Source organism: Acartia tonsa, chromosome 11, assembly GCF_053477335.1.
Source record: "Acartia tonsa isolate MP-2025a chromosome 11, ASM5347733v1, whole genome shotgun sequence".
Taxonomy (NCBI): Eukaryota; Metazoa; Arthropoda; class Copepoda; order Calanoida; family Acartiidae; genus Acartia; species Acartia tonsa.
In genome coordinates, this window is record NC_137270.1 from 21,074,424 (window position 1) to 21,135,803 (window position 61,380).

Below are 61,380 nucleotides of genomic sequence, written 5' to 3' on the forward strand. Positions count from 1 at the left end.
GAGCATTAGTGAGCTGTAGAGCCATTATTCTAAACCGATTTTCAGGATCAGCAAAGGAATTTATATCTAAATAGGAGAAAAGTTAGGATGTTATTTTTAATTTTGTTGGAGGATTATTTCCACCATAATCTATAATACAAAGTTGCTGAATGTCTGTCTGTACGTCCATCTATCCCTTAAGTTCTCGGTAACCACTGAACCGATTGGATTCTACTTTTCTGGGAATATACTTACTGATCCTGTGGTGGTTTTAGGCTATTTTCTTGGGGAGTGGGACACCCCCAACCCCACCAAAAAAACAAAAAAATCCCACTCAATTTTTTCCCCGAAAAGTTAGAAATTAGTGAGGGCACCTCCAATTTTTATTTATTTATTTTTTATATTTTTTAAATTACCTATTGGGCCAAAACTTATAAGTTTTCATAAAAAGTAACAGGTCTATCTGTGTTTAACGATTCAGAGAAAGATCTCTATAACCACTGGACCGATATAATTCACATTTACAATGCAGCTGCTTATAGGTCCAGGAAAGAATTATAACTATTTATAGTAGGGTACTTCCACCTACCTAATAAAACACCCCTGAGAAACTCACCACCTCCCCACAAAAATTCCTTTTTCTTAAATTAAAATTTCCTCCCCCCCACTCTCTTCCCCCAAGATTCTCATAATTAATTTATAGTTCAATAAATAAAAATAGTTCATACAACAAATCTATGGTATAGATATATATACAGACATATACCTCCCTTTCTTTTTCAAAGACCTCTTTCGTCTGCTTCTAAATTATTTTCTGCTACTTGGCTGTGTTAATACAGGGTGTTTTTTTTTAATTGAACAAAAGTATTGCTTAATATAACCCACTTGCCTTTGACAGAAACTAATAATCTATATCTTAATTTCTTAATTGGGTTGGGGAGTTTTGTATACGAAAAAAAAATTATCGATTTTCAACAAATTATGCCTTAAAAAGCTGTTTTTCCAAAGTACCTATTTTTGGAAGATTTTTGGATCATGACCAATTTAATGAGTGTGAAAAAATGCGTTTATTTTTAAAATTCAAATTTTGCGGCTTGTGTTAATAGTAGAAAAATGTTACGCATACCATTAGAATTGTCATAAACTCTAGTTTTTGGAAATGTATGTATCATATTCATGCTATTTGTAGTATAGAAGCTACGTTGGAAAATGTGAGAAAAGTTGAAAAGTTTTAAGTAAGTTGGGACATTTTACCACGTAGCTCCTTAACTATATGTAGCACAGGAATAGTTCTTAAACACCCAAAAACTTGAGTTTATGAAGATTCTAACGATATGCATAATATTTTTCTACTATTAAAACAAGCCGCGCAATTTAAATTTTAAAAATGTATGCATTTTTGCACACTCTTTAAATTGATCATGATCCAAAAATCTTCCAAAAAAAGGTACTTTGGAAAAACCGGTTTTTATGGCATAATTTGTTGAAAATCGACAATTATTTTTTTTCGTATACAAAACTCCCCAACCCAATGAAGAAATTAAGATTTAGATTATTAATTTCTGTCAATGGCAAGTGTGTTATATTGAGCAGTACTTTTGTTCCATTAAAAAAACACCCTGTATTAGCAACACCATTGGTTGATTTTCAATGACCCAATTGAAGGGTTGGACAACGTGGTTGCGATGGGGAGATACAGTTATTTAACCCTTTTTCCCTCTTGTTTTTTACTCTAATGTTCATACGTAGTTACTTTATGCTGAACAGACAAAAAGACTTATATAAATAGTGGCTTTTCTACTTTTTAATTTAAATGTAAAAGTAAAAATTGTACCTAAACCAAATCCAGCCGTGGCTATGCTATCAAGGGTCAGCAGTCCTCCAAGATTTTTCATATCCAGCACTTCTTCATTTTCACATATCTAAAGTTGAAAAGCTTTTGTACCAACAAAAAAGGAATAATCCAAAGATTTTTATTTTCTTATCATTGTGTTTGAATCCGGCGTAGTAAATTTTATTACAAGCCGGGTTAGTAAAATATATCAATTGTATGCATTAATTGCTTTTAGATGGATAACAAAATGTTTATATTTATGTATGGTTGAAGGAAATGGTGATTCCTGTAGTAGTTAGGTACGATTTAGAAAGCGTAGCAACTCTATAATTGCTACCAGAAAGTCCGTACGTCAATTTAAAACATGCTGATTCACTTATTTTTTTTTTACAACAAATATTTATAGGATATATTTATCATATTCATCTGATTCTTATTACAACAAGGTACATTGTTTTAAAATAAGCATCTCTATAATCAAGTCTTAAAAATGTATAAATGCCATTAAATAGAATTGTATTTCAACAGCTTTGCACAAAATTTACTTACAATTTTGTTTAGACTTAAACATTTATATTCTGCTTTTTCAGTTCTGACACTCGTGCTTATTGCTCGTTTGTCCTACCGTTTTATGGATGTTGCCATCCTTGTTTTTTAACTAATTTTATAGATAATTGTAATGATGCTTACTTTTGAAAGGTGTTCTACAAGGTTTTTACCAGCTTTGTCAATATGGGGAACCATTAGTTTCAATTTTCCACTGAATTATTTTCTTTTTAAAAGTTAAAACATGAACAGTAAACAATTAATCCTATTCAATCCTTATATAAAATTAACAGGATATGTGTGTCTGTCTGTCTCTCCGTCCCGAAGCTAACCGATGAACCGTTAATGTTCTCCTATACAGTGTAGGTCCTGGGAAGGTTTATAACCATTCCAAGAGAAATCGCACTTAAAAATGAAACCCCCTTCCAAAAAAATTTAGCTGAAAATAAGTGGACGTCAACTTGACAAAACTGGTTTTAATATTATGATTGAAACTATTTCAATATTCGTAAAAAACTGGATATAATACGATACGATACATGCTATTTTTACTGTGGCTTAGAACCGGTTCTAATCCTGCAGATATTAATCGATTACGGAGCCATACTGGAAAGTATTTACCTGGAGAAGACTCCGCTCATCAGCATTCTTGTTCTCTTCCATTCCTCTCCAGTCAAGTTTGTTAAGAAATTGTTGAACACTTCGTCCCCTGTGGTTATTGCAGCTCTATCTAAAGCAACAAGATGAAAACCACCATAAAAGCAAAGATCTTAAACGGTAGGACAAACGAACATTAACACTTGTAGAGTGTCAGAATGAAATAAGCAGAATATAAATGTATAAAATCTAAACAGAGTTGTAAGCAAATTTGTTTAAAACTGTTCTAATAGAGGATACTGTTTAAGGACTGACTTAAAATTTTAGTACTAGTTTATAGAGATGCTTCGCTTATAACATTTTGCAAAAGGAACATGTCTAAGGTAAAAAAAAGCTAAACGTTACGATCGGACCGACCGACCAAACGACCCTAATTATAGAAAAGCATCGACTTTAAAAATTCCATTACTATTAAACAACATTAAAACTGTTACCGAAATAGGACTTAACCTGTAAAATATTCAAAATCTTTGACCAGAATTTGCTTTGCCAAGTCTATGTCGTTGATGTTGTATCTTGGTGACTAAATAAAATATGAATAATCAGATCCATGCTATTATGAAAAAAATGTCATTGCCCTGACAAAGCCCAAATTGTGTTAAAATTGTGTCAAAAATGATCCATGTGACGTAATAAAAATGAGGGATTATTCATCTCTTTTTTAGGGGTTTTCTTTCCCATTTCTCCTCTCATCACTCTCATTTTATAACGTCACATGGATCGTTTTTGACACAATTTTACACCATATTTTGGGTTTGTTCATTGCCCTCACTCAGATATTACAATAACTGGAGAATTCAACTAGTCTCAAAGAAGATAGAGTCAATGAAAGAACCTGAATGATTTTAAAGTAGTATTTGTAAATAATTTTCAATTTTCAATTTTTGTTTTTATGTTCTAAAATAATAAAATAAGTAATACTAAAAATAATAAATTTGCAGGCAAGGAAAATAATGACTATGTTCAAATAAGCTAAGTTTGTTAAGAATTAACCTACATATCATAACTTAAATCATAACTTCTATCTTTAATATTGGCTTCAAAGTGTGTAAAACGTTCCCCTAAAGTTTTACGGACAATGTAAATTATGGAGAAGCTTCTGTATTAAAAACATTACTTGTATGTAAAATTTGTATTTATTATATTTGGGGAATATTTTTCTTTGTGTCTTAGGATATTTTCCCTTGTTACGCTTTTTTATTGCGTAATGCGTAGTTTCTTTGTTGTACCTAAACTTTTTAAAAACTTAGTGGCTTCGACCAATATTTACCATTGGACAGTAAATTATTATTGTACCCAAAGTTTTATAATCACGCTGAATCATTTAAACTTTGGGTACTTTAATTAAAGCTTAATTGGTTAGTTTAAGCTAGCAGTGTACAAACTTTTCAACCAATAAGTAACCCAAAATTTAACAGCTATGAAGAGCAGTTTTTTGTGAATTTCAGAACTGATTTTATATTAAGAATATGAAGAATACCTGAAATAGAAAGTATCCAACTATCTTCTCTTTTGGAAACTCTGTAATCATTTCTAAATAATATTTATTTATCTATTTATTATATTCATACATTTATTACCTTTACATTTCCTTCTATCTGTTATCCTGTTTATTTAGTCTACTATAACGAAATTTAAATAGGTTTGGACAATATAAAAGCAATAGATAAAATTAAACTAGTTAAAAGTAAATAATTAAGTTTTAAAGACTCTCCGAATATAGCTCAAAATCACCACAGGACAAGTAGATTTATTCAGTTCAACGGTTAAGGAGATCTTACGTGCTTCAGAGGACAGACAAACAGACGTATAAAAAGAGGCTTAAAAATGCTTAAAACCTGTTATCATTTCCAGAAAGTTTATTTTCCCAAACATGACATCCTTCATTACTCTGCTTCCAAAAGGGAAGCTTGGCTTGGCCACGGCAATATTTTGTCCATCAAAACAACTCCATTCCTAAAACATTAAAAGAAATGTATAAAATATAAAACAGAGGCGTGTAGAAGAGGTTGTATCATTCCCCCTACACTTCCTGATAAACCCCCATAAGTTCATGGGAAAAATATATATATATATATATATATTTTTTTTGGGGGGGGGGGGGTGGTCGTTAATTTATTAGTCAATATTGTATTCTTACAATGTTGATTAAGTACAGGGTGGAAACCTAGGGGCCAGGGGTGTATCCACCACCCTCCTAAATCTAAAAAATCAGTCCTCGGGTTGTCTATACCCCCCCCCCCCTAAAGCTCACATCCCACTACACCTAATCATCTTTGGTTTATGGGATTGTTGTTGAAATTTTTAGGGGAGCTTCGCGAACCCTAATGTCCATTAAAAAAAATTGAAAGCATTATAAAATCACTTTAGAGTAATGATTTTAGAGTTGCTACGCTTTCTAAAATGTACCCAAACGTTCTATAAATTATCCTGAGAAGTTTGAAAAAAAACAATAAATAAATCTAATCTTTATAGAACATGCTTTGCGTTTTAAAAACAGTTTAAATAATGAAAAACTAATAACAATTATTCAAGCTTACCTTAGTTATAAATCTGTAGAGTATTATAAAAAGCACTATAATCAAACATAATATTTCGATCAACATTTTTCTGAAAATAATTGCTTAAATTAAGATGATGGTTTTATAAATAAAATGCCAATCTTAAGAGTATTTATTATTTAACTACATATAACTATTTTTATATTTTTTCCTAAATAACAAAACAATTTTCACCATATCATGAAATTCATGAAAGTAAAATGAAATAATTTTTTTGGACAGTGCATATCTATTTGGAAATAACCATAAAGCTAGATTAAGCTTTTAAATATAATTTAATAAACGGCTTTTCCGAGATAAAAAAGTTGCTTTAGTAAGTTTTTTTTATTAATGTTACTTTATGTTTTAATAGTTATTTCTCGTATCGTATTATAAACGGCTTTCCGCGGATACAGAATGTACAATTATAAGATTAAAACTAGTTTTTTTAGCCCCAAGGTGCCGGAGGCACCGGCTAAAAAAACTGGTTTTAATCTTATGATTGTACATTTCTGTATTCGTAGAAAACTGGATATAATACGATGCTAGACATAGTTTTTTCGAAGGATGAGAACCGGTTCCTATCCACCGGATTCGAATGAATACGAGAAAACAGTTTAGGCACCTTTATCTTTATTTTTGATGGTTCCTGTGGCAGCTTTGAGATGAAAGGGTCCAAAAAATTAAAGAAAAATTGTATATTGGAAAAGTGAGAAAATTTTGTAACGTATTTGATAATAGATTTATTTGTTACTTCGAGCTTACACCAGAGTTACACTTATAGCTAAAATAACAATCCTTCCCCTCCTCACCAATGTCCCACCCACTCCCCTTCTACTGGATAAACGAACTGACCAATAAGTGATGTCCATATTAGCAACCTAAATTGACGACAATTTTTCCACTGTCATAATATCCAAGTATTACATTTACATTTACACTTATTTGATGGATGAAAAGCTATTTTCTATTAAAGAACAAAAATTTTTTTAAAACGTGATTAAACATGTGAGCAAATTTTAAGTCATTTTTTATGCACGTGAATAACATGTTGAAAACATGTTCAAGAAAGGGATAAGATATCTAAAAAAGATAGATTTAAAGTAAAATAATTACAAGTAAGTATTTCACACATTTTAAAAGTTTTTTTTTTTAAATTAGGGACTGTATGTCCGTCTGTCCGTACGGTTAGCTCTTTTCGTTAATTTAGATACGCTAAAAATGTTTTATCTATTTTAAACTTTGAACGATGACTCCTGTTATTATAAGGTACAATTTAGAAAACGTAGCAACTCTATAATCTTTACCAGAAAGTCTATACGCCCATTCAAAAAAGTAGAATGATATAATTATCCTATACATCTGATGTTAATGTTCGTTTGTCCTACTGCATGATTTAAGAGCCTTTGTTTTTATTGGATGTTGCCATCCTTGTTTATATAAATTAGCTACAATTGAATAGTAACTAGTTTTCTGATTTATAAAGCAATGTTTTTTATGACTATTTTTATAATTTTAAATCAACGAAAATACTACACTTTTTTGTACATTCTTCTCATTCTCAAAGATAACAAAATAATAAATAAATAAACTTTTTTCAATTATGAGCAATAAATATTTTTGTCAGCTGCTTTATGCAGGATACGTAAAGGATAGAACAATGGACGAAAAATTGATGTAAAATCCCAATAATACATAAGGTTACCCGTTCTGTATCCAAGATTATTGGTTGTAATGTATGGACACTGCTAGTTGTTCGACCCAAAGTTACTGAGCCAACGAATAAAATAGCATGTTGGACTTGGGTATCAGTTTATTTTACCGTCTAAATTAATATTTGAAAGATTTTCAAGCAAAATAACAATTTTAAAAAGATAATCTATTCTTTTAGAAAGTTCAAAGCTAATTTTGTCTGAAGCAAACACCTTTTCTCTGTTTACTTTTAAAAATATACATATATATTATAATCTAGATACATAATCTCTAAATCAGTTAATAGGAAATCAGAGCAGGGACAACTCTGCCATATTATTGGCTAGAAAGTGTACAGATAGTCACCTATAAATAGTCGAATTTCTTATGATAAATATTAGCAAATACAAATTATATCATGTAAACAATAATTTATTTGCATAATGAAAAGCATATGACTTAACATATACATACATATAATAAATCATATCAGAATTGTTAAATTTCTTAATATAATGTTAGCTTAAAAAATTATTGTAAATATCTTATGACGGATTATAAGGCCAGATTGACCATCTATAGATAAACTATATCTATTATTTTTAAGTTCAGCTTCCTGAACGATGTGCTGAATTTTAAATTCCAAATGTGTACGCAGTTTCCGCGGTGTTACCTCATCCTATCAATATCTAATACTAGCTAAAAAAGCTTCAAACTTCAAAAATTTTAAACGTATAAAAGATTTATACATTCAAAACATTAATTTTCAATTTTTTTTTTGAAGTTTGAAGCTTTTTTAGCTAGAAGTAAATATTGAGATAGGATAAGGAAACACCGCGGAAACTGCGTACACATTTAGAAATAAAAATTCAGCACATCTCCTGAACATAGAACCGCTATGTAAAAACAAAACAACAAACTTTCGATACAGATTTATTTTAAAATTATTCGGCTATTGGAATATAATTATACTAGCGGATGCGCCTCTAGCATCTAGGGAATTTGGAATAATAGAAAAAAGCTTAAAACCATACCCTGACATTTTATAAAAATAATATAGCCTAAAGCTATCCAAGGACCTATAAGAAGCTTCACTATAAAGAAGAACCCTAATTTGTTCAGCAGTTAGCGAGATCATTCGCTAAGACTTGATTACAAACTTGTAAATAATAACACCAGTACAAAATTTGTCTGAAAATTTGAATAAGCCTAAGTAAACCCCTAAAAGCTTACAATTTTGCTTTTTGTACTCTTGTAGCTGATTTGTTAGAGATCTAATTTCGGATGCAATTTTTTTCATCATTAAAAAAATGCTGGGCAAAAATTGACTAAAATTATTTGCATTGAATGAACGTTCAATTCATGATTTTGTTTTGTTATATTGTTGCACCGCTGAATCATGCGATGCCTTAGCTTTCAGGGAGGCGCGCGGGATAGTGCAATTTTCTTTGATTAATTTTCAATTACCACCCCCCCCCCTCCCCCAACAATCCTCTTATTTTAAATCAGACAGAATACTCAACTTAACGTGGAAATTAATTCATCATAAATTGTCTTATCCTTGAATCCCTAAATAAATGATCCTTAATTCTTTAAATTAAAGTGAACACTTTTCCAGTAAGGCTTCTAAATTAAATCTTGTTATGGCATACTTAAATTGCATGTATGACACTATATCAAAGATTTTTTTTTACAAATCATAGAATAATGATATGAAATAAATTTGGATTTTGTAGCTTTTATACTAAATAAATCATTGATCTACATTATTAATAAAATAACATCCAAAGTCTAAATTTGTTAGAAAACATAATATCTTTTTGTTAACTAGGAGACGTTCTGACAGACTTTATTAATAGATTAGCTATGCTATTTTAAAGTTAACAAGGATGACAACATCCATAAAAGCGAAGCAATGAAACGGTAGGACAAACTGACATTAACACTTGTATAGTGTCAGAACTAAATAATCAGAATATAAATGTATAAGAGTCGAAGCAAAATTGTAAGTAAATTTGTTGAAAAACTGCTTGATACAGGATAATGTTTATGGACATACTTACATTTTTAGGACTTGATTATAGAGTTGCTTCGCTTATAACATCATAGCTTATTGTGCCAGGAATCAATATACCAAAAATCAGATCAATCGGATGATTAGATCACATAAAAATTTGTTGTTCAAAAAGTAAAAAAATCAACTTATTGAAAATGGACGTACGGACATTCTGATAATGGTAATAGAGTTGCTACGCTTTCACGCTTTCTAAATCGTACCTTACTACTACAGGAATCACCATGCAAAGTTTGGAATCGATAGGACAACTCTAACCTATTTAAATCAACGAGAAGGGCTATCTCTCTGTGACGGACGGACCAACCCTAATTATAGAAAAGATTCGCTTTAAAAAATCATTGATCTACATTATTAATAAAATAACATCCAAAATCTAAATTTGTTAGAAAACATAATATCTTTTTGTTAACTAAGGGACGTTCCTGACGGATAAACTTCAAAGAAGGTGTGCTATTTAGATTCAAAGAAGGTGTGCTACTTAGATTCAAAGAAGGTGTGCTATTTAGATTCTAAGAAGGTGTGCTATTTAGATTCAAAGAAGATGTGCTACTTAGATTCAAAGAAGGTGTGCTATTTAGATTCTAAGAAGGTGTGCTATTTAGATTCAAAGAAGGTGTGCTATTTAGAAAGAATAACAAAGTTAGCAGCATAAACAGAGCAAAATTGACATAACACATGAATATAAAGGAAAACAAAATAAAAATTACATACTGACAATCTGAACATTTACCCGTTATTTGTTAAATAAATAACTTCACTTCTAAATTGTTTTTTTTATTATTGCTCTTCTCAAGTTTTCACTGTGTTTTCATTTGATTCGTAGAGGAAACTAAAAATTAAAGAGGCTTTTCCCTCTAATAAAACATTACTGGTGACTCAAAAAGTTCATTGTAAACATTGATAAATTGACAGTAGAGATGTATGCACAGTGTTTCTAAAAAACGAAAAAACTTTTGCCTTAAAATTTAGAGCAATTTTTGGATCATGGAAAGAAAACGAAGTAGCGGGTTTCTGCGTATTTTCACAGTAGCTTTTCTCTTTTCTTAGCACCTGCGGAGGGTTCTAACCCTGCGGGGAAATCATAAACGTTTACCAAACCTATTAAAACATATTGCGAAAATACGTCGAAAACCCGCTGCTTCGTATTCTTTCAATGATCCAATTTACAAAAAAAAATTCAACAAGGACAATTATTTCCATTGTTAACGGAATGGGTTGTATTCGAAACACAGTTCATTAATTTCACAACATTTTAAGGTTTTGGACTAAAAATTCAAAATTCAAGAAAGTCAATCATTTTTATGCTTGTATGAGAACTGACTTTTGGACACTGAATAGTCCTTAGAAACAAAATAGCGTATAGAAAAGAACATTTTAATCATTGAGTATCATTCATAAATATTTTAGATATTACTATTTAGGATTTTGGTTACATTTTAATCGAAGACTCGCCACATTCACGCTCAGGCACACACATACACACACACACACGCACATACACACCCACACACACGCACACACCCATACACAACAGCACATACACACAAACATACCCAGTAGAATATGTAGAAAACAGAGGTAGAGTACACTTTTAGCAGTGCAGTGCATACAAAGAAAAAAAAAGACGGAAAAAGTCAGTAAATGGGACAGGAGAAGGGGGGGGGGGGGAACAGACGGTTGCACTATAGCTGTAAAATGAATGTTTATATTATACCCCCCCTTCCCCCCTACTTGGCTTTGCTACAGCCAGTCCCTCTATACTTAATCCTCTTTTTTTCCAATATACACAGTAACCTTATGTTGGGATTTGTTATGACGCATTTTGTACTCAAGTCAGTGGTACGCACTGGCATACTATTTCTCACCATACATGGAAATTAACTATAAATAAGCAAGGATGACAGCAACCAAAATAGGGAAGCTTAACACGTTAAGAGGTCATATAAACAGACAAAACTGTCATAGATGTCTAGATGTTTATATATCTTTTAACTAAGATAAAATGCCATGTATTAAATTTATGGAGAAAGAAAGATGTTTAATGATATATTTTTAAACAAAGATTAAAATTAACAAGGATGACAACATCCATAAAAGCGAAGCACTGAAACGGTAGGACAAAAGGACATGAACACTTATATAGTGTCAGAACTGAATATAAATGTATGAGAGTCGAAGCAAAATTGTAAGTAAATTTGTTGAAAAACTGCTTTATACAAGATAATGTTTATGGACATACTTACATATTTAGGTCTTGATTATAAAGTTGCTTCGCTTATAACATTATACCTTGTTGTCCCAGGAATCAATATACCAAAAATCAGATCAATTGGATGATTAGATCACATAAAAATTTGTTGTTAAAAAAGTAAAAAAATCAACATGTTTAAAATGGACGTACGGAAATTTTGGTAATGGTTATAGAGTTGCTACGCTTTCTAAATCGTATTTAACTACAGAAGGAATCACCATGCAAAATTTGAAATCGATAGGACAATTCTAACATGCCTAAATTAACGAAAAAAGCTATCCGTTACGGACGTACGTACGGACGGACGGACAGACCGACCCTAATTATAGAAAAGCTTCGCTTTTAAAAATTGAGTAATGAAAAAATAAAAGAGCTTACACATGACATAAAAAAACATAATATATATAGAATTAAATGGTCTATTTGTACCCAAAGAAGTTCTAGCAGACAAACACCTTTGGGGGACTACTACAGTAGTAATTATCATGCAAAGTTTGAAATCGATAGGACAATTCAAGCATGCCTAAATTATCAAAAAAGCTATCCGTTACGTACGGATGAACCGACCATAATTATAGAAAAGCTTAACTCCTAGAAACTATAAACATACACACACACACACATTATTTCTTATGATATTGTCTCCATGGAAAACTTGTTCCATAAATAAAATTGACAAAGAATGGAAACTTACTTATTTATTCAGGTTTAAATAAAAATTACAATTCCATCAGTTCAGAAAAAGCATTTAAAAAGTATATCTGGATGAATCCTGTGCCAGCATGGATTGATTAATTGCCGTGAAAGTCGCCTCTCCCATCGGAATATGATTATGTAATAATTTTAAATACTTTAGGAGGACAATGTATATTTTATGATTTTAACTAACATTATCAAGATAATTACAAAAAATCACAATTTGAGTTAATTGTTTCTTAAATACTGTTTTATTTTTCTCAACTGAACTTTGGCACCTTGAACCAGGTAAGAGTCTTGACAGAAGATGAGGAGATACCCTGCGATGGCTGCCAGAACAGTAAAAACCTGAAATGTAGCAAATTATAATTTATAAAAACAATATTGTAGGCATAATTAATTTCAGGTTATAAAATTATTAAAAATATAGAAAAGAATTAACACACTATTTTCCCCAGCTATTAATTTTAGAATTGAGGCACAAATTTAAAAAAATTCTTGACCATGTAACATTAAAGTAACATAATGTCCATGTGTTGTGTCGCTTTCTCTCTGTTTGTACCAAAGGATCTTGCTAACCGCTGAACCCCGATATGGTTACCCCTTACAATGTAGCTACTAAAGAACCTGGGAAGGTGTATGGCTAACTTGGGGGAGCATGTCACACTCCTGAGAGAAATCACCCAACAACAAAAAATTTACTCCCCCCAATTTTAATTTAAAATTAAAAAAAAAATAAATTGAATTTTCTTCACAAGTGCCCCTAGAGGTATATGGGGCGTATCCGCTAGTATTTACCACTTACCAACATAATTGTAGTCAATTCAAACTGTTTCTTTGATATCGTTGTTCTACCAGTCAACAGCTTTTTCTCATTTCCGCCAAGGCGTTTGTTCTTGTGCACTTCTCTTGCTGAGAAGGTTGGACCTAGTCCTTGGAATCCTAGGCAAGCATCCCCGTAGCATATCACACTGTTGGAGACCAAGTACATGGTGGCAGATAGCACAAACAGGACAATATTAGCTACAGCCTAAAATATAAAAGCAATTTTCATCAACGTTTAGGTTGCTATTTTCCCTACCATCGTTATTTTAGCCCTCTAATTCTAATTGAGCAGATCGTGGTAATAGTAGAAAAATGTTACGCATACCGTTAGAAACGCTATGAACTCTAATTTTTAGAAATATAACAGCAGTTCCTGTGCTACAAATAATCTAGGAGCTAGGTGGTATAATGTATCATAATTTGAATTTTAAAAATGTACGCATTTTTTTGACACTCTTTAATGTCTTGTATTTAATTTTGAATGGTTGTAATGGGGTTAATCTAATGTATTTTTAAAAATTGTTTTAACTTGTAGAGGGCTAAAATAACGACCCCCAACCCTTCCCCTCCCCTGACAGATGAATATATACCATTAACACAAGCCGCGCAATTGGAATTAAAAAATTTACGCATTTTTTGCTCACCCTTTAAATAACCCATTTTACACCCTTCAAAATTAAAAGCTCGGACGTCCCTGGTCACAAATAACTTCATGAATTAAAATAAAATTTCAGGCGTTATCATGGTTATTGATTTTAAGAAAAAACTTACAATGATTGTGTAAAGTTTTCTTTTTGACTCCTCAGAAATCTCTTTTCTTTTTGTCTCCTCCTATATAAAGATAATTTTACTTTCAGACATAATTAAGTAACAGGATGTCTATATGTCTGTATATAGGCTGTAGCTATTGTTGGAAGGTCTCAATCATTCCCCCATCCAAAAAAATTGGGTTTTTGGCCAGAGGCCTCTAGAATCAAATCAAAATCAATCTGAAAAATCACGAAACCTTTGCATAATTTTTAGCAAAAGGGGGCAACACTAAAATGAATTAAGAAAGGAAGGTTTTTTTTTCTAGTACATTTCTCTTGGTAGGGAAATTGTACTCACAATAGCTAAAAACCTTACAGGCTCTATAAGAAGATTATTTTCTACCCTTGTGTGATCATGTTACTATATAGTATACTAGCGGCTTCGCCCCTAGCCTCTGGGGGCTTTGCCCCAAGAGGTAATAAAAAAAAATTGGGGGGGGGGGATTTTTTTTATTTTTGTGGGGGTTGGGGGTGTCCCACGCCCCAAGAAAATAGCCTAAAACCACCACAGGACCAGTAGGTATATTCCCTGAAGAGTAGAATCCGATTGGTTCAGTGGTTACCGAGATCTTAAGGGACAGACGGACTGACGGCCGGACAGACAGACAGACATCATTCTACTTTGTATTATAGATATGGTTAAAAATAACTAGGTTTTATTTAATCTTTACCTTTTCTTTTTCTTTGGCAACTTCATTTTCCAACTGAAAAAAGGTCATATTAAGTGGTTTAAAAAAACGGTTAAAATTGGAAAAAATAGAATAAAAATTCAGAGAGAGAGGGTACAATGGGCTGTTTATTACACTAGTCCCTAAAGTATTATAATAACGTTGGCTTGACAACTTAACGGACCTTAGTGAATTTTGATTGGTTAGTTCATTAAGTTAACTACTTTTAATCTACAGAATGGGTAATTCATGTATCATCATTTGGGATGTACATAAATTTATTGGCCATTGTCTTATCCCTTTAGATCCCAGTTTAAAATAAAGCCTTTCAGTTTTATTCTAGCTTCCATTTCATTTTTCATTTCAAGTTCTTTTAGCTAAACAATATTGTAGATTTGTAATTTAAACATTTTAGTTAAATGATAAAGATTTTTTATACTCTTTGAAAAATGTGTTTAGTAGAAGTTAAATTTTTAAAAGCTAAGCTTTCCATAATTGACTGTAAACTCTGTTCAATAATTTATGTTAGAATTGTCCTGTCGATTTCAAACTTTTGATGATGATTCCTGTAACAGTTAAGCTACTGTTACAACGTCTATTTAAGGTTGTTGTCATCCTCATTTCTTAAAAAAAATCCTACCTTTGATTTCCTCGATTTTTCTTCATCTATAATACAAAGTAGAATGAAGTCTGTCCGTCCGTCCGTCTGTCTGTCTGTCTGTCCGTCTGTCTGTCCGTCCCTTAAGATCGCGGTAACCACTGAACCGATTGGATTCTACTCTTCAGGGAATATACCTACTGGTCCTGTGGTGGTTTTAGGCTATTTTCTTGGGGGTTGGGACACCCCCAACCCCCCAAAAAACAAAAAAATCATCCCCCCATTTTTTTTTTGAAGATTTCCTTGGTCCTTTTACGAATTTCGCTAAAAAAATTTTTGATCACCTCTTGAGTCAAAGCCCCTAGAGGCTAGGGGCCAAGCCGCTAGTTTTAAATATAATGTGAACTCGGAAATGTTATGTAATTTCTCAAGAACATAACATAAATAAATTTCATACCTGCCTGCAGCAATTTGTGGTTAATTTGATCAAAAGAAATAAAAATATATAATCTAAAGCCTATAAATTTCATAGACACTTAAAAAATGTAATATTCTCTTTGAAAAGTTGGTACTACGTGCAAAAACTAATAATTTCACTTTATTTTCAATCAGTAGCAGAGTAAGAAAAAAAATATACTATATGCTTTGTCAATAAAAGTGTAAATAATTAAAAAATTCTCTTTTTTCATTTCAATGATTTTATTTTTATGCTATGAATGTATGTCGATAAACTTCGCTTTATTTTAATGTTCTAAATAATTTTCGGAAATAATCAATATTCAAATGCAAAATAGGGGCCTTTTTTCTAATTGTGTTAAAGCTTGTTATAGGAATTTGGTACAGGAATAAGGTATAACCAACAAGGATAAAATCTAAAGTAATATTTGTGTGGCAGATAAAAAGGTCGTCTTTACTACGATGACTTGCCACCAAAAATAAAACAATCAATTTAAAATACGGATAGCTTTTTTCATTAATTTAGGCATGTTAGAATTGTCCTATCAATTCTAAACTTTGCATGGTGATTCCTGTAGTAGTTTGGTACGATTTGGAAAGCGTACCAACTCTACATTACCTGAATGTTCATCCATTTTTAACATGTTGATTTTTTACTTTTTTAACCACAAATGTTTACTTGATCTAATTATCCGATTGCTCTGATATTTTGGTATACTGATTCCTGGAACAAAAAAGTACAATATTATAAGCAAAGCAACTCTATAATCAAGTCTTAAAATTGTAAGTATGTCCATAAACATTATCTTGTATCAAGAAGTTTTTCAACAATTTTACTCACAATTTTGCTTCACTCTTATTCATTTATATTCTGATTATTCAGTTCTGACACTATATAGGTGATAATGTCCGTTTGTCCTATAATTTCTGAGCTTAGCTTTTATGGATGTTGTCATCCTTATTTAAAATTAATTCAGTTGTTTTATACAACTGGGTTGGAATTCAAAGTTTGTTAAATTTGTTTAAATCATCCGGACAGCCAAAGAAGATAAATTATAGAATAGAATCCTCCTTATTATATGCGCACACATACAAATTCCAACAAATATGCATCAACTAAACATTGTCTGAGCTGAGCCACCCTCTATAAATTCCTCCGTCCCGTTCATCCTTGTTTCTTATTAAGGGATGAGAATAAACGATAAAGGGGAAGGAGGGCTGTACTTAAGGCTTAAAAACAGAAGTAGAACGATAAAATATATGCTAACTTAAAAAAATTTCTGTTGTCTATGGTTCTTTTCAATAAGCAACACACATATTTAGTGAATATTACCGTTCTACTACTGTTTTTAAGCCTTAAAACTCCCCCCTTTACGGAATTTTAGCACAACCTACCTTTCCCTTTTTGTACATCCCTAGTGATTATAAAAACAAAAATGCCAACATCCATAAAAACAAAGATCTAAAATCAGAAAGCAGGACAGAGAACAATAACTCTTGTAAAGTGTCAAAACTTGATAAGTAGAAAACTAATTTCTACGTCTAAACGAAATTGGTGATAGATATCTTGCAAAATTGCGTAAATATAGGGTACAAAAAAGGACATGATAATTAAAGAGTTGCTACCTACACTTTCTAAATTGTATCTTACCTGTCATAGAAATAATCATGCACATTGCAAAGTTTGAAATCAATAGGATAATTCTAATATGTCTTTTAAATAATTTATTAATTATATCATACAAAAAAATGTTAAAAATTTATGTTAATTATAGAAAAGCTTCACTTTTGAAAATTTCACAATATACAGCTTCAACTTATAGGTTTAAAAGTTTTGATACTCCTAGATTTCAATCAACCAGAAAAAAAAACATTTTGAGCATGAATGTGATAAAGTCAGGGAGTAAGGGAGGGAACAATGGGCAATTATTTCAATTTAAGAGTTTTCTTTGAAAGGCCATGAAATCAAGATTTATCCGGAAAATTTTAAGCAAATTGTAAAGAGTGTGTAAATAAATCTAGAACACTATAAGATAAGAAAAAAGTTCCAAGAAAAAAAGCATTCATTTGAAATTAGATTTATTGTACTATAGACTGACAAAACCATTCTGTAATTAATAACTAGAAAAATCTCCCTGCGACTCGTTCAACCCAAATTTCTAAAGTTTAAATGCCACTATAAATTTAGGGGTTTTTAGATTGTTAATTACACATAAATCACAATAAAGTTTTTATCTATGAAATGATATTTTTTGGAGAAATTTTTTTTTACAATCAGCCATCACATAACAAATGTATCTGTCTGCAATATTCAAAACTAACACAGCGAGTTAGCGGCATTTGATGCGCTAGTACCCAAAGTCAGTCAGAACCTGCTAAATTCTTGCACATTCCCCTTAAGCCAGTACCCAAAGTCTGAGACTCCTAAAAACTGAATATTCAATCCATTGTCCCCTCCTTTACTCCCTGGATAAAGTGGTTATAAAACTTAGGGGACCAGTGTAATTTAAAGCTCAATGTCCCATCCATCCATACCCCCTTTTAAACCCATCCTTTCTGAATAAACTAGAAATTTTGCGCGGGCAACTATTTTCCAAAGATAGAAAGTCAGATAAAAACTTGAACAACCAGGCAACATTTTTGGAAGCGAAGCTATTCTATGATTCCATATGTCTGTCCGTCCGTCTGTCCGTTACACACAAAGTGAGGAAACATGATTTTTAAAAAATTTCTTTAATTTCCCTGAATTGTGTTTTATGTTGTTTGCTTCCCTATCAATTAAAAGAATTTTTGCTTTAATATTCTTAGTAAGCGAAGCTACTCTATAATTCGAAATGTCCGTCTGTCTAAAAACGTTTTTGGGGAAACGTGATTTTCTCAGCTCCTATTATAGATAGAAAGCTGAAACTTCTAGTCAACATTCACATTAATATTGAGAATAATTAATTATAACACCAATGGCGGTTTGACTGCTTTAAGCAGGTTTTAGCTACTTTTATATTTTTCACATATTTCCCCTTATCTTTGGTGTTTTTTTGTGCGATATTAATTTTTTTGGATTACAGTATTAAAATTCAATTTTCAATTGTTCCAAGGGATTTAGGAGTTCAAAGGGAAGAGGACAGATTGTTTTTTTTTCATTTTTCCATATCTTTGGCTTTTTTGGTCCAGTTTTCAATGTTTTTGTGGATAATAGTAAAAAAATTATCCATGATTTTTTTGTTCTTCGCTACTTATGAATGTGGTCATCTTTGTTTTTAGAATACATTACTACATCTATAAGAAGTTTCTACGCAAAACTTTTGTGTAAAGTGTTTAGTAATCTTCAGTATTTTACAAAGGTAACATTTCAACTGTGCTTTTTTAATAGCGAAGCTACTCTGTAATTCCAATTGTCTGTTTGTCTGTCCTTTTCAGAAATTGCAAGATCTGTGTGTACCGAAGGATATTCATAACCTCTGAACTGATATAGTTCTCCTTTATAATGTAGCTTCTCATAGGTCGTTGGAAGTTTTATACCTTTTTTGTGGGAGGATACCACCATTTTTCCGAGAGAAATCGCCCCTAGAAAAGAAATACCAAAAAAATATTTCTTAGTTAAGTGCGCATAGAAGTTTGTAGGGGCGTATCCGCTAGTGCTAATAAATGGCAACTATTTTAGATTTATTATGAAGCTGGCAATTTTATTTGGACTTTTGTTGGTTTTGTTGGTGAATATCATTCAAGGAAGTCCACAGGGTAACATTTATATTTTCATTGTTTTAGTTTGAAAGCTTTCTGATATGTGCATAAACAGTCAACGAAAGAGATATGTAATTTCTTGAATATTTAAATATTGTTATTCTTCTAATACCATGCTTATCTAAATTGTAGCTTATTGGGGAGGTCCTGATGTTAATGACCCACCCTGTAAAGAAGGTAAATACTAATTTTGCTAATATTAACTTAAAAGCATAGACAATTACATCCAGTTTTGGGATACAAATTTAAAGCTCAATATTTAATCTTTTGATTAGCAATTTATATATGATGAACTTGTTGAGCATTTAATTATATTTTTAAAAAGTAATTATATGAATCAATTTATTTTAGGATGTTACCCGAATTATTGTGGGTAAGATTTAAAAAAAAAACAATAAATAGTGTCAAAGCACAAAAAACTCATTGATGGACAAACGGGCAAAGTTAGTTATAGATGGATTACTTCTAAAAACAATTAACAATGCAAAAATTTATTAATTTTCTATATAAATTATTTAGTTACTTTAATACAATATCTTATATTTTAATTATTTTTATTTATATAGAGGTAGATACGTATGTACTTCCGGAAGATATTGGTATGTTTCTTTTGATTACTACTTTTCATCTTGAAAAATATATTTGTTTTTTTTCCAATATTCAAAACAATTAGAATGGTCGCTTTAAAAACAGACATCAGTTTTTTTTTTTTATGAATGAAATTAGTGGCTTCTTCCCTACTTTCAAGAGTTTTATGTATACTATATTCAAAAAGTTAGGAGATCCTATAGGACAGACAAATGGACAAACAAACATGTTTAATTTTGATAAACAACTCGTTTGCTTTAGAATTTCAAATATAAAGAAATAAATCTAATAATAATATTTTATTTTAGTTTTCAAAAGTGCAACTGAATTCATGAATGAAGAATTAATTGAAAACATTATCAAAAATTATGTATCCATAAAATGATTTATATTATGAAGTTTTAAGTGTAAATATTGTATTGCTTTATTGATATCATACAACGAAATAAGTTTTAATTGCTTACGCCTTTCGAAATTAAATAAAATTAGTTTACTTTACTTCTCATATCAATTTATTGTCTGCAAAAAAATTGGTTTACATACTTCTATAAAAAAAAATACTTATTGTTAATTCTTCTTAAGTTTATTGAAAACCTACCCCTATGAAAAGCTAAATTTATAAAGTGTGACTGATGATACAATGTTTTTGATACTGTTTTTTAGGTCAAAAGGCAAGAAAACATTTTGAAAATTAAATAAAAAGTAAAATCTATAGACAGCCTTTTCAAAACTTATAAACAATAATAATATGGTAAAAATCAGGGCTCGGCAGCTGCAGTAACCCTGCTTAGATTCTTAATATAACTCGCACAGTTTTCTAAGCCTGTTTTAACCTAAGTCGCAGCCGCAAGTCTGAAAGAATTTACAAGTTTCTGTAAGCCTCAGCCACCGGTTTTAAAATTCAGCCACTCAAAGCCTCATTCAGTCTCAGCAACCATCAGCCGCAGCCATATAAAGCCACAAACAGTCTCAGCCCCCCTCAGTCATAGACGCAAACTTGCTTTCAGCTACAACCATCCGCTGAAAGTGCATCTGCCGACCCCTGGCCAAAATGGTTAGGCTATATGGGATAATCCAATATACATTATTTTTCTTGAGATTTCTTTGTAGAATGGTTACTAAGAACCTGCGCAGATATTAATACTTCTCTTGGCCACTTAAATTTAATAAAGCAAAGTTGCCACGGGAAGCATAAATTCTGCACAAATTATTGACATGGTTTCCGAAGTTTTTTCACAGACTCTCCGTTTTATTGGTTTCAAACTTTGATAACAAAATGATTATATCCATTTGAATATCCAACAACAATTAAACAGGATATATGAAAATTTAAGGATTCACATTAAAATATAAATTTTTGCCTAAATTATTGCCTATCCAGTTCCTTTTTTATTCATTACGTTGCTCACATTTCAAAATAGATATATTAGAATGGTAAATTGCAATGCAGTATTTTCTTAATATAAAAAATATATTTATAGACATGATAAAAATTAATTTTACATTAAAAAAAAATTAAAGGTGTAAAATTTGAGGATCGTGGAAAGAAAACAAAGTAGCGGGTTTTTATCATATTTTCATAGTAGCGTTTGATAGGTTGCCCCTCTGGGTTAGAAAATTGGTACCGCAGGGTTAGAGCACCCCAAAGGGGCTATAAATAGGAGAAAAGCTAAGGTGAAAATATGACGAAACCTGTTACTTCGTTTTCTTTCATTTATCCAAACAAATGCTTTTTATTATATCACAAAAAAAATTCTATTGATATTTCAACAAAACAAAATTTCAACCAACGAACTCAATCAAGTTCATTTATTTAATTAACTAAACTTAGCCAATAAGCAGCATTGTAAAATTTTTGCAAAATTTAAATTAAAAAAAAAATGTGTTTGACTTTTCAATTTTGACATGTGAGGTGCTTTGATGGATATGTTAAAGTAACTCCGAGTAGATTTATTCCTAAACAGACTATTTAAACCTTTTAAATATCTGCTCATAGGGCTATTAAACTAGTATTCTATGAAAACAACAAAAATATATATGAAAAATAGCGGAAAAAAATTCAAACCAAAGAAAAACATCAGCTAATTGTTATGTACAACTGCTATGTTAGGCGTATAACAATAATTCATATAAATACTCTCACTGCCTTGGCCTTAAATATGAGCAGAACTTAGTTTTATTAACCCTTAGCAGTTGGTTGTTGAGTAGGGGGGGAACGCGTTGCATTTTTTTCATATGGGAATGTTTCCAAAAGGGATGACCAACCGCCGGATTATAGCATAAAACCTGACAGAATAAATATACAAAGCTCACTTGAAAATTGATTTTTAAGATCTTACTTTAAGTGCTTACAGTTAAAAAGTTTCCAAAATTAAGCCTAACTTTTCTAACTACCTAACAGACAATTTATTTTTGTTGTTTTTAATGAAATATTTTTAAAACTACCAGGTTTAGCATATTGATAGTTTCAGGAGTTCCTTTATGAGAGAGCCTCCAGTAATGCAGGAATTGGGCAATGCAAGACTTTTTCAACCCCCTTAATATATTCAGCCTTTTCACACAGGGATCCAAAGTGATAAGACAATAGCAGATAAATTTATGTACAACCCAAATGATGACACAAAATTGCCTCTTCTATAGATTAAAATTAGTGGTTGAAGAAACTTTTGTACACTCAACTAAATAAACCAACCAATCAAAATTTAGTAAAAGTCCCCAAAGTTATTGAGTCAACGAATAAGAAAACGTTATCATAATACTTTGGGGACTAGTGTAATACACAGCTCAATGTCCAATCCCACACTGCTTTCCACGGTTAATGATAGTTCACGATTGTTCGTAGTCAGGGAAAAGATTTTAGAGTAGCTGCATCTTTAAAGATACTGAGGAAAAAAAATTGGGAAGGTTTTGCTAATCTTTCATTTACTTATTTCTTCATCCATGGATATAAAACATACATTGGGAATAAAAAAGATGGGGGGAAATATAAAAAGAAGAAGACGCATTAGAGAGAGAGAGAGAGAGAGAAAGAGAGAGAGAGAGAGAGAGTGAAAGAGAGGAGAGAGAGAAAGAAAGAAAGAAAATGAAATAAAGATAAAAAGAGAAAGAGAGAGAGAGAGAGAAAGGGAGAAAACGAGAGAGAAAGAGAAAATGAAAAAAAAATAAAAAGAGATAGAGAGAAAGACACATTAGAGAGAGAGAGAGAGATAGAGAGAAAGAAAGAAAATGAAAAAAAAGATAAAAAGAGATAGAGAGAAAGACACATTAGAGAGAGAGAAAGATAGAGAGAAAGAAAGAAAATGAAAAAAAAGATAAAAAGAGATAGAGAGAAAGACACATTAGAGAGAGAGAGAGAGAGAGGAAAAGATAGGATCAAGAGAAAGAAAGAAAATGGAATGAAGATAAGTTGAATAAAGAAAAAAAGACAGCTTAAAAAATAAGACCACTGGAAAGAGAAAGATACCTTATATAATTAGAGAAATAGAAAAAATACGCATTTAATCCTTTTTTATAAAGCAGTAAGGTTTTAGTCCGTGTATTTTTGAGATCTCACTCATCACTAAATAGATTAAGATCTTTAATTCAGAGAAGCTTTAACTAGGTTTCCGGGTTGGTTCTAAGCTATATTTCTTCCCCTTAACTACTCTTTAAATTCAAAGCATCTAGAATCTGGATGTTAGGGGTGCAACCGCTAGTTTTAGATGTAGTGTAAGAGAGAATCTTTGAGAGAGAAAAAATCGAGTTTCTTAAAAAAAAACACTGGGTGTTTTTACTGATCTTTTCTTATCTTAAAAAATGTTCAGTTTTGTTTCGCGATGTTTTTCCTTTAAGTTATTTTCTATAACAAAATGTAGAACGATGTCTTTCTGTACGGATGTAGCTTTAGATCCCGCTAATCACTGGACCAATTTGACTCTTCAATTTAGAAATACAAGAATATATTACAACAAAAATAATAAGTTGAAGATGCTTATGAGTGCTTTTTTTTCAGTTTTGCCCCTAGAGGCTTGTGGCGAAGCCACAGTCAATATTTTATTTACAATTATGTGTCTTCTTATTCTAATTATAAATTGATCATTACATTTTATGCCATATCGTCTTAGATGAATTTTTAAAATAATTTGTATTAAATGATTCCGTAAGTGAAACTTTGATACAGTAAAAAATATAACATCACAATGTCAATTATGTCATAGGAAACGCAGCAATAAAAGCTAAAATCGTGTTAGATCATTTTGTTTCTAAATAATTAAATGAAAAGAACATAATTCCAAATAATTTACTATATCATATTAACGGACGTAGGAACATACTATAGTTGTATTATAGAGTAGCTGCGCTACTTCTATAATCTATTAATCAGAAGCATAATGGGTACATGCCTTTTTAAAGAAAGTTATTTGTTTCCTTTTTTTCCAAGCTTGTATTTTTTTCCTCATTTATCTTTTTTTATATAAAATTTTGTTCTAGCTATACACCCCTGCTAATTATTTCACATACCCCTTCCCCACCTCCTCTTTTAAAAAAACCATCCCCCTACCAACATAGACAAATAATATCAAAATGGATTGTGATGGTGAAAACACAAACCCAACGGTGATTACTCTCCAAGCTGAAATAAAATCTTTATCCAGTGAAGTGAAAAAACTATCTAAATCATTACAAGAAACCCAAAATTTAGTTAAAACATTACTAGAAAACGGTAAGGTTAGTGATATTTCAGCTGAAGTTAAAAACATTAAGCAATTACTTGACATTGACAAAAAGCCAACACCAAATCTAAACCTAAACAGTCACAACCCATCCCCTGATCTTGCCAAAATTGGACGCTCTGTTCATATTGGCAATATAGGTTCTGTCATTAATGTCAACTCCAACACATGGATGTACAAAGACAGCCACTGGGACCAAATTGCAGCTCTATTTGGTAATAATGCTGGAATTGTCAAAATCCAACAGCTGCGCCACAAGCAGTACAATGGAAAGCTTGTCTTTCCAGTCAATGTGTTCTATGCATCTGAAGGACACAGAAAAAGCGCTCTGACAGCTCTGAAATCCCATTGTGAAGCCAATGGAGTTTCCATGCCATCCTGTCAGTTTGCCCTGGCCTCCTATCCAGAACTGCAACACAAGGTTAGGCTTGTGACACAAACATTGCACGAAGCTAAACACCATGGTTTGGTCCAATCCTACTCCATCACAAACTTCACCACAATCAAAGGCGGCACTCTCATTCCCCTTTACCAATTCAAATCACATGGAATCTGGTCAAAAACCAAAGATGCTGCATCTGTGGCAGTGTTCAGTGCTGAGAATGCTCCTGGCATGGCTGATACATTGAAAACAGAAAGAGGCCTTTACCTGAAAGAAGCAATATTCCAACATATCGATGACACTATCCCACAATACCTCCCCCCTCCTCCACCCCCAAAACCAACGCTTAAGGACATGCTGCCAGAATCTATCAAATCTCCTCAATCTAAATCTCCATCTAAACGCTCTATGAATCAGGATTCTCAAGATTTTATTTCAAATAAAATCATGAGAAAAGACTCGCAGGTATCCATCAACACACACACATCCTCCCATCAAAATCAGGATTCTCAGGATTTTATTTCAAATAAAATCATGAGAAAAGACACACAGGTTTACATCAACACACACACATCCTCCCATCAAAACCACACTCCCCTACCCCCTGCACCTGTAGCACACGGAGATTACAGCCTGCCCCATATAAGTAATACCTCAGAATTCCCCCCCTTCCCCCCTCCAAACTTTCCAACCCCTCTCCTAAATCCCTCATATTGTTTTGATCAAGGAAGTAATTTAAATACAATGGTCTAAACTAAACCCCCAGGATGAATATATACAATGCAACTACAAAACATAAACTCTCTACAAGTGTCTTATCCCTGATTGAACTAATGTCTTTTATTGTAGCCTTCTAGTTTCTATGATCAATAAAAACGAAGATTTTCTACAATTAGGCCAACATGTCCGTACATACGTCTGCAATCCTGGCCGTCCGACCGCAAGCAATGGATTACATTTGAAATGTGCTGAACTCAATCTTTTTTTTTACATCAATTCTACTTATACAATCGTTCTTGAATTTTCAATATATTATTCTAAGAAAAACAAAGAAGTTAATTATCAATTTTTTTTTAAACAAAATATTTTGAAAAAGTTACTGCATCTTGCAACAAAGTAAGTACTATAACGCTCAGATCTATGAATTTCTTCTAGTTAGGACTCCGCCTTTAAGAATGTTGTCATCCTTGTGTAATAGTTTTTTTTAAATAGGGGAAACACAAGCTTTTTAATACAATAAATGCGAAGCAGTGACAAGCTAAAAACTTTGTTAATTAACATTTCTCGTTTAACAATTTTTAACATAGTAATCTTATTTAATATATGTAAGGGACCAGAACTATTTAAAGGAAACTTCGCACCTAAAAACAGTTGTATCATTACAAAATTATAAGATAAAGAAAGCAGTGGGAGTGTCGAACTGTGACGTCGGGGGAAGGTGACAATTGACCAATGAGAGGCCGCTACATATTTTACTGCAGTGAATACTGGCTTCTTGTTGGTTAATTGTTGATTTTTTCTGGCGTCATGGTTGGACACTTTTACTGTTTTCTAAGTTAAACCACGGAAAAGGGATCATAAGCACAATTAAACAAAATCTTTAATCTATAAGCACCAACTATTTCTTAATCAAAAGTTAATTTTATTAGTAACACTGCGGAAAAATACAAATATTAATGCACAAAGCCAATATTTATTTTATATTTCAGGGATAAGACACCAGAGTTGCTTTTGTTTTAACATTTCAGCATAATTGTAATAAGCTGCTCTCTCTTTAATTGAATGATTAATTCTCAACAGTAAGTTGTTATAGGGAAAAATCTTTCATTTGTTTTTACCTATTTTTGGCCAGAGCCCAAAGCCAAACTTCTATTAGAAATTTGGGCAAATACTTTTCAGAGGTTTTTTTCCTCTGAAACCCCAGTCCCCCATCTCTGTGTTATCAAGCACAACCCCCCCCCGTGCCCCCCCCATTCTCTGTTTTATATTAAGCTCTGTAAAAACTTGTATAGTAGTTTAGTGTAAATATTTTTTTATGTCTCTTAAAGAAAATTTTAATATCATTTTTAGCAATGTACGCGGGTTAGGATCTCAATGCACAAACCAAATAGGACATCGAACAAATAGAATCTCCCATAAGATACAAGAACTTGACTTTTCAAGCCAAGGCATTCCCTCCTTATATTGCTTACTTGAAACAAAACTACCGGCAGATAAAAACATACCAAAATTACCAAGGCATTTAAAATTTGTAGGGCAAACTGCAAACAAAAAAGGTGGCATTCTTATTTACATCCATAATAGTCTTGAGTTCGATAATTTTAAAGTTATTTATTCAAAATATGCTGTGTACGTAAAAATTAAGATTGGAACTACATTCATTGAAAATATCATTGTATACCTTCCCTGTGAATTAAAGGAATGTTTAGCAGTGTTACATCAAATAGAATTGTTTATTCAGGAAAATTCTATAGAAAACTTTTGTTTCTATGGTGATTTTAATATCTCCGACACTTCACCACACCATCTGACAAAGGCCAAACGATTAAATAGAATATTAAATAGATTCAACTTGTTTGATTTATCTGAAAACTAAACTACAACCATGATTATACATGGTGCGCAATCAGAAACGGTAAATTTCATTCTAGCAAAATCGATCATTTTTACTGCAATATTAATATGTTTAATTCAATAAAATTCCAACACAATAGTTTCAGCGATCATAAGCATTGTACTGTGTCTTTTAGAAAGTCCTTTAGTTATTGTTCTCCTACATGGAAAAGTCATCTTTTCAAAAAAACAGACTTTGTTGAGCATTTAAAAAAAGAAACTATTTCATTTTTGTATGATTTGTCTGAAATACAACACCTAAAAAATACTAAAGAGGTTTATGTTACAAATCCAAACTTATTTGATAATGAAGTGTCATTTGATCATTTAGAATACAAAGAAACCTCAGCATTTTTTGACCTTTTAACACATTTAAAAAAAGCTCATGACAAATTTTTTTCAAAAGACAAGGCAAAAAACTCTATAAAGCTTAAATCGTTTGATGATGAAATTTCTAAACTGTACAAAAGTATGAAAAATCAACCCAACATTGACACAGTGGAACAAATACAGAAACTTGTATCAAGTCAACAGGAATATTTTAAGTCTCTTGTGTATTCACAAGCAGAGTTTAAATATTTTCGGAGGCTGCAATATGATGGAGGATACAACAACATGACTTTTAGGCACATACCAAACTTTAAAAAAACGTCGTATAAAATCAATACAAATGGAGAAACAGTAACATCTCCCCAAAAGTTGGCTAATTTGTTTGCTAACCAACATGCTAAAATTATAAGCCCTGAGTGTGTTCCAAAGTCAACATTGAATAACTTGCTCAATGATTATGATCTTAACATGGAAAAAATTTTTCCTAGAATTAAAAATCTCACTAGTCCATATTCAACTACAAAACAATTCAGGGAGATTATTAATTCTATGAAAAACACAAGCGCGCCAGGAATTTCATCACAACCAAAAGCACTTTTTCTTTTTCTCTTAGATTTATTGCCAACTTTCTTTACTAAAGCATTAAACAAATTATATGATATAGACATTGACAACAGTCCCTTTAGATGGATAAAAGACAGAAATGTAATTTTCATTCCCAAAAAAAACTTTGATCTGACTTTAATTGAACACTTTCGCGCAATAGTACTGTTAGAGATTGTTTACAAAATATTATCTAAAGCCTTAAATAGAAAACTTACGTCATATTTGGACAGAATCGTCCACAGTGGTCAATTTGCCTATGTACCCACAAGATTAATGTCTAATGCAAGTATTAATTTGACTGCCGAAATCAATCACATGGAAAAAGCCCAATCTAATTGCCAAATAATATCATTTGATTTTTCTAAAGCCTTCGACATGGTTTTGGAAGAGGTTTTTAATGTCATTTTATCCTTCATATTCCCTGAAGGCAATTTTGCTCATTGTTTTATTAATTTTACTAATAGGGGTAGATTCAGAGTTGCTGTTAATGGATATTTCTCTAAATGGTTTAAAATTAAAAGGGGCTCGTCGCAAGGAGACTCGCCTTCTGGTTCAAAGTTCATTATTGTCAACCATATTTTTATTGCATGCTTAGAAAGTACTAAGATTAAACATATTTATTATAAAATAGGACCCACCCCTGTTAGACCAAAAAGTTTTGCTGATGACACTATTATAAGCACCATTTTAAAAGAAAACAAGGACGTGTTGGAACTTATAAACCTTCTGTCCAAATTAGAAAATAGTATAGGACTGCAAATAAATTTTGACAAAACAAAAATCTTAGTTCAAGGTTCATATCCAAGTGAATTATCAAAATTAGGCCAAATTGTGGAATACTTTAAACATTTAGGGATATATATTTCCTTTAATCAAACACTAGCTAAAGAAATGACATATAATGAACTTTGTTATAAATTAGAAAAGAAAGCTAAAAGGTTTCCCCTTAAGCCAGGATACAATCTGCTAAAAAGAAGAAATCTATGCTCTGCCCTACTTTCTTCTTCAGCCTATCACATCTACCGAGTTTACAACCCTGACGAGAAAACCCTGCAAAGATTGCAAAAAATTGTGCTGCAATTCCTATGGTCTCAAAGAAAAGAAGATGGTACCATTACTTCAAGAACAAAAATCGCTCGTCCAAGGATTGAATTAGATCTTAGAAGGGGTGGATTAAATTTATTATTACCAAAAAGCCAATCTTTCTCAATATGGATTAATAGTTTTATGAGTTGTCTTAAGTATGCATCTGACCACCCTGACACAAGTATTGGCTTAATTTTCACACACAAACACATGCCTATTAAGTCATTATTAAAGACTTTTAGTTTTCTTACTCTTACTAAATATCAAAAAACTTTCAAAGAACTTTATCCTTGCAAGGGCGGCGATTATTTCGAAAAAGCTTTAGAATTTTTCTACAACCTTGAACATGATAAATCAACATGTCTTTTTTCACCCATTCTGACATCCAATTTTGCAAATATTACTACACCCTTTACTAAAAATGACAAACACATTCTTTCTAATGCAAAAAAATTCACGATAGCTTCAATTTTAGAATGCAAAAAAATTGGTGCCAAAGCTCTATATCTACCAATTCTTGATCTCAATATACATGAATCAATTCATGATCTAATTCTAATTAACAAGTTACAAAAAGTGGTTGATGCGTTCAAGCCCTGCTTCTCTGCTACTAGTTTCAGCCTGCAAAAATCCAAGCTGTTCCTGAACCCACTTAGTTCATTGTTGGTAAAGAACAAGAAACTCTTTTCTTTTCATTTCAAACAAATGTATAAATCTAAAATTGACATAGAATTACCTTCTATAATGACAAGAAAAAGAGACAAACTGTTCTTTCCTGACAAGGAACTTTTTGAACTTACTATTAAGAAACTTTTTAATTTACCAATTATATTACATTTCAAAAACTTTTATCTAGAACAATTGAATCGCACACTACCAAGCAAAAATAAACTATTTAAATTCAAATTAGTCGATTCAAATATTTGCAACAAATGTAATACAGAAAGCAATACAGATCATGCATTATTCTTTTGTTTATTTCCTTCTTATTTTATTCATAAACTAGCTGTCTTTTTAGATATTAAGTATAATAATGGACAACCTCAATTTATTTTTCTAAAAGAAAGCTTTTACCTATTTAATATGTATTATGATGATTTCTCGTTAAATGTATATACTCAACTATCCAATCTTATTTTAGCTGCAAAAGACAAATCACTCAAATTAAGCAAAGAAGACTGTATTTCAAATTGGAATAAAAACAACCTGCATGCCCATACAATTCTCCTAACCCAATTTTCCTTCAAACTGTTACAAAATGCAGGGCAAGAAACTGATTTTATCTCTGATTTTCTTGAGTTTTTAATAACACAGTGATTCCTGTTTTTTCTGATTAATTTCCAGCTACTAAGCTATGTTGATGTAAATAAAAGTCTCGTACTATAATATGTAATTCTGTATGTATATGTCTTTTCTTTATGAAATACATATCTTTAAAAACAAAAACAAAAATTTAAACGCAGGGGAAAATTTGGGGAATATAGATTTAAATGCAGAACAAGGATGACAACATCTCTAATAAGCGAAGCACCAAAATATCATGAAATGGACAAACGGACAAATTAATTATAGATAGCTGATCTTCAATTGCCATAACAAAGAAAAGAAAGAGAGATTTTATGCAAAACTCAAAGAAAATCACGAAATCTTTTTTTAAAAATAAGATTTATGGCTTTTTTACCGACGACAAACAGACCAAACGATGCATTGACTAGATACTAATTTGTCATAGGTACCTTCACAAACAATTTCAGCTGTCATCCATAGCAGCCGAGAAAATCACATTTCCCCCCTAGCGTTACGGACTGAATAACTGACGGACGTAAATACAAAGTGAATTGTAGAGTAGCTTCGCTACTAAAAACACATAACTTTAAATTTAGTGTTTGTGTGTATGTATGTGAGTAAGTACATATATATTCAGTAGCGAAGCTTTTATGCAAGATGGATGTGTTTATGTCCGTCCGTAAGGCATTTGTTTATGAGTTGGAAAAGTTTTTTTTTGATTGAACATCCCTCTTAGACAAAAATCAGGGGATGCTGACAGCAAGAAAGACGTAATTATATTGTCAAAGGGGTTAAGGAATATTTTGCCAGGGGGTGAATATAACCCCGAAACACTCACCTTCTGCACGCCTCTCCATTATCTATTAAAGATCATTACTATTTTAAGATAAAACACGTCTTTTTCATTAAAAAATATTTTGCCGCTAATAATTGTACTTAATACAAAATTGTGCTCGTTTAAACATTTATTTTAATAATAAAGTTTGTATGCGCTGCATGTTATGTTAATAGTATTCCAAAAGTGTTGTTTACATAATTAACATTTATATTGGTTGGTAAGTAGGTAATGCACTTGTCAAACTATTTTGTGCCAATTTCATTAAAAAGTTTTTTTTTTAAAATAAGGATGCCATATGTACATTTTCTATAATTATCATTTCAATTTTAAAAAGTTCCAATTTTCCGTGTAGTTCCTTAATTCTTATGCTATCATTTTTTATTCCACATAACAAGAATGACAACATCCATAAGTAGCGAAGCACCAAAATTCATGGAATCGACAAACAGACAAAGTGAGTTATAAAAATGAAAAAAGATATTATACGTTTACATCTTTTGAATCTTCACTAAAAATTTTAGAATAGATGTTCATTTATAATATCAGTTGAGAAAATCACATTTCCCTTATAGCGTCACGTAACTAAAAAAACAATATATTTTAAATAGAACTATGCACTTAATACTATATTATGATAATGGACCGAGAGTAGCTACGTTTCCTAGGTCATATCTATATTTATTTTTCATCGTGAACAAGTAACGCTTGAATTTTTAACAATATGCTTAAAATTAAACTTTTGACTTTTATAAACTGCAAGTAAATGCAAAAACACAATCCGTACCTTAGTTAAAACATAAAAATACAAGGATAACAAAATCCATTAAAGGAAAGCTCTGAAACGGTAGGACTAACGGACATTAACACGTGTAGAGTGTCAGAACTAAAAAACAGAATATAAGCATAATATAAATAAATTAGTCTAAACAAAATTGTAAGTTAATTTTTTGCAAAACTGCAAATCGGACTTTCTGGTAAGATTATAGAGTTGCTACGCTTTCAAGAGTTGCTCATACGTACTAACTACGTACAGACGAAAGTATAGAAAAACTTCGAGTTCTAATAAAGAAATATTAAATTAATAGGTTGACTGCACATTTTTAAATTATTAATGATGATAGAAAGTCGATTATTTTAAGAATTGTGCTACAAAATAAAAAAAATAAAAGCAAAGCTACTTCAAAACTTATAAGTCTGGTTTAGTTATCAGTAATGCAAATACATTTCAAACTTTGAAATATTGTTTTAACTTTCAATGTCATTGATCAATCTTATGGCATTTTACTAATTTTCTATTGCTTATCTAATAGTAGCATATAGTTATTAGAGCTAGTAATACTTGTAATCTAAGATAAAGCGTTACCTTGATTACTATCACATTACAGATATTTCTTACTTTTTATGAAACATTAACGTCAACTATCAACTCTTTGATAGTACAACTTTTGCCTGGAAGTCCTACCTGTGCATAGGTAAATTACAAAATTACTAACAGTTATAATACACATAATTAAAATGAAAAACCATAAAATTAAAAATCATAAATTCATATCAAGATAATTTGTCATTCGGCTTCGAAACCGATTAATATCTGTTAGATAAGAACCTGTTCTCAACCATACTGAAAATCATGTAAGCATCGTATTACAGATAAACTTCCACGAATTTTCAAACTAAAGCTGTCTATAATACGATGCGATAAATAACCTATCCTTGCTTTTCACTCTTATTTGCGTGCAATTATTTTGTAGACCCCCCCCCCTTCAACTGCTACAAGTTTTGGGTTAAACCCGAATGTAATTGATCAGTATCAAATAAATTAACCAGTGACCTACTCGACCTTAATGGAAATATACATTAAAACTTCATTAAGATTAAATAAAGAACAATAAAGCATATTAATAAACAATTAAAAGTGTTTTGCTAATATATTTCTAGTAATAAAAGGGAAAATAGTATTTTAAAGAACAAATAGAAAAGTAAATTTATATAAATACATAAAGATCTAATACAATTTAAAACATAAATTTGCATTGACAGAAAAACAGGTAAAGTACCTAAAAGATTAAGCTTTAGATATCAAATCAATAATTAAGAGATTAGTAGATTGTCAAAAATTTAAAATTATCTAAACTCATCTATCTTCAAAAGACAATGAGTATTGAGTATATCTTAAACTTTAAATGGATCTCCTTATATTGTCGATGGACGGACAGACATTTACAATCATAAAGAAGATACTCATTAACCCATTACGGTCAAGGGTGGGGGGGGGGGGGCGTTGAACGCCCGCCTCCAGTTTTTTCTATCTTATTTTCTGTGTGTGAAAGATAAAGAGCCCAAACTGCGTGACTTTTTAAGTGCGGGTATGACACATAACTGAGAGTTAGAATTTTTTGAATATTTCCATCCTGGCGGGCACAGGATGCCAGCAAACCAGGCAGGGTCATCTAGGTTAAGAGCCAAAATATTTTTTTTTTTGACTTAAACAAAGCATTTTATCTTACCAAAATACTAAAATATCCTCTAGTAGTACATCCTCATATTAAATTCAGGTGTTCAAGTCAATTTCAGGTTCCAGGTCTTCAGAAATCTTAAAAGGCTCCTGTGACCGCAATTTTTGACTTAGAGACTTCCAATTTTAAACTTAAGCTTTGCTTACATGTCTACATAATGTATTAAAATTTCATAAATATTTCCCGCAAACCGCCGACTGCCAAGTACAGCTGCGGCCCCTGAAATTTATATTTTGATAATTCAAATATAAAATTTAGGGTATAGTCCTTTCCACGACATCCCTCCATAAGGAGCGATTCTTCGTATTTTTAAAATGGCTTTTTATAGGTTATTTTAGGTTAGGTTAGGTTATATTGTGTTAGGTGATTGCCCCACAGGGTTAGGTAATTGGCCCCGCAGGGTTAAAGCCCCCCGCAGGGGCTAGAAATAGGAGAAAAGCTACTGTGAAAAATACGAAGAATCGCTCCTTATGGAGGGATGTCGTGGAAAGGACTATACCCAAAATTTACATAAAGATAAACATTAAACATAAAGTAAAAAAGGACCTAAAAACAAAGGTTGTTAAATAAAAGTATGAAGGAAGCGAAAATTGACTATGACTTATTTAAGGTCGGAAATTCATCATAAAACAAGGGACTTGCACATAAATTGTTAGCCCTCTAGCTCTTATAGGAACTGGAATAATAGCCTCCCCCCCTCGACCGATTAAGATGCGGCAAGGGGCCCGACTGTTAATAACAAAAATCAGCCTTCTAACTTAAATAGTAGCTAAAAAAATAACGTTTCCTTATTAGCGGACAGATGGACATATAAATAATAGAGTACATTTGTTACCAAAAAGATGATTGTAGCTTAAAAGGTGAATTTTTTCAGCTGCGATAAACACGATGTAGTGTTTTTACAGTAATGCTGACATAATTAGCAGTTTGACTTTATAAAAACATACAATATTCATGATATTGCCGCAGTCAATGTTTTAATTTTATTGTACAAAAATATAGAAAAATGTTTTACTTTGTTTCGTGACATTGTATCTTAAAGGACGTTTCTTCGCAATTTCACAAAAGCTTCCCGCTGTTTTTAACTCCTGCGGAAGGGCTCTAACTCAGCGTCGGGGCCACCTGCCAAACCATGAGGTATAATAATTAACATTTACCTAACCGAAAAAAACCTATCAATAGCTATTGTGAAAATATGTTGAAACGCCCCTTAAGAGGCAATGTCACGAAACCGACAATACCCAACTCTTTAGATTAGACAATGGGGAAAAAATCTAAGGCCAAAAAAGAAAAAAAAGACACTGGTAAGTCCATATCTATCAAATAAATATATTGTATTTAGACAAGAAATATGACTGTTCAAAATATATTTATCTGTTATGATGTTTGTACAATTTATTCACATCAAACACTTATAGATAGATAATTCTTTTCTATTGATTTATATTAAGATTAATACCTGTCTAATATTATAGGATGGTATATATTTTAATCAGTTACTTCCTATGATGTTTCTAAATGTTATAAATACATAGAATTTTAGAATCTTTCTATTAATCCTGTAAATATTTTATCATCTCAGAATAGAATAGGAAAATCTGCAAGGACGGACAGGCCTCAACTGTAGTGAATCTGCGTTACTAATATTTTGATATTAAGAAAACCCAGAAGAAACTAAAGCCGAAGAAAAAGCAAAAGAAGAGAAAGTGGAAGAGAAAAAAGAAGAACAGGAAAATAAATAAAGAGCAAAAATTCACTGGATTACATAACCTAACTTTGAGGATTTTCCGGATTTCTACAGTTTTTAATTTACAAAATTTCATTAAGTATCTAAATTTTGTTGGCAATTAACGAAAAGAGGCAATTGTCAAAAGCGAAACTTTTCTATAACTAGGGTCGGTGATTCCTGTGATAGAAAGTAGAGAAACTCTATAATAGTTAACAGAATGTCTATACGTCCATTTAAATCATGCTGATTTTAACTAATTGAACAACGATTTTTATGTAATATACTTAGCCTATTTTAAAGATTTTTGAATACTCATTCTTATGACAACAAGTTACTATATTTAAAGAAAATCATGTCTAATATCAAGTCCTAAAAATGTAAGTGTGTCCTTTAAAGGTATTATGTATTTAGTCAGTACAATTTTTTTAGACATATAGATAAATTTATTCTATTTACTCAGTTCTGATACTCTACAAGTGTTAATGTCCGTTTGTCCTACCCTTTAAGAGCTTCGCTTTTGTGGATGTTGTCATCCTTGTTTTCTTGCAAATTGAAATGGTAGTAAGAAGCCGTCTTAACTTTTTTTTATAGCTAGCCGGTTCTTTTAGTAAGTAGTAGATGTAAATTTTTCCATAGAATTCAGATATGCAATCGGTTTTTTTGTAGACCTCTTATTTTTTAAGTAATTTAAGTTAAAAAAAAAAAAATTAAGTCGATTTTAAGGTACTAAAATGCAACAAAAAAAAAGAAAGAAAATGGTCATTATGAACAAAAAATAGTAAGATCTTTAATTTGACACCTTACTTTTTCAATTCTGTCAGGTAATTATTGAAAAAATCTATTTTTTAAAACCCACGAGAATAAACTCTTTGAACTTAATTTTATCATTCCCCAGGCATAAGAAATAGGCGTTATATATAATGTTAGAATGAGAAAAATATTACAAATCCATTCTAAGCAAAATTAAAATAAAAAGTTTACAATATAGTATATAAACTACAATAAAAGGAATTATATGAAAATCTTATATTATCTTATACAGGCAATCATGTTATTTCTTGAATTGAGAATAAAAATAGAAAGGGGATACAGAGGGAGTAAAGAGGGGGTAAAGAGGGGATGAAGAAAGTGTTGCTTGAACCAAAAAATATAATAGGCCATTTTTTTATTTTTTATTTTTTTACTATTTTTCAATTTTGCTTACAATGGATTCGTAATATTTTTCTGATTCTAAAGGTATATATGAACCCATATTTTTTTTGCCTGTGAAATGATAAAATTAAGTTCAAAGTTTTTATTTTTGTGGGTTTAAAAAAATCAATTTTTTCAATAATTACCTGACAAAATTCAAAAAGTAAGGTGTCAAATTAAAGATCTTACTATTTTTTGTACATAATGGCCATTTTCTTCCTTTTTTTGTTGCGTTTTAGTACCTTAAAATCGACTTAATTAAAAAAAAAAACTTAAATTACTTAAAAATAAGAGGTCTACCAAAAAAACGATTGCATATCTGAATTCTATGAAAAATTTTACATCTACTACTTACTAAAAGAACCGGCTAGCTATAAAAAAGTTAAGACGCCTTCTTTAAGAATTTATTTCCCTCAAAAGGATGAGGCAAAAGATGAAGATAAAAAGAGTAAAAAATCTGAGGATGATGCAAAGAGTACATCAGAACAAGAAGGAGAAAAGAAACCTTCTTCTGCAATTCAGGTTTTTTTTCTTTTCTAGATGCGTAGCTTTTTTACTATCCTTAGCTTTTTATACGTTAATGTTAATAGTCCCTGTTTTAATGAGAATTAAGAATATATGATTAGTTTAAGTAACTATACAAGATATGTTACTGCAGGGAAAGCAGGAGGGGAAGGTTACGGACAGTCTACCCTCTCCTTTCACTAATTTGGGTACCTCAAAAATTATTAAAAATATATTAGATTTTACTAACCTCCTCCCCTCTACATTTAAAATTAGAATTGTTTTAATATTCTTTTTTTTATTGATTATCTTTATCATACTTCTATTACCCTTTTGTAATTGTAATTTTGTTAAGAGTGCCATAGAATCTGAAGAATCTGGTGCAGACGACTGCTGTGTCTGTCCTTGCTGTTTCTGTTGCTGGTGTACCTGCAGGTTCTTCTACATATTTTCTGTACCTCTGTACAAATCTATCTTATTTGTGTCTATGTCTTGTGCAAGTATAAATAGTTTTACTACATATGTTCCTTTTTAATAGCAAATATACTCTATGATTAACTGGCCGTTTAATTTTTTTGTTCTGCTATTGAAGACAGCTTTCATTGAATATTCCTATGACATATGCATCTAAACTATAAATTGTTTTGTCAGTCTGTATGAAGATCATGCTTTACAACACGTAAACATGACATTTCTTACATATTCCACTCTCTTTTTTTCTTTGTTATGACAACTGAACATCTGCTTTAAAACTCATTGTCCATTACTTAAATACTGTACAAACTATTTTCATAAGTCAAAATGAAATATATTTTAGGAAAAATAAAAAGAGAAGAAGAAGGGAAGCAGAATCTGCTTTTATTCGGTAACTTTGGCTTTATACATCGGCTTGTTTTTAACTTGTATTGGATTTGTATGATAAAGTATTCCATGGTATTCCACTATAACATCAAATTTGAGTTTAAGATAATTAATTAGAGAAGGGTTAGTTTAGTTTACAAGTTTCGTTTTCTATAAAATAAAATAACTTCTCATAACAAATTCTTTCAAATTTAAGTAAACTTTCATAAAATGAAGATCTTATCTAAACCGACGTTTATCTTGCACAAATATATTCTAATTGGTTTTGTATACCAATGAACAGTCTTATATCATAACATTAATCCCAACAAATTAAAATGCTATTTCCTACGAAAGTTGTAATCAATTGCGAAATAAACTAGGATGACAAAATCCATATAAGTTAAGTTCTGGATCAGAATCGAACAGTAACTATTGCAGAGTGTCATACAAAAGTTGTTGTCAAAAAAATCTAAATAAACTAAAAGAGATAACGGTATATATAGATGTACGTACGGACCGACATTAAGTATAGAAAAAAACTTTTAAAAACTTTTATCCTTTTTTTTTTAAAGCCGAAGATTGGGATCCCTCTATTCTGGACAAGGGGTAGACGCTTGGTCAACTGTTAACATCAAGAAAGATATTTATTTTGAGGAGTGAGTAATTTTTCATAATAATAATAAATTACACATCCACTAGTTGTTGGGAAGATGAAAGGTTCGAATCTCGGCCCAATAACGCGTTAAAACTAAAGATTTTATGGAAGGTTCCTGCTTGTTGCTATTTCAGGTGCGTGACATAAAACTTTAGAGTATGGGATTGGGGAATGCCTTGGAAAAAAAGGCCTAACTCAATGACATGACTTCCAGATAAATATCCTAAAATCAAAGGATTTGTTGTCTGAAGGGCTTTTGACCATAAAATCATGCACATTAATATGCAAGATTTGGTTCAAAGATACACAAAAATTATATATATTTCGTGGTATATCCCGTCCTCAAAAGGGTAATTATCCATAAAAGTAAAAAAACATATTCAACTCTTTATTTGTATACTAGCGGCTTCGCCCCTAGCCTCTAGGGGCTTTGCCCCAAGAGGTTTAATCAAACCAATTTTTCGTATTTTAGATTTTAAAGAAAAATAAAAAAAAAAATTTTTTGGGGGGGGCAATTTTTTTTTTTTTTTTGGGGGGGGGGATAGTCGACCCCACTATTTTAATTTTAATATTAAAAAGAAAAAAAATTTTTTTTTTTTTGGGGGGGGTATTTTTCATTTTTTGGGGGGGTTGGGGGTGTCCCACCCCCCAAGAAAATAGCTTAAAACCATCACAGGACCAGTAGGTATAATCCCTGAATAGTAGAGCCCAATCGGTTCAGCGGTTACTGAGATCTTAAGCTTCAGACGGACAGACAGACGGACAGACGGACAGACAGACGGACAGACATCGTTCTACTTTGTATTATAGATATTAAAGAATTTGGATAATTAGGCAACTTTTCACTTAAAGAAAGACTATAAAATTAAAATTTAGTTAGATGATTAATGTAAACACTAAGCAACTGCTCTACAACATATAATGTTCGTCTTTCTGTTATGTTAGGTTTTAGATAAAATTTTATTGAGGAAATATGATCCTTTTTACAGTTGCTACTAATAGAGAACTTCGTGTTAGGATTTCTATTTTTAGCTACGCTGTTTTCTAACTATTTTTTGAAATTTTTGCTGCTCATGGATTTTGTCATTATTGTTTTCTAATTGTTCATATCTCAGGTATGAAAGGTTGAAGGCTAAACAGGTTCGGAAAGAATTAGCCATAGCAGATGTATGGAACAATAGTAGAACTCCAAGCCAAACTTCTTTAGAAACCTATAAAATTTAGTACTTAGAAAATTAATTGTAAAGAAGAAATATAATCTATTTTATCTAAAGTATATTATTCAGTGATAGATCATTGAAAGATAAAGTAATCCGCCCATCCCAATAATTAAAAAATAATGAAATATTTAAAAAAAAAAGCCGGTTACTATTTCAATCAATTTATCTTTCATTGATCTATCCCTGGATTATACATATCTGGGCTCGGCAGCCGCTCGTTAGCTGAGTATAAGCCATTGTCATATTATAACCTTAAAATTCAGCTGGATGTCTACATCTGTTCCTAAAGAGCCTTTTTGGATTTCTTTAAACAGAAGCGGGCTGAAATCTAAGACTTATGTGCGGCCGAGTCGCGGCTATCTGAGCTCTGATACAATGTGTATACAAATAAGGTTGCTTTAAAAATTTATGTTGCGTACTATACTTTTGAAATGACTAGGACATACAACTTATAGAGAAGCTTCTCTTCTACATAATAAATTATTGCCAAGAAAATTTATAATTAAGGTATTAATTTTTCATGTAATATACTTTTATTGTATTATTATAACTAAAGGGACATCGAAAAAGAAAATTAAGAATATGCTTTATAATTTAAATTTGAAATTGTCTTTTTTTAATATCAAAACTAATTTAGCAGTTTCCTTCATATTGCCCATAGTACAAAATTAGAAATAGGGTCCCCCAGTACGCCACGGGGGCAAGAAACTTGTTTGACTATAAAATTAAAAAAAAAATGGTTTTATGATTAATTAAATATTATGTAGTTGCCCGTGTATTAATTAATGCCTTGACTATTTTATAACACATTGTATTAGTTTTACTTAATATATACACGTAGAAAGTATCTAAATCTAATCTGAAAAAATGTAAAAATGGCTACGATTCAGATTAACAAAAAAGTAAGTTAACTTCACCTCTAAAAAGTATGTTTACCCTTGTAATGTGTTAGATTATCATGATATGTTTACTGTTTAGTGTTAAACATCATTTCCATAAGTTACGTATTATCAGTGGCGTGCAGAGGATTTTAAAACAAAAATCCCTGAATTGATAAATTACAGCGCAAGGCTAGCAAGCACAGTTTTTTTTACATCCTCCTTATATTTATGCTGGTGTTTGGGGGGTGTATCAGGAGGGTTTAGACCCTTGTCGATGGGGTTATAGAAATGTAGGCGGTTTGACACCAAGGGAGGTTTATCCACCACCTTTAATTTTTAGGTTGATTATCTTCTGCACGCCCCTGTTTCAAATACACAAAATTAAATACACTTAAATCATTTAAACCCGACCATTTCAAAGTTGTTTTGCTAATATATGTCTTTTTTTTATAAGTTTGGACACTTTTACATTTTTACAGTTTGTCGGAAGGTAATGCACACTCATGCTAAGATAATATCTAATGGAAATAAACTTTATATTCTGATAAAAATAAAGGTTAATATGCAAGATGGCACAAGAAGAATTATATTTAAAGATAGTCGTTCATTTTATAGATTACAAAAGAATAATTTCCTAAAACTAGATCAAATGTTCAAGGTATATTTTAATTTGTATCTTTTGTCAATATTTTTGACACTTTGAACTCAACAAAACATTTGATGTCATTTGACAAAACTCTATCAGAGCGTTTCTAAAGCTTAATTTTTTTAAGTGAAGCTTTTATATGATTAGAGCTGGTCCGTCCGAAACCTATAGCTCTTATTGTTAATTTAAGTATAGAATTTAAGTTAGAATTGTCCTATTGATTTCATACTTTGCATATTGATTCCTGTAGAATATAGCGTGGCAACTTATAATCGTTTCCAGAATATCCGTACGTCCATTTGACATGCTGATTTGTAATTTTTTAGACAACAATTTTTATGTGACACACAATTATCCTTTTCATCTGATTTTTAGAAAATGATTTTTTTGACAACAAAGTACAATGTTTTAAGCAATGTATCTTCAATACCAAGTCCTTAAAAATTAATATGTTCTTAAAAAGTATGCTGTATATCATGAGTTTTGCAACAAACGACTTTATATTCTGCTTATTGATGTTCATTAACACTCTACATAGTATATGTATGTATGTGAATATTTTAGACTTTTTTTTGATAACTAAGGAAGGCGACATTTAACTTAATATACCAAAAGCAAAACATAACTGAAGAACAGTAAAAATAACTTTATTATGCGATACTTCTTGACAAGTCACATCGCACTGAAAAAAGTTGACATTTTAGATTTATTTTCAATGTAAATAAATAAAACGATATACAAATCAATTAAACATATATATATTTATATTGATATAAATTCATATTTTTGCTGCTTAGAAGCTAGGATTTAGTGTGACTTCTAGAATAAAATATCATTAGTATCATGGAGTAGAAAAAAGCTTTGAAGAAACCTCTTTTTGTTTACTTAAGAAAGTTATTGTATTGAAAACCTACAGCAAACAATTAATTAACTTTTAGAATAACTTTGCAACTGAAGTTGAGTTTTGAAACATAAACAATATTCTTTTTTTTTGTCTGTTGCGTTGTATCTCGAGAAGTGCTCAGCAGGTATGGTTCTCTTCAGATAAAATACTCCCTCCAAATGTTTTTTTAAATATAACCGAAATTGAAAATGAACTGAGGTGAAGGCAGGTCGACTACCCCACCCCACTTCTAGCCGTAGCCTTAGCCGTAGTCTTAGCCGCTCGTACCAGATAAATTGATAGAAATTGTAGGTAAGGAAAGAACAACACTAAATAATCGTATGGTAGCTTTGCTACTGAAAGTAGAGTTTTAACATGTCAAGATTGTTTAAAGTTTGCATAACCAATCAATAAGGGTACTTAACTATATTGTTATTTTAACAATGTTAAGATAATATCTGGGTTAAGACTAATAAAGGTTTTTCTCTTTTCTTTTTGCAATTCTAAAATTTTATCTTTCTAAATCACAAAAGTTGATTTTCAAGAGATCATCTTTAGAATCCAGAGCTTCGTCTGCTTGTAATGGGATGGGATACTCTAACACCCAAGGATATTAGATTAGGTAACATCCAACAGATAACCAATCCATTGATTGCATGATCTTTGTCTGAGAAGCCCTAACTGTTGCGCCTATTTTGGGGACAAGGAATTCCCTTTTTTATGTCGCGCAACTGGCAGGTGTAAGAGTTTTTATTAGCGTCTTTAGTTATGACGCGGTGTCAGGCCGAGATTCGAACCTATCACCTCCCCGACGACGAGCGGATGCGCTACGTGTTAAGCCATGGTCGCGGGTGCTTTTCGTCATCTAGCAAAATCATTTAATTTCATGCTCAAAAATTATTTTAAAATGAAAGCTTTTGTATGATTATCTCTTCAACATAAAACTGTGTTTGCACAAAGATTTAAAATTCTATTCAGCCAATTCAGGTTCTGCTCAGTAATACGTGGATAGAAAAATGGAGGTTAAAATATTTTTCATCCAACTCCAAGTTTTAAATTGAAAAAAAATGTAAAATTTTGGGGATAGGAATATTAGATAGATTCCGTTGCCATTGCCCTTGCAATCCCTGGATCTACATTTTATTCTATTGCAATAGATTTATAAGAATAGATTTTTGATTCTAATAGGTATACTTCAGAAATCTACCTTTATTATTTTCTGATTATTGGTCCTATATTTTATGTACTAGAGGCTACCGTCTATTTCTAGCATTAAAAAGTCGCTCAAAAATCAGACATGTGACGTCATAAAAATGAGGGATTATCGAACTCTTTTTCAAGGGTTTTCTTTCCGGCGTTGCTACAAAAGACCAACTCTACAAAGACCAACGCCTACAAAAGACCAACGCCTACAAAAGACCAACTCTACAAAAGACCAACGCCTACAAAAGACCAACTCTACAAAAGACCAACGCTTACAAAAGACCAACACTACAAAAGACCAACGCCTAAAAAAGACCAACACATATATATTGTTAGGTATATAAACATCAAATAAAGGTCATGGCCGCAGCGCTCGGCCCCCTGGCCTGCCTAGCCGCGGGCGCTCGGCCTTCTAGCCTATAATCTAACCTAACATAAAAATTGTAAAAACAATATTAAAAATTGTAAAAATCTACCAACCACTTTTTGTAAAATCCACAAAATTCTAAACCACCTATGTATTAACAGTTGAGGATATTTTTCTTAAATAAATGTCCTGGGGCTAACATAGGTTAGGTTAGGTTTGCAGCTATACACCTTCCAGCTCTTTGATTTTTTGTAGGCGTTGGTCTTTTGTATGCGTTGGTCTTTTGTATGCATTGGTCTTTTGTAGGCGTTGGTCTTTTGTAGAACCGACTAGTTGGTCTTTTGTAGAACCAACTAGTTGGTCTTTTGTAGGCGTTGGTCTTTTGTAGAGTTGTTCTTTTGTAGCAACGCCCTTTCTTTCCAACTTCTTTTCTCATCTTCCTCATTTTTATGACGTCATATAATGATGTCATCTAACACAAATGATCAAAGATGGATCAGTATATATTTTACCATTGGTCAATATAAATGTATACTGGCCTATTATTGGTCATTACTATTGTATGATGACATTTCAGTACCATTAGAAGGAAAACACATTAACATATTTACTACTCTATACAAAAACAATATTCTGCTGTCAATTGTTTGAAAAGTATTCAGTCAAGCACAAATACTTTTATATTCACACCCCTCTACAAAGCAAAATGCTCATGTTCAAAGGAAGGAATAGTTATTTATCGCATCTTATTTTAAATTTATATTCGTAGAAAACTCGCCTTTTTAAACTACATGTAACAGGTTGACATTTTTTTCTGTGTTTGGGTCGTCAGAGATCTCGTGCTATTTTATATTACTAGCGGTTACGCCCCTAGAGGCCTCTAATAGTATTAAATTATAGAGTGAAAAAGTTGGATTTTTTTTTTTGGGGGGGGGGAGGTAATTATTCTAGGGTTGATTTCTCATGAGGAGGACATAGCCCTCCCCAAAATACTTATAAGCCTTCCCTGAACCTATAAGAAGGTAAACTGTAAAGGAAATTCATATTAGTTCAGCGGTTAGCGAGATCCTTCGCTACAGACAATTTAGCTTACTACTTGATTTAATGCACACATGCAAAAATAACCAATAGGTATAAATCCGCGACAAGTAGAATCTATTGGGCAAAGTCGTGTGTATGCAATTCAATTCATTCAAACTTCAACTTCAAAGTGTTACACATATAGATATGGTAAGGATGATTTTAGCCAAAGGTAGCGCAGCAATAAATGAAGAAAATCATTATAAATCAATCCCTCAACAATACACACCGACTCAGAATTACCATTTTATAAAAATTCAATGGGCGCGGCATGCTATTCCAACCCCTTCCTTTTATGATATAATGGCCATTGATACCAAAAAAAGTGTTCTGGTACCTTTTTTTAGCAAAATGTCTAATTCGATTTACATAAAAAACGGAAAGGGCCACCCCGGGGGGTGATTTTGTTTTCTTTCAAACCTTCCTGAATTCGTTTTGAGGAGTAGATTAAGAATAAAAAAAACGATTTAAAAAGATTTTCTTCATAGCAAGAGCTATCCTCAAATGACTGACAATTTTGGCCATTTTAGCAAAATCCAGTGATTTTGACGGTTTTTTGAGGATAACTTTTGCTAGGGTCAATATTTTTAAAAATCGTTTTTTTGATTCTTAATCTACTCTTCAAGAAACTCTGGGTACTTTCATCAAATTTTGATTTGTTGGTTTAAAATTACGAGCGTCCTGACTTTAGACGCGAAACTTTTTTGAGTTTCGCTCTTAAGGATGTTGTCATCCTTGTTGTTTTTAAATAAATACCAAACAAAGACAATGTAAGTCGATTCAAACCAAGAAAGTAACGAATATGAATAATTTATTTAAGTTATAATTTATAAATAAGTAAAATCAGTAGTTAGCTAAAGTTAAACAATTGGTTCAGTATTAACATGTAAATTGGACATGTTCATCCAACTTCAATTTTCTTTTATAAATGTTTCAGTGAAGGGAATCGGTGGGAAGGGAGAGATAAATGAATGTGGAGGTAAAAGTAAAGTGAATATAAGGGAAAAAAAGTGATAGTGGAATAAAGGAAAATACCAAATTCAAGTAATATGCATTGCATATCGATCATTTAAACATAGTACTTAAAACCAGGGTCTGCAAGTCTAAACGTGAAAGTCTAAACATGACCTAAGTATGAAATCCAATATTTTAAAATATTTTAAACGGGTTTAAATTTGAGTCTCACTGAGCATAATTTTTAATAATGTCCTGGGAGGGAGGGAACATAAAGCTGTTTATTCCACTAGCCCCCAAAGTTTTATAGTAACGTTTTCTTAACAACTTTAGGGATAAGTTGAGTGTTCAAACGTTTCAACCACTAATTGTAAACTACAGAATGGATTTTTTTTCATCATCAATGGGGATGTACATCAATTATCAGCTATTGTCTTATACTTTTAGATCCCTGAATAATGTCTCTTTCTTTAGCTCTATTAGCAGAATAAGCAATATAAAGTATGACGGAGTGATTTTTGCACCGATGGATATAATTATACATACCCAAATAAAGAGTAGCGGTGGTACTAAAAAGGTAATTATATTGGTATCATACTATCATACAAATGTTTTAACAGATTAAATGTAATCTACAACTAAACTAAGTACATGTTTTAGTTACTAATAAGTATTTTTTTGCTTGTTACAGATTTAACAATGATGTGGGGTAATACCTCACATTTAATAAAGGAATATATTTTACAATTCTATCAGAAGGGAAGCATACCCTTAGTCATGTGACGTGCTCTTTGTGAAAATTCCTTGTGTTCCCCGAACCTTATTCTGATGGATCAGAAAGACGACAATTCCTCAAAAAATCCCACCTCCGATGTTGTGGCATTCAAGTGCGTGAGTTTGTTTTGATTCTCAAAGCGCACTTTTCTCATTTGTTTGTCGGAGAATGCAGAAATAGATGTACTTTTGCAATGAAAAGTGTGTTTGAGTGTTGAAACCCTACTGTAAGTCTGTCCGGCTTGCATGAGACGTAACCCAGAAGCAAAATTTCTTGATGTTTCATAATTCTATTTTAAAAGATCATTTGTAAAATAATAATCCTATAGATATTGCCAATTCTACTGTGTCTTGTGGTTTTCATGATCTTAATATTAGGTAAAAACAAACATTTAAAAGCAAAAAAATTTAAAAATAGTTATTGTCTTCAAAATTGTTATATTATTTAGATCACAATAGTGCTATAAAAGTAGGTTCAAGAATTGGCTCAAATCATCATGTAATGATTCTTATGGAAAAAATGGGTAATTAATAAATTATTTACTTTAGAAAGTGTATTCATAAAAAAATTGATGAAAATTTATCGTAAAGTTAATATTTAAGGAATTGATAGACCAAATGTAGTTACAGGTAAATTTGTAATATATTTCTAATATTTGATGAATAAAACAAATTCTGTGCACATTTTTGAAAAAAATCTTAAAATGACATAACAAAATATTATTACAAATCAAAATAATTTAGAGAATAATCTTCCATCTGTTATTCCTTATTCTTGCGTAAGGTAGGAAACAATATTTTATGTGATGTTTCCCTGAAAAAATTTACTCACGTGAGTAAGAAATATCAAATATTACAGAACTTTAGAAAAAAATAAGGATATCTAAAAATTGAAAATTCAATTTATTCATGAAGAATGCATTTATATTATTATTATAAATTAAGATTATATAAATCATATTCTAGATCTGAAATAAACAATGATCACCACCACATAAGTTGGCTGATTTGTGCTAAAAACAATTATGAGGTTCATTAAGATTTATTTTTGATTTCCTTTGCATATTTATGAAATCTATTAAGATAGTTTTACTTTATGTACTTTGAAATTAATTAGATTTAGTAAATCATTGTTAATATATTAATTTTATCTCAGGCAATTTCAAAACACATTATTACAGATGGTAAAACATTTGTTTACACTACATTTATTTTTGAAACAATACATAAAGTATTAATTTATTTATTATTAATTACACTATAAATTAATTAAACACAATATATGATTTAAACTTGGAATAAAACAGGAATTTGGGATCCTCCTGGCAGTGATATTATTTTGGACATGTTAAAGAAGTATCCAGAATCTCCATATTTAGGTTAGTCATCTTATTTTACAACCCAAAGATGATTTAAGAGTTTAAAAAGATACATTTTGTTCAGGATATAGATATTAAGAATTTGATAAAGGCCAATTTCAGATATTGGTTGCAACTTAGGAGCTTTTGTTACAATGGCAGCTGAAGGAGGTCATAGGTAAATGTTTTTTTTTTGTCTTCAAAATTTTAATGAACTTCATAAAATGTCTGATATCAAATTTCTATCATAGAAACAGAAATTTAATTAAAATATCAAATCTTTCTATTTTACAGAGTGTATTCAGTAGACCCTGTAAAAGAAAATCTAGCAATAACAAGGTATAAACATTGCAAATATATAAAATTTTCTGATTTTATTTATCATAATCATTACAATTAATATAAAATCAGTTGGCCAGTTTTCTGTTTGTATTGGGATATTACAGTTGCTTCTATCTTTTTTAAACCCTCTTCATTTTATTATTTTTCTGATTTTATCAATACATTTATAGTATGTATTTCTTTTAATGTTTTTTATTTAGTATAATGAAAAATTATTTGCAGAAAAAGTCTTGTGTTAGCTGATAATCAAAATAAAGTGACCCTTATAAACAATGCAGTAAGGTATTAAGAGGCAAAAAATTTTTCATAAATCTATAATGTTGTTTTTATATCATTAATTTGGAGATTTTTCGATTTTATATTATTTAATTCTTTTAAGTGATCAGAAAATAGAAATGATTCCATGGCAGCCAGCAAAAACTAATGAAGGTATAATTTGATATCTATATAAAAAGTTCAGTTTTGTGTATGAAAAATTCACTATTATTTAAACAATGTTATAAAATGTATCAAGGAAAGTGTTTATGATAAGAAATACCTCTAATGTCATAATAGGTATTTAGCACAAACGCCTAGGCTAACAAAACCGGTATTCATATTATGTCTAATACAACAAGATACATGATTTTTTAGTATGGCTTAGAACCTGTTCTAATCCCTGGTTTTGAAGCAATTCTGGAATGAGTGTTAGTTATTTTTAATGTTTAGGTATTGTGTTTCTTATTGATAAAGAAACCGCAAAGGAAAAACCAGTAAGTGATTACCAATGATAAAGCTACTCTAAAATTTCAAATGTTAATCTGTTTTAAAACTATGTATGCCTGTCTCTGACTTTTTTAAGCATTGTTTTTTATTTATATCGTCATCCTTGTCTCTATTTTTCACCTCTATAACACTACACTTACACTGACTGAACCATTTTTAAATATTTTTTTTTCTCATTTTGCATACCCAAATGTTACACAATTTGGACTTTTCAAATAGGTTGATCAGCTGTTGGAACCAGTTTACTCTATAACTCTGAGTCAACTTCTGAATTATATCACTGAAGACACAGTTGTATTAAAAGTTGATACTGAAGGATCTGAATGTAGGGTAAGTTTTAAAGGGACTGTGAACAAGAAAATTTCTCATCAGATTATCAAACCTTAACATCATCTCATTCATATAATCTCCAAGATAGATCAAAACTGTCTCTCATTTCCTTAAAAAACAGCTTTTTCTGCCAATTTTTTACTATGTCTAAGATTGGGGAAAAAATTTCCGGACTATATAAATGTGCAGTTAATTGTCTTTTTTTCCTTCTATAGCTAAAACTAAACTTTTTGACATAGTCTCTATTTTTCCTAACAGTTAGGCTGACTTTTAACACAATCCTTGCTTTAAACCAATGTATAGTTACTTAGAAATTTTTAAAATAAGCAATATATTTTATTGAATACCAAATACAATAACAAAGCTAGAAACAGGTTTTTTTATTAGTATCCAAGTAACCTTAGATGGCCCATCTCTCGCCAACCTTTAATTACAAATTTTTAAATAACAAATATTTCTTTATAAACAGTCTGAAAAAAGTTTAAACTAATTCTTCAAAGTGGGTTATTTATTGTCCAACACAATAAAAAAGGATATTATTATTTTAAATAACCTCTGAGATTCAACCCTTTGTAGACAGTGAGGTATTTTTTTGTCATTAATATGAATTTAAAATAGATCTTTATTACCTAATTACTAGGTAATTAAAAAAACTAATTGGCAATTTTATATCATAAAATAAATCCTTAACAGTAATTGTTTCAACTATATATGCCAAGTTAAATATCACTACAAACATATTTTTTCCTTTTTCCCTCCCAAAATACCATAAAATCAAGGCATTATTCCTGGATATTTTTGTTAATAGGACGTTTTTGGTTGATCAGTGTAGTGAAATGTGCTTAGAAAATGTTAAGATTTGATAATCAGATGAGAAATTTTTACGTTCACACTCCCTTTAAGAAACAATTACTGTATAATATCATTTTGTAAAAAAAAAGGATAAAAAAGAATATTTGTTTAGATTTTAATGGATTATCTCTACTTAGAGAATAAGGTATTTTTTCAAACTTTGGTTTTGTACATATATTTGTAAAAAAAAATTATTATTTCAACAATAATTTGATTAGACAAAGTTTATTCCCTACATGTATGTTGAATGGATGCATATCCATAAAAATCTGAATGATATGTGCCCTGGTCTTAATAAACTTATCAAGGTAAGTACATAAAAATTATCATCTACTTAGATAGGGGGACAAAGTGTCTCAAAAATCAGCCATGAGATGTCATAAAATGAGGGAGATGAGAGTAGAAGTGGGAAAGAAAACCTCTAAAAAAAGAGATGGATAATCATTCATTTTATGACATCACATGGATTATTTTTTGAGACACTTTGTCACCCTACCTTTTTAGTTTTGTAAGATGTAATTATATTTAAGTAAGAAAAAAATAATAAAAAATTTTATTCTTGGCTTTATCCATAAAGGGATTCTACAAGAGTGGATATAAGGCAATGAGAAAATCCAAGAATATTTATGTTGAAGTTGAGTAAGTAACATTTATTCTAATCTTAAGATTACATTGACTATACTTTATAATAATAATGATAATGATTTTAATTTTAGTCCAACAGTGTGGGTACCAGACATAATGTGGGTTCACACAAATGCTTCTCTCTTATAGTATAAACTAAAATCTATATTATTTATGATTATTTTAAATTTGTTTTTTTATTTTGTTATTTAATTTAAAAAAAAACTATTTATTTTCTTGTTAGATTATTACCCATTTGCAAAATACATAGATGCATACATTTAGCATTGTTCCATTGCAAAATTGGGGTAAAGAATCTTAGAATTAGAAAAAGAGGAAAACCTAAAGATTTTTTATTTCTTGTTTTTAGATTTAAAGAAATATTTTATATTGATTATTCAAATTATTATTTCATAAACAAAATAATAAAAATAATACCTATCATAACATCTGAAAAATAGATAAAAAAGTGATGAACTTGTTTTTTTCCCTGAAAAATAAAGTTGTAAAATTAGCAAACACACATTAGACATGCATAAGTAATGGTACATATTTCCAAGTAAACACATTTTGTTAAAAATAAATTCTTGAGCTTAAATTAATATCTCTATAAAAACTATATTATTTTTGAATTTGCTGTGCAACTAATTTTCAAAATTATCCTTGCAAAGAGTAATAATATGGTTCATTTGATATTCTATAATTTATTTACTCACTTTGCAAGTGACATTCCAAATATTTAATTTCAAGGGATAGTCCTTAACTAAAGGGTGTGCAAAAAAATGCGGACATTTTTAAAATTGAAATTGCGCGGCTTGTGTTAATAGTAGAAAATTCTTATGCATATCGTTAGAACCGTTATGAACTCTAGTTTTTGAAAATATAAAAACGAATCCTGTGCTACGTATAGTTAGGGAGCTACGTGGTGAAATGTTCCTATTGCCTTAAAACTTAACATGCAAGTAAATTATCAAATAATTATCAAATTAAGCGGTGCCACCTCCCTCTAATTCTGGGACAAGAACCAAAACGTTGAAGTAAATATTTAGAAAACTTAACCCTCTGTTCTTTTTGGGCATCATTTATTTTTTGTGTTCTATATTTGTGGTACGGTTTAGCCTTTGATGATTTTAGAATATTTCTAGCAGTAGAAACACAAACACCTGTAGTGGCAGCAACTTTTCTTAATCCAGGTGTTTTTTTATTCAATAAAATTTTTTTTCACTCTTTTCTGTACACTCTCTGGTGTTTTCTTCCGCCCATTAAATCCTCTATGCTTTAACGACGAACCTGTTTCTTGGCATTTAGTGTAATTTCTCACCAGGAATGAAGATCTTGTTTGTCTTGTAAGATTATTCCATACCTGGGATGCAGATCCACTTTTCAAAAAATGTTTAACCTCTCTTATGCTTGCTCCAGGGTACTTATTCATAAAAGTTTTAATCTCAACTTTTATTTGATACCTTGTTGAAGGATCCATTGTAAAAGAATGATTTCAGTACAAATATTCGTAGATTTTTTCATATTCAATTAGAAGATTTGTATGACAAATAAATACAAATATTTAAAAAGCTTTAAAAATAGGTTTATTTTTTTAAAATATTTTTTTTTAATTTTCTGGTTTACTCGCAATTCAAGTTTTAAGGCAATAGGAACATTTCACCACGTAGCTCCCTAACTATACGTAGCACAGGATCCGTTCTTATATTTTCAAAAACTAGAGTTCATAACGATTCTAAAGATATGCATACGAATTTTCTACTGTTAACACAAGCCGCGCAATTTCAATTTTAAAAATGTCCGCATTTTTTTTTGCACACCCTTTAAAATAGAATATGATATATGCATATTTAGATTCATTTGATAATTGCATCAACTATTAAAAGAGTTATACTCTTTCACCCATTTTTTCACTGCAGGATACAGAAAGCTGCCAATTAATTCAAAATCTGCAGCTGCAACCATTCAAAATTTAAGTCACATTTAGTGAAAAATTTTTATTTTGAGGCTATTTAGATGTTTTTTATCATTTAATCACAAAAAAGAATTCTTAAAAAAAAATTTATGATATTAAACCTCTCTTAAAAGTTTATTAAATAAATAATGTCAGAATGGCTATAAAATAAAACAAATGAGTTTATGAGTTTCCCTTGAAAAATATCATAAATAGTTTTTGTAATAACCATAATATTTAACCACAGAATTTCCCTCTAAGATATAATAAATAGTTTCTTTCATTAACATAATATTAAACCAAAGAGTCTCCCTTGAAACATAAAGTATGTCTTGGTACTTTGTTACCTTTATGTGTGTGTGACGTCCTGTGGCTTTATTCCCAAAAAAAATTATCACAAATGCCCAGAGGACGACATTTGTGCTGGCTATATGTTGAAAATATATGTGGCATCCCCTAGGGACGCCACACGTTGTAAATGTGGTATCCGCCTAGGGTAAATGGCAGACACCAGAGTTCAAAATGACTACGGCAGTGTGAACAGACGTGGACACCTATACTATAGAGAAGCTATGCTTCTCTAGCAATCACTAAATAATAAACAGCTTCTATTCAGTTGTTCCTTTATTGAAGGTCTAAGGATTACTAAAGTTATATACAACAAACAATAGCTACACAGATAGGAATAAATAATCATAAATAAAAGCAATATAATACATATACAATAGTCAGTTTGGGCAATAATGATCCCCCATCCCTGAGAAGGGTGGGGGGAATTAACAATGCAGCTTAACCATAATAAGGCTGTCAGATTCAATCATTAATTTTAGGCATAGGGAGGGGGTCGGCAGACCCCTTCCCCAGGACTCGGGGGAGGGCCTTTGGCCCACCCCCGAACCCTGGTCAGGGGTGCCATAGGCATGGCTCACGGTTGCCGAATACCACAACTCTCCCCTCGGAAGGCTGGGAGAGGGTCTCCCTGCCAGACTTCCGACAGTGGTTGAGGCCTTCGGCCCGCTCCTTAGGGCTAAGATATATACAAATGATAATGATTCAATGGAATCCTAGTGGTGATTTTCAGGGCTGATGGGCTTCCAACGTGGGATAGAAGGTAGAGGCTGGCTTTGGTTGGACACGTAGCTCGGCGCCGGCAGGTGTCAGGTTGGCGTGGGGCACAGCTGTTGCGGGGCCGGTCAGTAGCGGGGCATTCTGGTTGTTGTTGGCAGCGGCTGGGGCACTGGCTGCCAAGTTGACCGTCTGAGCGGCAGCCTGGCCTCCCGAGGGGCCGCGGGGTCGTCCAGAGGGCGGTCCAGGCCTGCCTGGGCGGTCATGCCCGCTATCGGCTGATTGCATGGACACCATTTCCTCGGCGGCTTCCCGGCCGATGGGAATGGCATCCCAGTCTACTGAAAAGTCCCGGGACTTGGCGTGGGTGAGCCGGGCTCTGGCCAAGGCCTTCCTGTACAAGGTTGGATGGTACAGGAACACTTGTGACATCGCATTCATGGCGGCCCGTACACCTCCTTGTGCGGCTGCCAGGGAAATGATGGTCAGATCCCCCAGCAGTTTGAGGATCAACAACAGCAAACACAGTATGGCTGCGCCATCTCCCCACTCGTGAATAGCTTGTCTGAACCCAGCCCAGACATCCAGGGCGGCCTCTCCTTCCTCCGCCAGCCGGTCGATATTGTAGGACACGATCCCATGGTCTCCGGTGGCCGAACAGCTACCTTGCTGAACGCATGAGCCATAGGACAGGCCGGTCAGCATGGCGGATTTATACGCTGGGAACGCTAGCAGCTGCTGCCAGTCGTTCAACTCAGCCTGCGAATACAAGCCTCCCGAACTAAAGTCATCCAAGGGTTCTGTCAGCAGCTGCTTGGGCGTATCCAGCGGGGGTGGCCTCTTCTTAGGTGCGGGGGTTAGCTCTATCCAGCCTTCCTCCGCGTGCACAGTCAGGGGGTAGGTGGAGGAGCAGGGAATCTTGGTGGCGTGGCTGCTATACACCCGTGTCACGGCGTCTACAAATCCTGTGGGTTCCACTGGTACTTTGTCCCAACATTCCTTGCTTTCACGGACAACGTATTTGTTGCGTTGGCAGGTAAGCTGGAGCAGGACATCTCCCCTCAGCACAGAGAACGTGCTCCCCTGGACACGCACCGGGTGGGCCGGGTCTAGTTGCTGGAGCTTCCAGCAATTGGCCGCTACTTCTTCTGCCACTGTGCTTTTCATGCGTGTCTCCAGGGTAAATCCAATGTAACCTGCATGTATCTGGGCCTGCAGGGGGACATCCACATCCCTGGCCGATACTCTGGCCAGCGCTGCCGCGGCCGGGTCAGCTGCCACGAACAATGCTGGGTGGTTGGTGGCATGGGCCTCAAAGTCGCAGTTCACTATTGAGGTGGGGTTGGTCATGTTGATGAAAAACTGGGCTTGATGGTCAACCAGGAACGCATCCATCACTAGGCTAGGCTGGATGCTGCGGATCAGCCTCAAGGGGCAATCTCTCCCCAGGTGGTCCCACACGTAGGTTGCTTCCCCAGTGATGCAAGACAGCTCAGAATGGGGACATTCTAAGGCCAGGTGGTCAGATTGGGACTCCACCCGTCCATCCTCTACTACGTAGGTCTCTTCCTTGACCAGCAGCCGTCGTTCCTGGAGCACTAATTCATTGCGGTACAGCTGGCCCTCGAAGTGGACGTCCTCCCCTTCACAACCCACCCCCTCGGGGCTGTTGACCAGGGCGCCCACCATATCAAGGGTGAAGAACAGGGGATGGTTCAGCTGGAACGTCAGTGGCTGGGTCTTGCCTGGCAGCGTGTAGACTCGGTTCCTGGCCAGGTCTCGGCACGTTTCTGGATCGATCTTGGTTGGCCTCATGAGGGTGGGGACCGAGGTCACCTTGAGGTGACCCCATACCCCACACCTGAATGTCCACTGGGACACAGTGAGCTGACAACTGTATCCTGTTGTTTCCCTAATCTTGACTTGCTGCAGGACATGTACTTCATGGCCCAGGGGCACCTCCTGGTGTAGCGGTTCCGTGCTACACATCTTTTCCTTATTGTAGGCGGTGACGTGGGTGGGGTTGGCGCAGTCCCACCCTACCAGGACGTAGCTAGTTGTAGGCCACACGGCTGCCAGCAGTAGTCCCCACAGGACCATCCACCAGTGTGAGAAGCTACCAGACAGCCATCTACCTCGCGCACGCGGCTGGGGATCTTCGGCTCGGGTCACGGCTGCTTCTTGGGGCTGGACACGGCTGGGCTGCTCCTGGCTAGATACAAATTTCCATTGAGCGTTATCTTTGTGTGTTCGGGGCACCCCGATACCCTCCCCAATGACAGACTGGCAGGCGACTGGCGCTTGCCTGGGTGTCGGCTCCCCTAGCCCCAAGGGGTCCCTTCCCTTGTCCATGGCATGCCCAGTGGCATGGGGCTGAAGTGCGTGTGGCACAGGCTCGCCCTGACTCACGTCCCTCCCCTGCCCTAGGAACTCAGGTGCATGTGGCACAGGCAAGTCCTTATATCCCCAAATTTCAATCTCCCCAGCCTCTGGTGCAGGGGGCACAGGCAAGGTTGGGGTTTTACAATAGTTTGGATACAACACATTTGTTAAATTTAACTTATCCTGGCTCGACTGGAAGTGCTGGGCAGCTGGGTTCCCTCGGCTGGCAGGGGGCGCTGGATGGTGTATAGCTGGGCTCTCCCTACAGGCTGGTGGCGCTGGCTGACTGGGGGTGACGGGTGTCACCCCTTCCTCTGGGACTGCTGGCTCGTTCCAGGATCCAGGTATCTCGGTGGCGGCGACGGTTGTCGCCCCAGGCACCAGGTTGGAGGCGCTGGATAGCACCCCCCAGTCATCGCAGGTGGCGGCGCCGGGTGGCGCCCCATACATCGACTCTGATGCGCTGGCTAGCGCCTCCTGTCTCTCTCGTTCAACGGCCGCCAGGGCCTCCCCGTACACCGTCTCAGTGATGCTGGGTAGCGCCCCTCCACTCTTGCTGGGTAGGCTCGGTCGGGCAGGCCCCATCATGTTTAGGCTAAAGGGCTGGGGCCTCAGAACTTCTGGCTCGGCAATGTTGTTGGGCTGCACAAACTCCGGCCCCAGGTGGTTGAGACTGAAGCCCAGGCCAACCCAGTTGGGTTCAACCGCGCCTCCCAGTACGTTGATTCTAGCTGGAACGGTCCCAAACTGCGGCATTCCGTCGGCTCGGCCCGCTGCGTTGGGGGCGGCTGCTTGCTGCGGTGGTGCTGGGGGCGCGCTCCCTTCCATGTGGGCTACTCTGCTGGGCTTTCCTGGGGGAGCACCCTTGTCTGCGGTGCGCCTACGGCCGGCTACCTGGTCCCAGTCGGCTCTGCACTCGGCCGCCGTATGGCCAGCATAGTGGCAACGCTCGCACTTGGCAGGACGGTCACGGCGTGGCTGGGTGCGTCTCTCCTCTAGGCTGACTTCCATAGGCGTCGGACAGTCTCGAGCTCGGTGGCCTCTCCCTTGGCAGCGGAAACAGCGGCCTGGAGTCTTGTCATCTGGAGCGACCTTCCCCATCTGGTGGAGACCCGGAGCCAAGGCGCCAATCTCCATTGGCTCCGACTCGTCGTAATTGGGCAACTGGACGCTGGCTGATCCCGTGAGCCCGTCGGTGGCGTCCACTAGGCACACACCCTCCTTCAGCTGCTTGGTAATCATTGTGACGGTGAACATGGCTCGCCTCGTGTACTCAGGTACAGAGGCGATCTCATGACTCATCATTTCACGTTTCACATTAGCGTTACGAATGCCACGATTTAATTCATCGATTAATAATTCGAGATCCTCATGGCTGTAGGCCTCCCTATACAAGGCACACTTTGTGGATATGTATGCTTGTATAGGTTCTGTCGAGTGTTGCCTGTAATCCCTGAAGGCTTGCTTCAAAGTCTGGGATTCAAAGGCTGGACGAAATAACATTTCACACTCGGCCTTGACTTGTTCGTATGTCAAGGCTTGGCCTGCCTCGCCAAACAGATGAGAAGCCATTTCCGCCGCTTGCCCTACCAGTGACAGTAAAAGGGCGTTGCGGCGGTTGAGGGTGTCATGGGGCGGCACGCGGTAAGCCGCCCATGACATCTCGAGTCTGCGGATGTGGGAACTCCAGGATTGCTTGGGCGGTCCTCTATACTCCGGCAGGTTACTCAGCATCAGCTTGCGGTACTCGGCTGGAGCCGGCTGGGGGTCATCCTGGAGCCATCCTTGGGCTTGGTCGCCTCCTGGCGCTTGCGGCTGCTCCATCGGGTCAACGGTTCAGCGGCGGGACACAAAGCTGTAAGACAATATTATAAATGGTTTACACTTGAGGCTTTCTAGCCTAGCAGCCAACACTGTTTATCACTAGGTTGGTAGTTTAGCTACAAAGATATAACTTGGATGTACTTATCACTAGTTTTATTCTGGGTTTGTAGAGTAGGCTGGTAGGGGTAGATAGCTGTTGAGGGTCTGAACTGCTGTCAGGAACTGATTGGGTTTTCCTTTATCACACTATAGATAGGAGGGAGAAGCTTGTAATTCTTTATTTTCTAAAAATATCTCTGTTAGATGCTATGGAGTAGCTCCGCTCCTGTGTGTGTGTGTGTGTGTGAAATATCCTTTCTTTGCAGCGCGCTTACGCACCGTCAAATCCGCGCACACAGGTAAGACGCGCACTTATCCCTCAACTCGCTCTCTCATTGGTCCGCTTTGTCCGTTGAATTTTATGATACGTCCCGAACTCGGTTGCGCGACCCGTAAATGGCGCTCTGTTCTCCCGATCGCTAGCTCCACACCATGGGCGGACTTAGTCAAGTGTGGGTAGGAGGGGGGAAGCGCGTGAGGGGACGGGGTAAAGCCGTCCGTTCCCCCTGTGGGGAAGGGGGAGTGCTGTGGGTTTGAGGTAACTGTGTGATGAGGTAATGGTGCCCTTTCTCCTTAATCCTAGGCTTATTGTTATGTCACCTTGATTGTATTCTCTTCAATGGAGAGTGGGCCCCTCCCTTTCCTCTGGAATAAGGGGTGTATTTGTTGTGCTGGAGGCTTGGGTGGTTAGATTGTTTATCAAGGCATTGTTATATTACATCTAGATTCTATTTTTGGCCTTATCACAATACATAACAGATTTGCTTACCAAGCATGTTCTATTTTTAGTTTTATCACAATACACAACAAATTGTTTGCCAATCCTTGCTCATAAATCTATTGTTTAGCCATCACACTAGGGTGGTAATCCCTACAATGTGATATAATATCTGCTTTTCTAGATGGGTGGCTGCGCTGTAGCCTCTCAGGATACTTGGAGTTGACGTAGTTTCCTCTGCTTGGTACACTACACTCGTATGTTGGCTCGCAGCTCACAGCTATTTGGCGTGTTTCAGCCTATCGGCGGCAGGGAATGTCCCGTCCTACAGCGCCGTATATCCGAATTTGACTGTTGGCGGCAGGGAATGTCCCGTCCTGCGGCGCCGCTGGTTCGAATCCTTGGCTTGTTTCAGTCTATCGGCGGCAGGGAATGTCCCGTCCTGCAGCGCCGTGTATCCGAATCCGGCTGATGGCGGCAGGGAATGTCCCGTCCTGCTAGCGCCGCTGGTTCGAATCCTGCTATCTCTTGCAGTAAATGTTGGCCTATTTTCAGCCGTTTGCACTTAGTTGGCCTGTTTCAGCCAGTCCGCAGGCCTGTTTCAGCCCTTGAGCACTCAATTCTCCGTTAGATGTCGGCGCTTCTCGCGGTTCTCCGTCAAGTTTCGCTGTTTCGCTTCCACAACTGCCGGATGCAGAGTTAGACCTTGCTATCCAGGGTGGGTAATTCAGGTTGCTTGTGTCAGTTTTGCCAGTTTCACTGCTGGGAGTACCTTAGCCTCAGCTGCGCGTCTGCTCTACACTTGTGGTTTGCCGTAATCTCACACAGCTGTCACCAAAAGTTGTGGTATCCGCCTAGGGTAAATGGCAGACACCAGAGTTCAAAATGACTACGGCAGTGTGAACAGACGTGGACACCTATACTATAGAGAAGCTACGCTTCTCTAGCAATCACTAAATAATAAACAGCTTCTATTCAGTTGTTCCTTTATTGAAGGTCTAAGGATTACTAAAGTTATATACAACAAACAATAGCTACACAGATAGGAATAAATAATCATAAATAAAAGCAATATAATACATATACAATAGTCAGTTTAAGCAATAATGATCCCCCATCCCTGAGAAGGGTGGGGGGAATTAACAATGCAGCTTAACCATAATAAGGCTGTCAGATTCAATCATTAATTTTAGGCATAGGGAGGGGGTCGGCAGACCCCTTCCCCAGGACTCGGGGGAGGGCCTTTGGCCCACCCCCGAACCCTGGTCAGGGGTGCCATAGGCATGGCTCACGGTTGCCGAATACCACATAAACACAAGCATTCTTTTTGTTTGTTTTGGTAGCACGGTTAAGATGTTGAGACAATGAAAAATAATGTTTTGTATAATTGTATGGTCTGCCGTTACTAAATTTCACATCCATGATCTCCTGGCTTGATGAGAGAAAAGACAAGGTAATTTTTTATCCGTAGAAAACTGCGTATGAGAGTGCTAAAGTTATAAATTTCACCAAGCAAAAACTGTATTTTATTTTCTTTATTTTTAAAAGAAAGACCGATTATTTTTAATTTAAACTTATATACGAATGAAGTAATATGTTTTTATGATAATTTGATCTATGAACCATTTATTTCTATTCTGATTTAATATGTTTATTTTGAATATTAAGATATTTTTTTTTAATAATTACAATTCTTTGTTTAACATGAAATCACAAAACCTCTTATAATTTTATATGTAACAAAATCAAAATCAAAATTATTAATTTTTATATTTGTTTCAGGCCATTCGTTTTCATAGTATAGTTCAAT

General features: G+C 33.6%; 5 protein-coding genes and 2 long non-coding RNA genes across 7 annotated transcripts in view; 5 read left to right on the top strand and 2 right to left on the bottom strand.

Moving 5' to 3' along the window:
* LOC145331177 (uncharacterized) overlaps positions 1 to 5,692 on the bottom strand; it is a 27,239-nt gene extending 21,547 nt beyond the window's left edge. The window contains exons 1-8 of the mRNA XM_080175799.1: positions 5,557 to 5,692; positions 4,855 to 4,972; positions 4,497 to 4,549; positions 3,467 to 3,539; positions 2,981 to 3,089; positions 2,504 to 2,573; positions 1,814 to 1,901; positions 1 to 66 (exon numbers count right to left, since the gene is read on the bottom strand). The exon at positions 1 to 66 is cut by the window's left edge and continues 10 nt beyond it. Of these exons, the coding sequence (XP_080031925.1) occupies positions 1 to 66; positions 1,814 to 1,901; positions 2,504 to 2,573; positions 2,981 to 3,089; positions 3,467 to 3,539; positions 4,497 to 4,549; positions 4,855 to 4,972; positions 5,557 to 5,622 (643 nt within the window). The 5' untranslated portion in view covers positions 5,623 to 5,692. The remainder of the gene's footprint in view (positions 67 to 1,813; positions 1,902 to 2,503; positions 2,574 to 2,980; positions 3,090 to 3,466; positions 3,540 to 4,496; positions 4,550 to 4,854; positions 4,973 to 5,556) is intronic.
* A 6,707-nt stretch (positions 5,693 to 12,399) lies between these two features.
* LOC145331921 (uncharacterized) lies at positions 12,400 to 13,296 on the bottom strand. The gene is made up of 2 exons (XM_080176797.1): positions 13,078 to 13,296; positions 12,400 to 12,620 (listed from the first exon to the last, which is right to left on the bottom strand). Exons 1-2 carry the CDS (start codon positions 13,261 to 13,263, stop codon positions 12,501 to 12,503), a joined length of 306 nt encoding a protein of 101 aa, XP_080032923.1. The 5' UTR covers positions 13,264 to 13,296; the 3' UTR covers positions 12,400 to 12,500.
* Positions 13,297 to 19,293: 5,997 nt separating this feature from the next.
* Positions 19,294 to 20,587, top strand: LOC145332061 (uncharacterized). Its single transcript, XR_013884015.1, has 5 exons — positions 19,294 to 19,366; positions 19,502 to 19,546; positions 19,721 to 19,742; positions 19,936 to 19,968; positions 20,266 to 20,587. It is a non-coding gene; the product is annotated as an uncharacterized LOC145332061 (long non-coding RNA).
* Positions 20,588 to 27,154: 6,567 nt separating this feature from the next.
* On the top strand, positions 27,155 to 31,138 carry LOC145331383 (uncharacterized). The gene is made up of 2 exons (XR_013883716.1): positions 27,155 to 29,157; positions 29,523 to 31,138. It is a non-coding gene; the product is annotated as an uncharacterized LOC145331383 (long non-coding RNA).
* Positions 31,139 to 35,149: 4,011 nt separating this feature from the next.
* On the top strand, positions 35,150 to 41,910 carry LOC145332129 (uncharacterized). Its single transcript, XM_080177074.1, has 7 exons — positions 35,150 to 35,631; positions 35,987 to 36,055; positions 37,666 to 37,769; positions 38,107 to 38,186; positions 38,569 to 38,616; positions 39,167 to 39,250; positions 40,365 to 41,910. Exons 1-7 carry the CDS (start codon positions 35,589 to 35,591, stop codon positions 40,471 to 40,473), a joined length of 537 nt encoding a protein of 178 aa, XP_080033200.1. The 5' UTR covers positions 35,150 to 35,588; the 3' UTR covers positions 40,474 to 41,910.
* Positions 41,911 to 47,178: 5,268 nt separating this feature from the next.
* Positions 47,179 to 49,246, top strand: LOC145331178 (uncharacterized). The gene is made up of 9 exons (XM_080175800.1): positions 47,179 to 47,635; positions 47,707 to 47,781; positions 47,861 to 47,887; positions 48,002 to 48,041; positions 48,224 to 48,287; positions 48,414 to 48,441; positions 48,565 to 48,636; positions 48,739 to 48,793; positions 49,180 to 49,246. Exons 1-9 carry the CDS (start codon positions 47,620 to 47,622, stop codon positions 49,244 to 49,246), a joined length of 444 nt encoding a protein of 147 aa, XP_080031926.1. The 5' UTR covers positions 47,179 to 47,619.
* LOC145332080 (uncharacterized) lies at positions 48,847 to 51,766 on the top strand. Its single transcript, XM_080177013.1, has 9 exons — positions 48,847 to 48,954; positions 49,180 to 49,239; positions 49,337 to 49,386; positions 49,666 to 49,709; positions 49,942 to 50,052; positions 51,017 to 51,049; positions 51,123 to 51,212; positions 51,482 to 51,543; positions 51,621 to 51,766. The coding sequence occupies exons 3-9, from the start codon at positions 49,353 to 49,355 to the stop codon at positions 51,676 to 51,678; spliced, it is 432 nt and encodes a 143-aa protein (XP_080033139.1). The 5' UTR covers positions 48,847 to 48,954; positions 49,180 to 49,239; positions 49,337 to 49,352; the 3' UTR covers positions 51,679 to 51,766.
* The last annotated feature ends 9,614 nt before the right edge of the window (positions 51,767 to 61,380 follow it).

Excerpts from the sequence above, each read along its gene's own strand:
- LOC145331921 (XM_080176797.1), bottom strand. The coding sequence starts at position 13,263 with ATGTACTTGGTCTCCAACAGTGTGATATGCTACGGGGATGCTTGCCTA. Across the intron at positions 12,621-13,077 it reads AATTGACTACAATTATGTTG|GTTTTTACTGTTCTGGCAGC; the intron begins GTAAGTGGTAAA and ends GCTACATTTCAG.
- LOC145332129 (XM_080177074.1), top strand. The coding sequence starts at position 35,589 with ATGGGGAAAAAATCTAAGGCCAAAAAAGAAAAAAAAGACACTG. Across the intron at positions 38,187-38,568 it reads TGTTGCTGGTGTACCTGCAG|GAAAAATAAAAAGAGAAGAA; the intron begins GTTCTTCTACAT and ends AATATATTTTAG. Across the intron at positions 38,617-39,166 it reads GCAGAATCTGCTTTTATTCG|CCGAAGATTGGGATCCCTCT; the intron begins GTAACTTTGGCT and ends TTTTTTTTAAAG.
- LOC145331178 (XM_080175800.1), top strand. Across the intron at positions 47,782-47,860 it reads GATTCTTATGGAAAAAATGG|GAATTGATAGACCAAATGTA; the intron begins GTAATTAATAAA and ends TTAATATTTAAG. Across the intron at positions 48,042-48,223 it reads ATTCCTTATTCTTGCGTAAG|ATCTGAAATAAACAATGATC; the intron begins GTAGGAAACAAT and ends ATCATATTCTAG.
- LOC145332080 (XM_080177013.1), top strand. The coding sequence starts at position 49,353 with ATGATTCCATGGCAGCCAGCAAAAACTAATGAAG. Across the intron at positions 51,050-51,122 it reads ATCTCTACTTAGAGAATAAG|ACAAAGTTTATTCCCTACAT; the intron begins GTATTTTTTCAA and ends TAATTTGATTAG. Across the intron at positions 51,213-51,481 it reads GTCTTAATAAACTTATCAAG|GGATTCTACAAGAGTGGATA; the intron begins GTAAGTACATAA and ends TTATCCATAAAG.